We start from the raw sequence: 72,089 nt of genomic DNA, 5'->3' as shown, positions 1-72,089 counted from the left end.
GGAAGATAATGGAACACGACCACTTGGTATACATACCACTAAGAAAGAAAAAAGCCACTAAAAATAGTCTCACATCGACTAAAAAGGTGTAGTCTGTTATTATTTATAAACTTGAATGTGTCTAACATAGTTTGAGTTGGGTGTAGTCTTCCCTTAACATTCCCTTGACAAAATCTTAACATAGGTTTGTTAAGGGAAGATTATCGCTCTGTTTTGGTAAAAATAAGCTATAAGTATAAAAGGATATGTTTTTTTTTAATATACATATAGACCCAGACATTTTTTTGTAATGTATTTATTTTTTAATATTTTTAATTATAGTTAAATATGTTTTTGTTCCCTATAAATATTCAAACTTTTGGTCTTAGTCTCCATAAAAAAATTCTTCGACCTTTAATCCTAAAAAAAAATTCATCGACAATTTTGATCTCTGCTTTATGAATCCCAAAAATAAGAGAAAGGTGGAAACAAAATGCGAGCTTGAATATATAAAATTTTACAACGTACAATATACTAGTTATTTTTTCCTTTAAAAAAAAATAGGCTAGTTATTTTTTGTGTGGTGTACGGCAGGTTAATTATAGCAAAATATAAAGCATTTCCTTAAAAAAAGAAAACAATGTGGTTTTTTTTTAAGGGAAAAAATGGGGCGGTTATAAAGATGAACATGGGTAGTTGTTTAATTAAAAAATAATTAATTTAAATTAATAGGGTTAAAGTTGGAAGCAAATATAAAAAGCTACCAACTATAAGCTAAAAAGATACTTGAAATAGCTTTTCAAAAAACGCTATAAGCTCATGAAAAAAGCTTGTTACCAAACACGCCACGTTTTCATCTAACGAGCTTATAAGCTAATCCAACAAACTATAAACTAGCTTTTTTGTGTTACCAAACAGAACCTATGATACAACTTTTTGTCTAATTTGTGCCTATTATTTTCCTTAGTGTATTAATGCAAGTTTGTTTTCTTATTTTAATATTTGTAATCATATAAATATTCTTCAACTTTTGAATTTTTGAATAATTTTTTTTATGTTCAAAACATTAAAATAGTTTTTTTTTTTAATTTAGAATTTATAACATGGGATAAGATTAATATGAATTTTTTTAAAACTCCAAAAGGTCAAGATATAAGCAACACATTGCTTGTAAAAAAAAAAAAAAGCAACACATTGTTCCATAAAAAAAAATAAGTAACAAAAATTTAGACCCAAAAATCTAGTTTTTAATTCATTTCTTGTGTAACAACTTTTTGCAACATTCTAAACATACATTGAGAAAAATCATTCAAAAATTTAAGTCGACTTAAATGTAAAACTGCTTAGACTATAATTTTAGATGTACTAAAAGTTGAAGAATTTTTTTTAATAAGATTAAAAATAAAATGTTAAAATTTTGTAGGGATTCAAACATATTTAACTCTACAATAAATTATCACTAGTGTAGTTTTATTTTTCGTAATAATTTTATGTTGGAGATATTCAATATATATACTACTAATTAAATGCATAATTTTGTTTTAACACCTGAATGTGAATAATTAGGGAGTCTAGCTTCGAACTCTGTATGTGTATTTGATGAGATAAAACCGTAAGTGTACGGTTCCATCGAAGTAGTAAATAAGAGTATCGTTTAGATAGGAAGTTGTTATATTCAATTAACTTTTGTTGATGATTAGAAGAGAATCAAGTTGCAAAGTTGGGGTTTTCAAATGGTTGAAAGATAATATAATAAAAAGGGCTTTGGGATCATTGGTCCGTCATAGTGACGAATCCTTCACAAACCAAACTATTAAAACTAGAACCTTATGTTAGACCTAATTTCTAAAGATAGTTTCTCTTATGTTCCCCTAGCAACCAAGCCTATTTCACTGACTTGATTACTATTAGATTTTGGTTCCTCTAGCAACCAAACCTATTTCACTGATTGATTACTATTAGTTCCCTTGAAGATCGAAACTTATATGTCTCAAAGATTGCAAAGACTATTTCGCTGCCTTTGCAACCCTTGTCTAAATTCACTTGTTCGAATATCAAAGCTCCACTTTCGTTTTATGAATTGATATTTGAGATGATGGATTAACAATTATCAAACCCTCCACTTTCGTTTCCACAGTTTGATAATGGTTAATTCATGTTAAAAAGGTGAATTTAGATTAGAGATTAGGGTTACATAAGATTTAGGGTTAATAGTTTGGTTTGATTAGGATTATGTCATTAGACTTATCCAACAATCCCAAGACAAGAGAAGTCTACTCACTCATGTTCATCGTAGACATGGAAAAGAAGGATAAAAGCATAAAAGTAAATAACAAGAAAGTAAAGGAAAAGAAAAAACTTTTATTAAGAAAGACAGTTGTCACTTATTGAATTCCAAGAATACAAGATGATTGTTTGTGATGGCTAGCTACTCTATTTATAGTTTACATTCGACTTGGAATCTAAGCAATTACATCACTAGAATGTTCCACAAGAAAACTAAAATAGAGTAGCTTAAAATCTAAGCAAAAGCAGCAAAAGGCTGTCCTGGGAGGTGGCACGGCCGTGCCAAATTTAGCACGGGCCGTGCCAAGCTTCTGACTTGGGTGAGACATATTTTTGTCTTCGAATCTTCGTATTTTTGCTCCAAATCAGCTCCAAAACCCCTTTCTTTTGCTCCAAGACTCAATCTATCGATCAAATATTCATTCCTGAAATATAATAATATGCAATTGAAGTAAAATAGTTCAAAAAGGAAATAATATTTAAATAAAATAAACTTAAATCTTAATAAAACAAAACTAAATATCATACTAAAATAGATAATTAATGACTCATCAGTACTCAAACGTCTCTGTCAACTGTATTATGCTCGCGGAGAAGAAAAATCATCTTTTAACTAACATAATAGTGTATAACACTTGTCTTTTGTTGATTCATGGCAGATTTCTTACTAATAACGACGAGTTTTATTCGTTCAATGTCTATGCACCTTGTAAATTTGTGGCTAAATAATTGTTGTGTGACACTTTATTTGTATGGCTCGAAGCTTGTATAGAGAATAATGATTATGTGTGTGGGGATTTCAATGCGGTCTGATGTGGTGTGCGGAAGAAAGGAAATCGGTAGGGGTATCTGTTTGTTTTGAGGATCTTGATCGTAATTAATCAAAATTTGCAGTTCCACTGCCACAACACTAGCCGGACCCTCCAAAACTGCAGTTAGTTCAATATATTTTGAAAATCAAATTTATAAATGGATATACCATGTGTTTAAAAGAAAAGGGATAGAGTGAACAATGTGTAGATTGTGCACTTGTAGTGCATTCAAAACGGATTAGGTAAATCTTTTACGATTGTAATATAATTTTTTTGGCTTAAATATGTCTTTCGTCCCTGTAAATATAGTTCATTTGAATTTTCGTCTCTGAAGTTACTAATCCTTCTAATCTGCCCTGCAAATATTAATCATTTAACTTTTGGTCATAATTAGGTTTTTTTGCTGAGGTGGGCTGTCATTACCAAAAGTCAAATGATTAATATTTGCAGGGGCAGATTGGAAGGATTAGTAACTTCAGGGATGAAAATTCAAATGACTTCTATTTGCAGAGACGAAAGACCTATTTAAGCCATTTTTTTTTTAATGTATTATTTCATATATTTGATGAATGAAAAGTTATATTGCACCGGGATTGAAAGATTGAAAAACAAAATTAGATAATCATTAGCATTATGAGATCAGATATAAGAGCAAACTTTAATCCTTGCAAACGTGTTCTGGACGATACTAAGATTAATATGATCACCTATCTTCTTTGAAAAGAAAACGGTCGTGGATAAATGTTTGCTAACAAAAGGAGCTGCTGATTTATTCTTTTTTATGTTTCTTCTTATAAATATTAAAGAGCCAAGAAAGGGTACAAAGAAAGTCCCAGATCGATAAACCTGAACCGTATGATATTGTTTATAAACTTCAATGGTTTCATGATGGTCACGAGGATTATGTGGTATCAGTGGCTAGCTATCATGATTGATACATACCTAACGATACCAGTTATATCTTCTATTTTTGTAAATAGTCAATATTTATCTTTGAATTTGCACATGTCGTTCAATTTCTTCTTCAATTATTCAAAATAGTTAAGATGCCTTTGAATTTCAAATATATCAATCAATTTCGTCCTTCCGTTAACGGTGATGATGTGTGTTGAATTTCAAATATATCGATCAATTTCGTCCCTCCATTAACAGTGATGATGTGTGACGTTAAGCGCTGACGAATGACGTGTATTGCCAATTCATATGTCACGTCATTTGGAACGAAATTGATTGAAATTTTTCTTTTTTAAATGAAAGTCATTACGAATTGTTATAGTGTCAAATTGATCACTTTATTCATTAAAAATCAAGATGGTCTTGAGTTTTGTCACTCACTATCAAATCGATCCCCGCTAAAAACTAAAAAAATGTGTTTAATGTTATATTTTACCTTTTGCATGTTTAAAATGAAGTTCCATCAATGTTCAACATAGTCTCCAAGGTCTTTATTTAAATGTTTGCAAAACCACTTCAAATTCAATTTGTTTTCTACATCCACAAGCATATAATATTATAAACGTAATTTCGCATATGAAAGCCCTAAAGAAGCTTCAACCTAGTGGTTGACGGGTTGTTAGTCATTTTGTAGCACAATAAAGAGATGAAAGAACTCTTCACCATTTAAAATTGTGGCTAGAAGCATGAGAAGAAGACAAGTTCGCCGTTTAGAATAGGGCATGCATTAATGGGTAACTCATACAAATGTATACAAACAAAACATGATAATAAAATATAAAATTGTATTGCATAATCCACATTAATGAATACATTTCCTGCAATGTTCTTCAAATTCAAAGGAGTCCTAGTCTTAGATATGTTACATAAAAATACAAACAAATTACAATAACGTTATCTTACAAAGTGTTTTTCTTAACCTCCCTTTCCAGTTTTTATGGGGTCTAATGAAAAGAATGGTAATTGAGGTAACTGAAATGTGCCTCTATCTCATAGATTCATTAGTTGCATCAAAATTGTCAATTTCCTTCATGGCAAATTAAAATTGTCCTATAGCACCGATTTTTTTAATTAAATTGTCATTTTTCTACTTCATTTAAGTTGTATCTGTATCTTTTATGCTAGCACATTTCAATTTTCACTCAAGAGTGTACATTCTCAATCTTAGATTGGATTAAAAAAATGGAAACTGAAAAAAATATGGAACATATCAAACATGTAGGAAAAAGTAATAGCATGGCAAATTTTTTATCATGTTTATAATAGCATATACTTGTGGATGTAAAAAAAACAAAAGATTTAAAGTGTTTTTCAACACTTTTGCACGAGATCGTTCGAGGCTACGTTCAACATGGATGAAACTTTATTTCAAACACGCAAAAGGTAATAAATAACATTTAAGACATTTTTTTTAGTTTTTAGCATTTATTTGACAATATCAGATATCAGTTTGTTAGGTAAGATAATGGATTTGACAATGAGTGACATATTTCATGAACCATCTTAATTTCAAATGAATAATTCACAGATTTATTTGACAATATAACAATTTGTGATGATTTTTATTTTAAAAAAATTTGAAAATTTCATTGATGAGATTAGGAATGAGATTAGTGATAATCTTCAGGATAATAAGATTAAGGAAAAGAATCAAAGACCTAACAGCTCAGTAGCTTCTCTATCTAGTATTTCTGCCAATTATGTGTTTTCCTTGTACTTGTCTGCATTTTATAAAGATTTTAGTCCCAATTTTACAGTATTATTCTTTGTACTTGTCTGCATTTTATAAAGTACCAGTGTTGATATATGATTAGTGTATAAACTGTAATATTAAGCATGTGTTCCCTCTTGTATTTTATATTAATTAAAAAAAAATTTCAGTATTTATCCCACCACAACCTTCAGATATCTTTATTTATAGATAGATGATATTTTCATAATAAAGAACTCAACATGTGCAATGACACATGATGTTAGCATGTTAATGTATATTCCATAGTGATAGAGGAAAATGAGACTAAACCATCTTTTAGAAGAAAATTTACATTAGTTATGGGAATATGTATGTGATCATACTGCAAGATAAAAGCAGAATTTTTCAAATATTATCATTTAACTGAGGAAACATAATTAAACTTATTATCCTTTTGTCAGAAAAAAATTACCAGTGTGTTTCTAGGCATAAACCACTAAAGAGTTTAATGATCTTTTTGTGGGTTTAAGATTGCTCTCTAATGAAAAATTATATTAATTATTGTGATGATGGTCTCAAATTTGGTTTTGGTTCTAGCCAATATATGAATCTTTCACTCAAAAATAGTTGAATTTTGTGTTGTATGTATGATTAAACTATTCATAATGTAAATGCTCATATAGACCATGCTATTTGAAAAAGGAAAAATAAACTAATGTAAGGTGTTAAGAGATGAACTTTTAGGGATGACCAATTGAATTCTACCATTCAAACCTTGTCCTATATGATCATTGTGTCTAGGATACTATCATGGAAACATAAAAATATGTCGATATTTAAAACAGTTGTTTTATTTGAACAACCATTTTAATAACAACGTATGGGACAACTATAAATTTACAAAGAAAATGAGGTATTGATACAAAAACCAAAGCAATAGAGAGAGAAAGTAAAATGTAAGTAATAAATAAAAAGTTGTCATAAAAATTATCAAAAAACGATCGTACAAATATCATTTCTCTATTAATATTTTTTCATAACAATAAGAGGCAATGTAAATGCTCATATAGATCATTTAAGCAATTAATTAACATAAATAATGATTAATGATACACACTCTATATAATTGGCATAAATTAAGAGTTCAACTTCTAAGAGGCAATGGATAGATGCTTGCTTATAGTAAGATTATGAGTTGTTGTTGCTAAATTCTTCTTTTAAGTTTCTTTTAAGTTGAGTGAAATAAATGGTATGATATTATTATTATTATTATTATTATTATTTTTTGTTATTTATATACTTCAATGTTCCAACATAGTTTGAATTAAAGAGTGACATTGAATGAATTTGTTGCTATCCTAATTATTTAACTCTTTTCTTTAATCTTTTTACCTCCAACTTTCTTTTCTATTTTATAGGAAGAATTACAGTTGACCTTGAAATTGACGATTTTGGCCACCCCAACTTTTATTGACTATTTTACCCCCCAATGTTTATATAATATATATAATAGACATTTTTGTCTCTCAACTTTAACCCAATTTTGATCTTGACTAAGTCAACGCATATTTTTAAGAATAATTTGTAATAAATAAAATTAGCTCATCAAATAAATTGAAAAATAAATAATGAAAACTAAATTGAAGATTGAGAGAACCATATACTATTCAAATTAGAGTTTCACCCATTCTTTCATTCTCAATCAATTGTTCTAATTGATTTATATTGAGAAAAACAAAAAAAAACTAACAATTTTCATCAAATTTGAAACAGATTACAATTCAATCGTTAGTTTTGAAGACCGTGGTTGACGAAGTATTGGGTTCTCATATATGTGATGAAGAAGAAGGGTTTTGAAGTGGAACGTGGATTAGCAAAGAAGACATGAGGTTTTTTATGCGATATCCATAAATGAATTTATGTATCAATGACTACTAAACTTAACTTTGGAGCTTGATCTAATTTAACTGTGCAATTTTAATAGCTTCATAAATATTCTTCTATTACTCTGTCACAATAACTTGGAATTCATTTAAGCCTCCAATTGTTACAGACACGCCTAACAATAGAGTGTCGTAACTAGCGAAGAGTGTTACAGACCAAGATATTGACCTAACTATTTTGTTCAAATGTTGTAAAATAAAATTATCCAGACGACTGTGTTCATAATGATCATGTTAACTTTTATTTCTTTTATATAAACCAAACTTATGTTATTAACTGAGAATCCCTAATCGCAATCGCAAGGGATGCGTTAATACAGAGAAATAATGTTAATCTAGACATAAAATCAGGAGTTAAATAAGTGTTTGATCTCTATAAAATTTTCAAATTTTACTTTTCAATTCCTCCAAAAATTTCATCAAGTTTTAGTTCCCTAAAATATTTCTATCACCACTTTTGGTTTCTATTTTAAGTAATCCATGTGTATCTTTTAAAAATTTGAATTATTTTTTACAGTCATGTTTAATACATTTTTGAAATCTCTCTTACCTCCCCTCAAAAAAAGATATCTCTCTTACCAAAGTTTAACATTTTTTTTTAATAAGGGATTAATTAAATATGAATTTTTAATTCATATTTTGTTAAAAAAAGATTCTAAATTTTGTTCGAGAAATTGTTATAATATTTTAAATATTTTTGTAAAAATTCATTAAAGAATGTGAATGAGACGTAAGTTGACTTAAAAATAAAGACCAAAAGTAGTGTTGCAAAAATTTTAAAGAACCAAAACTTTCTGAATTTTTTTTAAGGAATTTAAAACGAAATTTGAGATATTTAGAGTCCAAAAACTTATTTAACCTAAAAACAAGGACACAAGATCAACTTTTTTTGAATGAAATATAAATTCTCTTTTTTCATACATTAGATCTAATATTTTCCTTCTTTCAAAAAAAAAAATCTAATATTTTCCTACTCATCTTTTGCATTTTTTTGCTAGAAAATGTAAAAGAGTCCTATGCTATTTACATTATCAAACAATAATACTGTAATATGGTATATCTAATTATCAATCAGTAATATTATTTAACAATCACATCTAAATACGATATCCAATGTGCTCTGTAAAATTGAAACCTAAACAAATTAAGATCACATGACAAAACTAAACAATAAGCAAATTTCTAGTAGCCCAACTTCAATACATATGGAGTTGCAATTGTACATGTGAGTCAAAAAGAGGGAATATAATGGAGTTGTAATTGTGGTTGTTAGATCTTATAGTTCTTTTAGAGATAATGGAGGAGGAAGATAAAATTGTGCTGGCCAAATATTTACGGTGATCAATAAAATTGAACTATCAGCTGAAATTTATGTCTTCCACAACCATACCACTTAGCATTGTGTTAGACACATACATACTGCTGAGCATGAAAGAGCCACTATAATTAGTCCAACATTGATCAAAAGATGTAGTGTAATTTTATTTATAAACTTCAAGTGTCTAACATGGATATTGTTGGGAATAGCCTACATTAACATGTTTATGTTACATTAACAGTCTAGAAGTCCTAGCTCAACTGGCAAATGCCGAAATTGCAAGGCCGTACGTCATGACCTGGGTTCGAACCCGGGACCTCACAATTGTGTGTGGGTTTAATTTCAGTGGTTTACCACTTCATCTGAGACAAAAAAAAAAAAAAAAAAAAAAAAAAAAAAAAAAAACATGTTTATGTCGGTTATTTCTCAATGACTTTTTGATTTTTTACTTTAATTTGTTTCGTTTATTTTTCATATGCAAAATTGTTTTCTTAATTTTTTAGTTGTTTAATACAAAAATAAAACAGCTTATCCTATGAAAAACAACTTATTTTGATCTTTTTGTTAAAAAAAATAGCTTATTCAAAAGAACTTATTTATGCAATACAACTTATTACGATCTCTTTTGAAAAACAGCTTATTCAAAATAGCTTATTTCGATCTCTTTTTAAAAAAATAGCTTATTCAAAATACCTTATTTACGCAAAACAACTTCATACAATCTTTTTTGAAAAAAAAAGTTTATTCAAAACAGCTTATCTTATGAAAAACAACTTATTTTGATATTTTATTAAAAAACAGCTTATTCCAAATAGATTATTTATGCAAAACAATTTTTTACGATCTCTTTTTAAAAAATAGCTTTTCCCAAATGACTTATCTTATGAAAAACAGCTTATTAAGATCTCATTTTAAAAAAACAGCTTATTCAAAACAACTTATACTATGGATAAGCTATTTTGCATAAAATAGATCTCTTAACAATAAGATGTTTTTTAAAAAGAGATCGTAATAACTTGTTTCGCATAAATAAGTTGTCATAAATAAGCTGTTTTTCATAAGATAAACTGTACAGTTTATCTTATGAAAAACGCGAAAATCTTTTCGTGACGGCATTCTAGAACGTCGCTAAATATTAGAGGAATCTATGATGGAATATGTGACAGAACAGTTATAGATGGAATAAAACCGTCGCTAAATACCTCACAAAAGTTGGGAAATGCACATTTATGACGGAATTTATGACGGATACCTAGGGACGGCAGAAACCCTCGCAAAACCCGTCGCTAATGATATGTTTACAAAATCCCTCACAAAATCCGTCATAATTTGCGACGGTTTACCATACCTCGCAAATTTCCATCGCAAAATCTGAATTTTCTAGTAGTGTATTTTGCATTAATAAGTTGTTTTGAATAAGTTATTTTTTTAAAAAGTGATCATAAAATGGTTGTGTGAATTATTAAATGATTAATGAATAATGTTTTCAAAGTGTCTTCAAAATGTGTCAATCAAATGGTTGTGTGAATTATTAAATGAATAATGAATAATGTTTAATCAATTCACGTCAACCTTTCTGATTAATATTTTATGTCTATTTTTTTTAAAGGATTTTATGTCTAAAGTGTCCATTTAAGTTGTTTTGATCAAATGGTTGTCGGGATTATTATATTAGATTAACAATCAAATGAATATGATTAATTGGATTAATTGTTGATACATCCCTTATGATTGATATTTTTATAGGTGTAAGTTTTTGCTTTTTGAAGAATTTTTATATATATTTATTTTTTCAAAGATGATGAATTTTTATTTTGTAAGGCTGTCTGAATTATTAATATTACATTAACAATTAACAATCAAATGAATATTATTAATATGTAAGGCTGTCATATATTTTTATAGTGTAAGTTTTGTTTTTTGAAGAATTTATTTATTATTGTAAGGTTGTCTGTATCATTAATATTGCATTAACAATCAAATGAATATGATTAATTAGTTCAAACATATATTTCTTATAGTGTAAGTTTTTGTTTTTTTGAAGAATTTATTTATTTTATTTTTTTGGAAGATGAATAATTTTTATATTGTAAGGTAGTTTTCCTAATTCAATATTATTACTTCTATGCTATTATATACATGTAAGAACCAGAATTCGAATACCAAACATCTCACTTTTTATCATAAGAGGTGAATTTTTAGTCAACAAGCTAATTGACAAAAACAAAAAAAAATTACTTTTTGATTATTGAAATATTCTAAAAATTGCAATGTATGTGAAGTTTAAAAAAAAATTGAAATCTATGTTTTAAATTTGGTTTAAATATGTCTTTAGTCCTTGCACTTTCATCAGATTTTGGCATTGGTCCCTACACATTTTTTTGTTTGGAATTGATCCATGCACTTTGTAAAAATATTGGTATTGGTCCCTCTATTAACTTTCAGTTAAAAAAAAAACACAAAACTATTGGTATTGGTCCTGCACTTTGAAAAAATATTGGTATTGGTCTCTGCACTTTGTAAAAATATTGATATTGGTGCCACGTGGCGTGAAATGATTGGGCCACGTGACACTCCGTTGGTTTTATGTTTTTTTTTTAACAGAAAGTTAACAGAGGGACCAATACCAATATTTTTACAAAGTGCAAAGACCAATGCCAAACAAAAAAAAAGTGCAGGGATCAATATCAAAATCTGATGAAAGTGCAGGGACCAATGACACATTTAAACCTTTAAATTTTGGTTTTGATCATTGATAATAGACATATTTTAAATAAATATGATTATTAATAACCCATTCGATCACAAATTCAGATTTCCTGCACAGATATTATGCATTCGCACATCCGTGACATTAGTAATTGGTCTGTCAAGATTAGATGTACCAAAAACTGCAGATGTTAATTTGTTTTAGGCTTAATTGCACTTTTGGACCCCTAACTTTCCAAAAGTTGCGGTTACGGACCCCTAACTAATTTAAATACAAAACAGACCCTTATGTTTGGATTATTTGTTAGTTTTGGACCCCCAGACCATTTTTTGACTTTTCGTTGCTGACGTGACACCCACATCCCATTAGTGAGGTGCCACGTGTATTATTTTTTTTCTTTGTTTTTTAAATTCGTCCTATTATTTTTAATTTGAAAAAAGTTAAAAAAAAAGGAAAAAGGAAATAGAAAGACTAGTCACGTGCAGGCTGCAATTGATGCAACGATAAGAAATTAGGGTTCAAAAACCCCCAATTTTTCAAATCTGAAAATCCATCTCAAAACATCTTCTTCTCCAATCAAGTTCTCCTTCTTCATCTCATTCAAATCGATTTCCTCTTCCTTTTTCTCCAATCGTTCTCCTTGTTTGTTTCTTCTCAAATCGATTTTGTTTGCTCATCTGGCCTTCTTTTTTTTTTCATCTGAGTCGCATAATAACACAAGAAGCTTAGTTTTTGCTGGAAACCAAAAAATGGTTGAATATTCGTCTTCTTCGTTTAGTGGGTCAACATTGAAATCGATTGCCTGATAACCGAAATTGAGAACTCAAACGATCGAACTCAAGCAATCGATCGTTTTCTGGAAGTGGAGAAAAAGAGAACAATGGAGAAGATGAGAGATGGAGAACAATGGAGAAAAGAGAACAATGGAGAAGATGGTGAGAAGATGAAACAAAGGGGTCCGAAATTAACAAAAGTTTCTAACTTTTGTTTCTAACTCACGTGACCAGTCTTTCTATTTCCTTTTTCCTTTTTTTTTAATTTTTTTCAAATTAAAAATAACAGGACGAATTTAAAAAACAAAGAAAAAAAAATACACGTGGCACCTCACTAATGGGATGTGGGTGCCACGTCAGCAACGAAAAGTCAAAAAATGGTCTGGGGTCCAAAACTAACAAAGAAACCAAACATAAGGGTCTGTTTTGTATTTAAATTAGTTAGGGGTCCGTAACCACAATTTTTAAAAAGTTAGGGATCCAAAAATGTAATTAAGCCTTTGTTTTATAATTAATTGAAAACAAGCTTGAATATAGATTTTTCAATCTTGATTAAACGACTATTGATATTTTTTAATTATTTTATTTGAAAACAAGTCAAAAAACAATGATTCAGCTACTGAAATGACATACTACTGAAGAATCCAGCTTTGGTGAATAGTGTCGCATCTCTATCAGAACCACTTTTAATTGACTCTCCATTTAAATGGTTGTAAAGGCATTCGTCAATTCATCTAAGATTAGTGTCTCTATACTTAGATTCCTTATATGTGCAAAAAACAAAGATAAAACAAAGTTTATAACAGAAACCTTAAGACTTGTGGATCATTATAAAGCCTTAACAATGCTCTTTGAAGTTGTTTAAACTTTAATGTTTTTTTAAGATGCCAAATCAGCCTACCAAAATTGACACCGGAGAGAATCGAACTGGGACCTTCAGGAGAAGCACACTCCCAGATCCTAAGACTTAATGTTAAACCAACTAACAACCATGTTAACGCTTTGGATTATCTTTACCGATATATAAAGATGTAACAACCATGTTAACGTGTTGGATTGTCCGTGCCGATGTATAAAGATGTAACAACCATGTTAACACCTTGGATTATCTTCGCCGATGTATAAAGATGACTTGTGGATCATTATAAACACATCAAAGACAGATTTCTACAAATGGTTGATACAAAAAAGTCATAATCTCAATCATTACAAAGTTCACAAAGTGAAAACAATGCATATAAGAGAATAAGTTGAATTGCAATAGCATCCAAAATTAGTAACTAAAGAGAAGAAAATAGTTATTGTATAACATAACAATAGGATCCAAAACTAGTTAAAACGAGTAATAGTAACATGAAGCTCAAAGAGCTTTAGCAACAGGGAAATATTCGACAGTGTAGTTCAACTCAATTCGCCATTGACAACACTAACGAAGATGCAGAAAGGTTGAAAGAGAAGAGATCCATTTTTGGATAAATGCTTCCTTTCAATACGAATATAACTTATACAAAATTCAACTCTAAATGAAACAACACAGATAACACAACAAATAATACATCGTACTTAACGTGAATTCTTTCAATGAAGTTATCCCCATGCGTTGTATAGTTAGAAACACTAATAGTGAGATTACAAAACCTTCAAATCTAAAACTCTCATAACCCCTGGCCACTAAGAAAAGGGACATTAGAAATACTCCCACATCGACGGAAAGGTCTATTCAATACATGTTGATCAAATGGTTGTGTGAATAAAAACACAAACATGAATGTTATTTCACCTGCCAACATTATTCCAACTCCTCTTGTTGTTATCCAAAACTTTAAGCCTCAAATCTACCCTGCAAGTGTTCAACAGGAGAAGAATAACACCGTCATGATTGCTATGGTTTCAACTCCTAGTAGTGTGAATCAAAACATGCAGCCTCAAATCTACCATGCAAGTGTTCAACAAAACAAGAACAACACCCTCAAGAGTACGATGATTCCACATCCTGGTGTTGATCAACCAGAGAAGAACAACATGAGTACTATGATTCCAAATCACAATGTCAATCAAAACATGCAGCGTCAAATCTATCCTGAAAGTGTTCAACAAAACAAGAACACCATCATGAGTACTATGGTTCCAACTCCTAGTGTTAATTCTAACATGCAACCTCAAGTTTACACTTCAAGTGTTCATCAAGAACAGAGGAGCAACAACATGATGAATACTTCATTGATGAGTACTTCAATACCAGTTATGAACATGGTTGCGTCTCCCAGATTTAACCAAAACATGCAGCCTCAAATGGACCAAAGTTTTTATGGCCAACAAGGGGTTGCAAATAGCTACTATCACTACAAAGTGCATAATGCTGAAGTAGCTAATGTTCCAATGCAATAGGTCGGACGTCTTCCATGGTCTAAGCACCTGACACCTTGGGAATAAGCACCAATATATTCGAATTTAGGTGAGGCATCAAAGCTCCTGTCAGGAAAAAAAAAAAAAAAAATCTATCACAGAATGCATCACATCAACTGTGACAATATCCCGGAGCCCCATCACCATTAAGATAAAAAAACTGCGACTTTAATTTCCTCCATCAAAGGAAGATGAACCAACTCAGCATTATCTGCATCAGTCACCATAGAAGGAATAGAATCCACCACCATATCATTATTAACACAATTATTATTGATCCTGAAAATATTTTGAAAATAAGCAAGAACATGCATCTCAATAGCTGAAGCATATGTAATAACGGTGTCCCCATCATGTAAAACCGACATAATTTTAGAGAGTGCGTGGGTTTTCGCAACTCTATGAAAATAAGCCGTGTTACAGTCCCAATGAATAAAATTCTGGTCCCTTGCTTTCTCCCTCCATAACTTATCCTGATTGTTCAAATTGTTGGTAAGGACAAGTTAAGCGTAAGTCTTGAGTATAAAGCTCATCCGAAAAAACAGCGTATTCAAAAGATGTTGAATCAGATTAACCTCCTCCATAGCTAATGTTACTTGTCTGTCAACATCACCAAAAACAGTCTGATTCCAATGTTGAAAAACTTGATTCAAATTTTTCAATTTTAATTCCAAACGAAGCATTCCAGTACCACAAACATTTTTTCCCCAAGAATCAGACACTAGCTTGCGGCGGTCATCATGGGTGGACCATGATTTGAAAAATTTAAACGGTGTGGTATGGTGCACATCGGAATAGTCCAACGATAATAATAAAGGATGGTGATCTAATTGGTGACGAACTAAGGCACAACAAGTGGAATGGCACCAAAAATTCAACCAACTCTCATTACAAATAGCGCGATCAAGACGGATTGCCATATTGTATGTGCCAAAACTCCCATTAAACTAAGTAAATAAAGAGCCAGAACAAGGAAGATCATGAAGAGCCAAGTTAGCATTAGTCCACCGCAAAAAGTCCAAACAAGAAAGTGATGGCGGAGGGCGACGACCACACTTTTGATGTGCACCCAACACTGCATTAAAATCACCAATAAACAACCCTGATGAGTGAGATCAGCCCAAAGGAGGAATCTGATCAAAGGAAATCATCAGTTCTGCAATAAACATCAACATAGGTTTCAAATAAAATAAATTCATTGAGGAGTAGGAGATGGTTCTTCCATGGAGTGGGTCTTGTATGCTGCTCTTTTGAGTTGTTGTTGATTCTTCGATTTCTATTTCTGCTTTTTGGTCAAAACTGGCGTAAATGGCTGCTTCTGTATATTTTAGTTACACAAATATAAAATCATTCTCTGAAGTTTTATATTGTCTATATTGAAACGAAAAAAATAATATTTTGAACACATAATTTTTTGTAATTTTTTTTAATTTTTGGTCAACTGAGCTATCCTCCCATAATTTTTTTTTATATTATATCTTTTATTCATCTGAGATATGCTCACATAATTTTTTTATATAATAATTTTTTTTTTATTTACATAATTACAAAATAATTTTATGTTGTACAAACTGAAATGAAAAAATATATTTTGACCACATAAATTTTTCGCTACCATCCGTGAAAAAAGAGCCGAAATTTTGTAATTCCTTTTTATTAACTATAAAAGAGTGCAAGAACATGACTTTTTATTTCAAGTTATATTTGTTGATTTCTGGGAATAAAATGATAAAAATATATATGCCTCTATTTGTTACAGGTTTACTAAATTTTATTCCCGAACATGAAATGTTCTTGGGAATAGAAAAAAAATTCAAACAAAAAGGTGGGAATAAAGTTCTCATAGAGATGGGAATAAATTCATATATTATAAAGTTAACCAAACATATTTTTTCTAAATGCCTTGGAATAAAATTCTCATCTTTATATTCCAAGAAATGTTATTCATAAAAATAAATTTAATAAACTTGAAACAAACATAAGTGTTCAATGTTACGCGAGACAATTATCTTTAGTACCACCGTTAATAATAATATTTTTTTCTTCCCCAACCTATTAAAAACATTTATAAAAAATGCTTTAGGGATAATAATGTTATGAAAAAAAATTAAGAAAATAAAGAAAAATTAATTGTTATACAAAAAGTCAAAAATATAATTAATTTATTTATTTTAGTATAATATAATTAATTAATTGAAATCATGCTTATCATCTTACACGTGAAGGAATACATGAGTACTTATCATACTTGCACATCTTAAGTTGTGTATATATAAGAATGGTGTTGGTGTCTCATTTGCCTCACAACAATCTTACCAATTTCTGTCATACATTCTCACTAATTTGTGTCACTCTTTCTCACTTCAACTATCAATTGATTTTAGGCTTAATTGCATTTTTAGACCTTTATCTTTTCAAAAGTTGTGGTTATGAACCCCTAACTAATTTAAATATAAAACAGCCCCCTATGTTTTGATTCTTTGGCAGTTTTAGACCCCAAGGCAAAAAAAAAAAAATATATATATATATATATATATATATTGACACGTGGCACCTCACTTAGGGTGCCACGTCAGCGTTGACCGAGTCAACAATGGACTGGGGGTCCAAAACTGCCAAAGAATCAAAACATAGGGGGTTGTTTTGTATTTAAATTAGTTAGGAGTCCATCACAACTTTTGGAAAGATAGAGGTCCAAAAGTGTAATTAAGCCTTATTGTTGTGTTGTGTCTTTCGGTTGGTTTGTGGTAAAATTCTTTACCAATCCTTCAGTTGGTTTTTCTTTTGTTTTGTTATTGGTGCTTCACTCTAGCTTGATTGTTTTTACTTTTATTCGAAAGTGTCACAAAATTCACATGGATGATCTCATATACATATAAATATTTTTGCCCAGGCCTTTGATAGTATTTTAATATCATGCTGATAAATTAATTTTTTTTGGCTAGATAAGTTATACATCCGGCGTAAATGCTAGGGTTGTAATTTTATTTCATTTATTTTTCTCCTTTGATAGATTTGTTTATGGATTTTTCACAAAAGAAATTGAGCAAATTTTAACTATAGTGTATATCATTAATGCAGACCTTATTTTAAATTTTAAGAGGAGTTTAGATTCTGATCATCTTCTCAATCCGAAATATATACAAGTGTATTTTCTTTTCATTTTTTTGTTAACCATTCGATGTTGAGGGGAAATGGTCTGATAATCTATAGTTTGACAGAATTTGTCATAAGAAGTTCATTAACCCTTTGAGACCAATCATCTGATCTTTTTTGTTTATTTTGACATGTTATATTAATTTTTTTTTGCAAGAGGAGTTAATTTAATTAAAGTTTTGGGTGATTGTCTCCAAATTTGATGTAATCTCAACATAGTTTCGGCGAATGGATAGACCGTCAAGTCAGTAACAAAACTCAATTGCCAACAGCTTCCTAAACTAAGAAACAAGCATCAAACACTTTTGTGTGCGCGCGTGCTTGAAGAAAATATGAAGAGCTCTGAAGAGTTAGTGTGTGTGCGCGTGCTTGAAGAAAAATATTAAAGCCTACATTTTCTTTGTTGCATGAAATTTAATTCCTATTGAAAGAAACACAATCAATCAAATGAAAAATTGAACATGAATGTTTTACAACTTAAGAGTTTACCTCAACTCGTTTTACTTATGTAAATTCAAATCTTAAACTCGAACGAGTTTTACCTAAAATTATAATTATAATCCCTCCGTCTCATAATAATTGTCTTTTTACCATTTTTTCTTTTTCTCAAAATAATTGTCACTTTATAATACCAATGCAGCATTTATAATTTTTTTTTCCATTATTATACTGTTATTTATTGAATTTCATCCAACTTAACTACTCCACTAATTAACTACAATTTATAAGGGTGTTTTAGTAAATGATACTAATTTTTCCATCAAAATTAACACAATTAATCATTTTCTTAATAATTGTGCATAAACCTTAAACAACTATTATTTAGAAACGGAGGAAGTATAAAATTTACCATATACATAACATATATAAGCTAATATGATATTGCAAATAGATCAATAGTGCAAAATATGACTTAATTATAATGACAAAGTATACATAACTACCATAATAAAGAGTTATGTTCAACTTAGCATCAAATACACAAAATTAACTTGCAAAATCATAAATTTCATAAGACTCTAAACCATCCAAAAAATAAGTTTCACAAGTTTCTAAAGTTGTTAATTAACCTATCAAAATTATAAACTAGTTAATTTCTTCAAAAGTTCAATCCTTATAAAGTTTCATAACATCATTATCATCGGTGTCTTCATCTTCAACTTCATCAAATTCTTCTCCGGATGATAAGGTATTTTCTATATTAAAACCAAATATATGGTTTGAACTCACTTCAACATTAATTTTAATACATTGAGCTTGGAAAAAGAATTGAGTTTTTAAAGAAAATGAGCCAAAAAAATGGCCCAAACTAAAAAAAATATATTGTTTTTTAAACATAAACTCGGTCGAGTTTACCCTCGAGTTTAACGAGTTTTACACGTATTAACTCGGTTAAACTCGTCAAACATTTTGATTTCACCAAAAACCGAGTTGACCTTCGAATTAACACGTATTTAACACCTAAAAATGCAAACTCAAACGAGTTTACTAGTTAACATTCGATTTATGGAACACTGTATCCAACTCATATTTCTTTAGATTTCTTCAAAAGCTGACCGGAAAATTTCTACACGACTGTATCTCAAGCATGAATTTTAGATTTGTATTTTCCGCTTAAAAATGATAATAAAGGAACCAACTTCCTCCAATTTTGAATTATGGTCAAGAGCAATGCTAGCTACAGTTGCTCAAGCACTCTTTTTTGGGTACTTTCTCAACTATTGGGCCACGTGGCTTACTTTTTAAAAAATACTAAATCTGCTAACCTGCTCACTGGTTCTACCGGTTTAGAGTCCTTTAATTGAAAAAATATATATATATATATATATATATATATATATATATATATATATATATATATCGTTCTGCAATGGATTCAACACATCAAGTGAATTCTTCTTTGTCTTTCTCAAATACATCACCAGATCTGAAAAGTCACCGATCTCCTACTCAACACATACACCACACGACCTGTTGTGTTTCAATTAATGGAAACTCATTGTTCCTAGAAGAAATTGAAGAAAGAAAAATCATTATTACATGAAAGAATGACCAACAAATCTTCTTCTCCAAAACGTACATAGTACATCACACGATCTGATACTTCTTAATTACATATGGGTTCCTTTATACTTTTTAATATTAAAAAAAAATTGAGTTATTTGTCAAAAAAGGTCTCTCTCTGCGAGAAAATAACTCCACACACCCAACCTGGTTATGATATGTCCATATTGCAAAGGATCTTAGCCTTTCTGGTTCACTTTCCACGATTTGAGCTTGATGATAAAGACAGTTGAGAGGTTGAGGATTGAGTGGAGAAGAAAGTTTTTTATTTTATTTTTTAACGAAGTGGAGAAGAAAAATTAATTAAAAAGCTTTATATTGAAAATTATAATAAATATCATCCGATTGTACGTTACAAAAGGTTTTCATTTAAATGATGTGGACCAATGAAAAAGCAAGTACCCAAAAGAGAGTGCTTGAGCGATTGTAGCTAGCATTGCTCTTATGGTCAATATTATTGCAAAGAAATTTCCTTTTTTGTCTAACTTTTGATATAAAATCCTTATTAAAGATTTCATAACAAATTGTTTACATTAAATGCATTTGAGTGCATGTTTGAATTGATAGTGAGTGAGTTTCACAAAATTATGGTGTCATTGTGATTCTAAATACACACACCAAACATACACAATGAAAAAAAATATACCTTATTCAAGAAAGTTTACTTAGTGCGACCATTTCAAATCTTAACTATATCATGTTATGTTCAATTCCTTACGGTAAATAAACAATTATTCACATTACATTCAAAACAAAGGATAATGTAAAATTCTGTTTAAGCTTAGCATTTGTAGCCATCCAAGTGTAAAATTTATTGCACTAATAGTAATTCATTAAAACTAAACTTATACAATTTCTGGCGAAAATTCCTAAGTGCAAGAAGTCAATCTTTGCTCTTTATGAGACCTTTTTATTTTCATTAGAAACCCTAAATTTATTTGCTCAATTAGACCCTCCAATTTATATGTATTGAAGCTAAACAAAAAGTCATTCAATTTAAGGAATTAACATAAAAAATGAATTTAATATTTTGTAGAAACACATGATAGAACAAAATCAACAATGTACATACTTGTTTCTTTGGTGGAGGAACTGATGAAACGATGTTTCTCAAGTCTATTTTTTATATCCTTCTTTACTTTTTCCAAAAGTTCTTTTCTATCCTTCTTTACCTTTTCCAAAAGTTCAACTTCATTAGCATAACTAACTCTTAGCACTCAATCCTTTAAAGAAAAAAAAAACCCTTAGCACTCAATGAAAGGACCAAATTAAACTGGTTACAAAACGTATGGATATGTCTCTTTTGGTCACATTTGGATTAAAAGTGTTAATTTTATCGTAGATAATCTTATTCGAGACATGTAAGACTTTAAATATGTGTAGTTCTCACAACTGAGATTTAAACATTAACTTCCATGTGAGATAGAGGTTACTCTCTTTTGTTGTATATATATTTATATCCCATTGTTATGAATTTAATAATTCTTCCATTATTAAAAATAAAAAAATATCTTTGATTATATTCCCCCGTTCCTTTTTAAATGTCGTTTGGGAATAGTAACGCCAAATTAAAGAAGTAGATTTTTGCATCTTTATTTCCTATTATACCCTCGTTTAATCCACCAATCAATTTTTATTTTTTGCACAAAATTTATCTCTCCAATAAATTTCATGTGTTATCTTTCTCTCATAACGACAACAAACAATCGTTACTAGGGGTGGGAACATGTCATGCCGCCCGACAGGGGCCTACAACATAGTATATTTAACGCGTAGCTCTGCCCAACTCGTTTAATAAAAAGGTCATTCCCAAGCTTTTTATAAACATATTTACTTAAATAGGTCAACGAAAAGCTTACAAAGAAAAATCTATTAAGCCTAGCAGGTCGGCCTGTTAGCTTTTCTATATATAATATATACCTTCCATTTATTACTATTGTTGATTTTTTTTCAAGCTTTATATGATTGATTATTTAGTAGCAGGTATATTAGTGTGATTAGATCTTCAAAACATTTCGTTATTTAGTAGCAGACTTATTCATGTCTTTTAGGCCTTCATAAGTTTTGGCATATTTAGTAATATAATTATAGGTATTGCTAGGTCTTAGTGTAAAACAGAGTTTTAAATAGCTTTCATGTTTCATCATACATTTAAAAATGTCATGTAAGACCTTGAAAATGAGCCTATGACGGATAATAGGAAAGACTTGGGCCTTACAAAGTTCGGTCGGACCTACCACATTTCCACCCCTAATTGTTAGTTACTCTCTCTTTCTCAAACAATTTTTTTTTTTTTTTGCACACACTTTATCTCTCTCTCTCTTAACAAATAATTATCAATAATCTAAATATTGTACACATATTTTTTAATAATTGTAAAGCAAAATAAAAATTATTTCAACTTCACATTGAGCAAAATTTAAGAAAATTTTAACTTTTTTTCAACTCCTTTAATCAAAATTAAGACTTCAACTATGGTTTCCACCAATACTAGATTCACAATAAATGACAGATTTGAATGTTGAAGATAACAAAAAAACAAACTTTGTTTTAAAAAAAAAACCTTTGTTCTAAAAAAAAACTTTAGTTTCCAAATACATAGCCTTTTAATCCCTAAAAAAAATACAGTCTTCTAAAAAATCATTTTTTTTTGAAAAAAAAAAACCTTAGTTTTCTAAATAAATATAATTATTTAGTTTGATTGAAAAAAATAAAAGTTATTGAGAAAGGGTATAATTGACAAATCGTACCCTAAAAATATCAAAAGACAGTTAAATATAAACACTAAATCTGTAGTAAAATGACACTTAAAAGGAACGGATGGACTACTATTTAAATTTCGTTTTTTATTGTTATGCTATTTAGAATTTGTTTTAACTATTTTATTAAAATAACTATTTATTTTGATATTTCCCCCATTTTTATTTGTCTGAATTGAATGTTTTGAACGTAAAAAAAAAGTGAATGTTTTGACTACACATCTTATAGGAAAATCGAGTGCATTTTATTTTATTTTTTTTATAATTTTGAAATTACCATTTTATTTTCAAATTAGCTTAAATTAAAAATTTAATAAATAGTTCACATCTAATACTATCAAATTAATAATTTATTAAAATCTTCAGATAAAAATAAAATAGAATTTGATTTTTTTTAGACAAGTTAAATAAAATTTTATATTTTTCTAATATTGAAATTACCTTTTTGACTTTTATTCTACTTAGAACATTTTTAAACTATTTTTTATAAGACAATAAATATATTAGTTATTTTCCCATTTGTATTTGTTTGAATACTTTGAGTGTTTACAATATACACAAGTTTACAGATTTGTTTTATGTAATATATAGTATTTTTCTTTTTCGATGAAAGAAGGAATTACATTCTTTTTTTCTAAGTTCAAAACTACCTTTTATATTTAGCTACCTTAACTAAGAATTTAATATATATTTTACATCAAATACTAACTTGAATGATAAAAAACTTATAAATGGATGAGTCATTTATATGCTGAATATTTGATTTTTTAACAAAATGTTGAATATTTGATTTCTCTCTTTTATTTTTTTTCCCTTTTCTCTAAAAAAGGTTCATCAATTTGCACCGTTTCAGAGTGCGCATTAATTATTGGCTTTAATGAAATGTTAACAACAATATTATATTTAAAAACATAATCATGATTCCAATTCATTATTCTAAACGTAAGCAACAAAATATAGAGTTGGGTCAAACTGGGTTGAAACTGTGACATACAAACAACATTCGTAAGTCTCATGGAGAAGAATCCACAGTATCTGCCTCAAGAATTGATCATCCTAATTTTGTTGAGGTTACCGGTCATGTCTCTTCTACGTTTCAAGTGTGTTTGTAAGTTATTGTTTTCTCTTATCTCTCAAACCCACTTTGCAATTTCACATTTTGAAATTACTGCCGCACACAATCCTAGAATTTTGTTCATGTCAAATCCAGACCTTGAAACTCGATTGATCGATTTTGAAACATCACTTAGCGATTATTATACTTCTACTTCGCTGAACCTTAATTTTATGCGTCCACGTTCTGATCCTCGTCGTCGTCCCCTATATTGTAATTTTATTGAAACTAAATGTTCATGTAGAGGGTTTATATTTTTGCACCATGATTCAAACATCTACCTATGGAATCCATCCACTAGAGTTCACAAACAAATACCTTTGTCTCCTAATAGTTCATATTTAGGTGTCAATTATATATGTTATCTATATGGTTTTGGGTATGACCCATCAACAGATGATTATTTGGTGGTGGTAGTTTCATGTGACACAGACTTCCATAATTTTTCATCACAGTTAGAGTTTTTCTCGTTGAGAGATAATAGGTGGAAAGAAATTGAGGGTACTCCCTTCCCTTACATGAATACCTCTGATTATTCCATGGTAGGGTCGGTTTTTAATGGGGCTATTCATTGGTTGGCTTTTCGTCATGATTTATCAATGAAAGTTATCATTGCCTTTGATTTGATAGAAAGAAAACTTTTCGACATGTCTTTGCCGGATGATATGGAACATGAACCTATATATTGTGATTTGTGGGTATTCGGTGAATTTTTGAGTGTATGGACTATGGATAGTGATATAGTTGAAATATGGGTTATGAAAGAATACAAAGTACATTCGTCTTGGACTAAGACTCTTACTTTCTCTATTGATGACATTCCCACTCGTTATTTCTCTCCAATATGTTGTACAAAAAGTGGTGATATTATTGGAACAGATGGTACAGCTGGATTGGTGAGGTATGATGAAAATGGACAGTTTTTAGAGTATTCCTCCTATTGTATAGAGGATTGTGGATCTCGAGTGGCTGTGTATACAGAGTCTTTGCTTTCACTCCCTGATGACAACGACCAAGATTAAGAAGATGACACAAACAAAAAAAAAAGAGTTAGGAAATATTATCATTACCATTTTCTTTATATTTATAATTAAATTGTATTATGTACTCCTGGATGGCTGCATTATGAGCTAATGTATTATGTCATGAAATGTTAAATTGTCTACTATTTGTATTACGTTTGTTTAAAACGTTGTCAACTTTAATTATTTGTGAGATTCAATGTTATTTATACATGTCTAATTGGATTTAGTTCATATGTTGTGGTCGCTACTTGCAATTGTTTTATGGGAGCTTCTACGGTGCAGTCAGAAAATTGTCTTTTTTGAAAAAGTTATTTTTTTTTTGGATTAATCTGGATTATGCATAGAGGCATGCACACTGACTAAGTGTTGTTCTCCTTAGGAATCGAACCCGGTATTCCCCGGGTACGTCCCTGGAAGGAGCTCCTTGCCACTGGAGCCCAAGCAACTTGGTTAAAAAAGTTAATTTTAATCTTAATATTTGATTCATTTATAAATTGTTGATTACTGATTCATGATTAATAGTAATTCATCTAGTAATGCTTGCAACATCTTAGACGTACTATTTTATCGTTGACATATTTAACATGCAAACAGAGTTGATGATATTATGTGATAGTCTTAAGTGTTACACTTTGTGGGGTGTTACACTTAAAATAACGTAGGATAAAATTAGATTAAGTTTATTCTTGTTAGTCTGATGAATTGATGATACTATGGGGACTGAACTTTTGATGCCATTGTACAAATAATGGGGTGTTACTCACAACATTTTTTATACTACAATGTTAACTTCACCAAAAAAGTCATTTTCGTGACTTCACCGTATAATTTTTCTTGTTTTTATATTGTAATTTATTTGATGAGTTTATGCATGTTACTAAAGATCAAAATCACAAATACACGACTCTAGTTCAAATTACTTCATTAGAAAATTTGTTCATGGCCACATATATTTTAAGGAAATAAATGGTTTTGCTCTCTAATTTTAGTAGACGCTAATAACACAACGACCCTTGCCATTTCTCTATTTCAAACGAAAAAAATATTTTTCACAAGTTAAAGTCTTAACACTTAATTCAGTATAAAATTGATTCAGTGAGGGATAAAAGTAATTATCTACATGAACAAATTCAAAATGCATCTATAGTGATGAGTCATTGTTAACTAGTAAAATCATGCATGCTGGAGACATAACAAAAACAAGATAGCTTTTTGTTAAAATTGAATCATTATTGATTCTTAAATTACATATTCACGTACTTTCTCACAACCAGAATCAAATTTGTTCTTCATGTGATTGAAAAAATTCATATCTGACCTACACAAGGCGAAAAAAAATATAATATAAATTGATTTCTCTAGCAAATATGATGTTATCATTTGAATTAAAATATTGATTAAAACTTTTTTTTAAGATACTAATGAAAACTTATTAGCTAATTTCAAATCAGGTTGAAAACAAAAATCATTATCAAATAACAAAAATCTTTTTTTTTTTTTTGTTATTAATTTGATATTTCATGCCTAAATTAATGGGGTTGAATATTTGCACTGGAAATTTATATGAAATGCAATAATGTTGGCCCATAATTTTAATTTATTGTGTTGTTAAAATATTAGAATTAGCTGATTTCTAATGTTAGTAAAATTTCAAGAATACAAATCTGTTTGAACTAACTCCACATATTACGATGTTAATAAAATGCTTTGTTTCACATTTTTTATAAGTAGTTTAGATGTCTATAACCAAAAATAATGGAACAAATTATTATTTTAATTGTCTCGTAATGACTTGATTCTCCATCTAACCATAATATTATTTCTAATGTTTGTATGAAGAATGATGATGAAGATATGAAGAAGAGGATGAGTATTTAAAAAAAATTGGTTTTTTTTTTAAATATTATTTTTTAATTATTATATTTCATTATTAATTATTTGGCTTTTCTTAAATCAGTAATTACATATGTGGCATGCTACACAAGCGTTGACTGAGTCAAAATTGGAGAAAATGATGATTATTGCAAAGAGGTTAATTCATAAAGGACTAAATTTTTCATTATATTTAATAAGGAACCAAAGTCACAACATTTTAAAAGTTATGGGCCAAAAGTACACTTAAGCCTTTTATTTTTTATGATGTTTAAGTCTTATAAAATTTCCATTTTTCTCCAATAACTAATTGTATTCCATTCGTCTTTGTCTTCTTTCCATTTTTTTCGTGTCTCAAATTGTTGGTTCCTTCTATAATATCACTACAATATTTATTATTTTTTTTCTACTAATACACCTTTATTTATTGTATTTCAATCATCTATAATTATTCCATTAACTATAACTAATAATGGTGTTTTAGTAAATAATACATATTTTATCATTAAAATCAATAGTAGTAATCATTTCCTTAATAATCGTACGTGAAAAACTTAAAGTAGACTCCTAATCTAAGACGGAGGTAGTAATAATTTAATCTGAGAGACGGAGGTAGTAATAATCAACTCTTACAATGTAGACATAATTATAAAATTATGAAATCATTCTATGTCGGAAGAAGGGAAAAATATTTTAATATTGAAATCAAAAGAACCATTTGTGGTTAGGAAAAATATATAAACAAAGATTTAAGAAGTGGGCAAGCAATCAAAATATGATACTTAATCAAATGTAATTGAAAGTCAACTAAGGTGGATATAAACAATAATTGATAGTGGGAACACTTCAATTGTCAAATTTAATTTTTTTTTAATGATTTAACTGTTTCTGTTGTAATAATCAGGAAAACCACCAAGAATCTGCAGCAACTTCAATTTTTGATTTTAAGAAACCAATACATTGAATTACTTAGCTGGTTCATTCAAATGCTTATTCTTGATAATTTAATATTACCCTACTATTACGTCTACTAGTAGTATATAGTATATACATTAAAAGAATGAAACTTTGAGTCTGAATTAGCATTTTCTAAGTCTCCTCATAGTTATTAAGAGTCAGTCCACAAATATTTATTTATTTATGGAGAAAATATCGAGAATAATACCAATAAGTCTCCTCTTATGTGTTTGGAATAGTTCATTTAAATTAATCTTATGAGTTATAACATTAACACTCCAAGAAGTATTTTCAATAACTAATATAAAAAAATAAAAAAATAAAAAAACTGATAATATATTTAATAAAACACAATGACGATACGTTCGTAAATCCAGTTTAAATAACAACTTAGGCGTAAATTCAAACTCAGAATACATTCTTCTTCAAACATAGCGTGTGAGTTTGATCGCTAAGTTCTTTGAAGAAAAAAAACTTACAATATGTTGGTTACATATTTTTAATTTATTTTTGAAAATTCTTCCAAATCAGGTTATACAAATGCTATGCAAAAATCCCTACAAAAAAAAAAAAAAAAAATGCTATGCAAATTTTTACCTCATTTACTCTTACTCTAGTAGAAAGATATTATATGTACATAAACATTTATATAATTAATAAATGCTTATTACATAAGCACTTAAGTGATTTATTTTCTCAATCCTTAACAACCCTTGCAAAATCAAAGAAAAATGTAAATTATATTGATTCTATGCTAAGTTTTCAATTATAAACATAGTACAGTGAGGTAGACCAAGTCAGTTTGATTGAATTTCAGCATCAAAAGAAAAATGAATATGTGACTTTCTTTGTACCCTATAGAATGAACATTCAAAAGTTCATCGATCAATTTCAACTAAAATAGACATAGACTTGGTCATCTTCACACTTCACTACTAATCATTATTATTTATTATTGAAAATAAAAGCTTATCATTATTATTTTCTTCCCACTTTTGGGTCAAAATTACATAAATATAAGTAGTTGAACATTGTGACATTTTCAAAGTAACATAAAAACAACACAGATATCTAACATGTAACATAGCTTGCCTACAAAATTAGGTTCTTGGTCACTTTCAATGGGTCATAGTTCAAAATCTCATAATCTTCAACCACATCACAAAATCTCTTTCATTCTTTATAGATTCTTTTTTTTCCCTTCAAATATCCCATGACTAAAACTAAAACAAGTCGACATGATATTCAAATTCTACACAGTAAATATATGATATAAATGTATAAATTATTTAAAAATGGCTGATAAAAATGTAATGTGAGCTGGTCAAATCTCAAATCAATTAGTGATATTAATTAATATTCGTACCTACATTTTTCGGTTTATTTCAAATAGTCTAGCATCAAAATTCACACATTAAATGCTGAGAAATGAGAATTGTAGTTTTGTATCATCTGAACTGTGAAGTATTCTTATCCAACCATGTGTAAGTTTAACGGTGGAGTTATGATAAATTATTGAAAAAAACCTCAAATAATCAAACAATTATTTTTAAGGGGTAATAGTCATTTTGGTCCCTGAATATATAACGAGTAATTATAATAGTCTTTCGATGTATCAAAATTTTAAAATAGTCATCGATTATACATTTTTTTAGTCAAAATAGTCTTTTAATACTCAAAATAACTTTTTTCGTATAGACTGAAATGACAATAAGTAAGTACTTATAAAGACCGATATGATAATAAGTATATTGAAGGACTAATATGATAATAATAACGAAATATTTTAATGTTAATGACTATTTTGACTAATAAAATGCATAATCAATAACTATTTTAAAATTTTGATACTTTAAAAAACGATTGTGACCACTCATTACACATTCAGAGATCAAAATAACTATTAACCTTATTTTTAACTATATATATGATGACATGGTTGATAGAATTAAGATTAGGAACACGTAAAAAGGTTTGGTTGGTGATGTCAAGTAATGACATAGAAGGTTAAGTCCCGTGAATGGCCAAGAAAGCTCCATGTGATGTTATATGCATAGTACAAATGACTTTTGATCAATTAATTAAATAAATAAAATAATACCCCACATACAGTTGTAAGAAACTTCTCACATACATTATTCACACATATATAGTATTGTTATTTTTTTTTTTTTTTTTATATTCTCATAGCTTTCACAATACACCTCACCAGCAACTCCTTAAATTTCTCACACATAAAAAATTTAAAGGAACTTTCCACGTTTGCATCTATCTCTACAAGGCTTTAAATAGACCTTAAAATCCTCAAATTGCATAAACAGTTATACTCTAGTTTTTATACACAACCTTGATCCTTCTCTCTCACTCTTTGGTACCATTTTTTTTTGGTATTGTTTTGCTAATTTTTCATAATCATGTTAGATTCTATATTGGAGTTGATTACTCAAGCTACTTCTAGCTCAACATTCATTTTTTGCTTTTGCAATTTGATCATAGTCATTATTTTATTGGATTTGAAGCCAAGAATAAGTGTTCATCAAAGAAGTGAAATTCATCTTTCAATAAGTGAAACTCAAAAGCAAGAGACCAACATCAAGTTTTCATCTGAAAAGAGTGTAGAATCATTGACACAAGAGAAAGAAGTTCCACATGTCACCGAAGCGGTCGAAGCGGAGATAGAAGAAGAAGAAGAAGAAGCAGAATATAAGATCGAAATTGAAGGTAATGATGATATTGATTGTAACAATGAAGAAGAAGGAAAAGAGGAAATGGAAAAAGAGGTTGAAGAAGAGAATGATGATGAGTTGAGGAAAAGAGTGGAAGAATTTATAGAGAAAGTTAACAAAAAATGGAAAGAAGAATTGTTGAGCACTTCTAGCTTGGTATATGAAAGAAAAAATAATGAAATTTTTGCCATTTAAGATATGTTTTTAGATTTTGATGTATTCAATCATGTTTAAGAAATATCATAAAGATAGTTAGTTGTTCATATGTGCTACATAATTTCTATAGTTTTGACTATTAAAAATTAATCCCTCTTGCTTAGTGTTTTTTTTGGAAGTAATGTTCCCAAAATATTGTGAATTAAACTGAATTGGATATGAGTGAGTTCCAAAGAAAAAAGAAGATAACAATTTTCAACTTATAACTTTATTTATTCTTGCATACATCACATGGATAAGGAAAAGTGAAAAGGCATAAAGAGAATGCTTGGAAGAAGAATATGTAGGGATTCCTTTAATCTTTTTCTATTGTTTTTTACTATTTCTTTTCTTGTAAAGAAATTGTTTGTGGGCATTTCTTTATTCCAACAACTTTTTTTGTTCTTTATATCCTCATATTGGATGCAATAGCCAAGAAAGGATATATATTTTTCTTTTGAGGGATTTGGATGAAGATAAATATAAACAAGAGAATCTTTAACATGCTCTCTATTTTCATTACTCTCTTCCTTCTATTGACTAAAATTCATATAAATTCCACTAACATAGTGTGATCAATTCAAATTTTAACCAATATAAAAAAAATCTTTGGAGCACTCATGAAACATAGCAAACAAAATTCTTAAGTATGAGAAACTCTTTGTCGAGAAAGGCATTCAAACCCAATATGAAGAAGATGAAATGTCTAGTCACTTTGGTCACTTTAGTTTACTTAGGAGATAAATGAAATTATTTAAATAAATAATTTAGATGAGAGAAAATGTCAGAGAGAGAGAGATAAACAATCTTGATCCCAAGATTAATGTTTTAAATGACAATCCTTGTAAAACATACTTTTAAACATACAACAATAGCTTCCCTAAAAAAAAAAAAATACACCAATAGTTATGGTTTTAGGGTACACACAGTATGTACCATTGCATTTTAACAATTCACACAAAAAAAAATTAATTTTCTATATAGTGAAAAGTTTAAGTGAGTTCGGTCATTGTGACTCGTTAAGGTCAAAACAAACCTTAACATTGAAAAATTGCTGACATTGATATTTACATATCTTTTATCAATAGAATTTTAACTTATGTCTTTCTGGAATATGAATCAACTTTTTACAACTAAAAAATATAGCTGTGTCTCTCCATACAAATGGAGGGTTAAACTTGTATATTTACAGGATATGAGTCAACTTCTTACAAATATAAAAAAATTAGTTCTGTCTCATCATGCAATATTTGTCAAATTAACCGCAATTATTCTTGTGCACTTCATTTTATCTTGACTACTTTCTTAAATAGGTATTAGTACTATTGTAAAGATCCACACGTGTGAGTGTTTGTTAATTGAATAAACTTTTAGCTAAAGAATATAGCTAAAAATTGGAAAAGCAAAAAAGTTTATTTATACTACTATTTATTATTGCGGGTATTTTTTTTTTTTTTGAGTCAAATAGTCTAGTGACAAGATTCACACACATTATGTGTGGAGAAGTGGAGAATCCGGGGTTCGAATCTCAGTTCCTACACAAATTATCCCTGGTAGCTACCAATTGAGCTACACTTACGGAACATCATTGCGGGTATTTATTCTTGTAAGTAACATTAAGAGAGCTAAAAAAGTTGATGTCGGTGTTGATTCATTATGACATTATAGAGAAAAAAATTGAGACATATTATAATATCAACAATATTAGCTATTTTTGTCAAAAAAAAAAAAAACTATATTAGCTATTATAATTATCTTTGGTGTTTTCTTGGTTGGTTGGTTGTTGTAATGACATTGTCCTTTGTTTGGACTAATTTTGTCAAGCATTATGCTTCAATTAGTGTTTTAATTCATTTGTCTTTTATTTATTTTTTAATTAAAGAAAATCACTAAGCTACCTAATAACATGATGTAGGCTTGAATGAATGCGTCTATGTCCATGTTTCGATAAGCAGCTTAATCCTCGACTTTTCTATAAATCATTTTCATATAAGCAATAAGCTATTTTCATATACTATCCTCGAGAACTTATGAAAATAAGTTGAAAACAACATATGAATATGTCATAAGCGGTTTCCGTAAGTTCTCACAAACAGAGTGACAAATGCATATGCATGTGTTTATCTTTTATTTGGCAATGCAATATTTGGTAGATGGAATGACAGACATGACAAAACAATGAATCCAATTTAATAAACTAGTGTGTCAATCAAACTCATGACAAGAAAATAACAAACAATGAGGGATATGGAAAGGAAGTGGATTTTATAATTGAATGTTGGAGTGGCCACCATAATTTGTTAAATTCGGAAAACATTGAGAAACTTGATTATTAGCAAAGTTAGATTTGGAATTCAATCATGCATGGAGAAGGACATAAAGTACTTGTATATTTAGCTAATCCAATAATTGTAAGAATCGACCAGTACTATAGCATAAATGAAGCCTAAATATTGATGACTCAACACAATACCAAACACTAATTGAAGGAAAACAATAATGTACCTTGATATGGAGGATCAATAGGTTTAATAATAGTATACTCTACCCAACTTCTAAATGATTGGGAGTTAGACAGGCTCGTGCATTAACAAATGACGAGTTCCTAGAGTCTTGACCATCGATAATCGATAATATAATACAAAACAAGCTTTCAACTATTTTTATCTTCTCACACTCTTTCTCTCTTTCCATTTCTTCTCACAACCAAACCTACCCTAAATGTTTATGCAGCGGGACAATTGATTAGGAATGATCAGCAATCTCCTTGCCTTTCTTCTGCTTCTGCGTCTTTGGAGGACAAAAACTTGCAACCACAACCTGATACATAAAACAGAAAGAGGAAAATAATCACTTTAAAGTTCTTCATACATGAAGTAATATAGTTTTTCATTTCAGTAGTATTTGGAGACCGTTTGGATTGATTTATTTTTTAGCTTATCAAAAATAGCTTATGCAAATAAATAAGCTTTTATGTTAATTTATTTATAAGTTCTCACTCAGTAACGAACATTGTATCTTCATAGGCTCTTTTTTCATAAACTACCTTAACAAGCTTATGCATAATACATAAAAGCTTATTTATTTGCATAAGCTAAAAAATTAGCCAATCCAAACGGGCCCTTGATATCTAGCAGTAAAATAGTGCATCATCCAAATTCTAATAAACAATGAGTTTGACAACCATCATTAGCAGTAGCACCAGTAAAGATGTTATTGTTTATAATAACAAAGGTAAATTATAAGCGGTTTCACAAGATTTTGAATATTCTAATAGATATCCTCTTAAAAAACAAATTTACCTTCACAGGACCTGCAGCTACCAGCGAACCAGCCAGTGGGCCCTGAATAACCCGGCCACCTATGGCCAAAGAGACAGTCAGCTTCCCAGATACTAATCCATCTTTATTTGGTTCAAACGAGCCAGTCAAGGAAAGTAGATCAAAAATTCCCTGTAAAAGCAGAAAATACGAGTCAGCATATTCATTTAATATTTTCATCTAGTGCCATAACTAAAAAAAAGGAAGAGAGTGATTCTAAAGACCCGTTATTTGACACTCCTTCAACCTTCTATTGTATCAATCTCATGTTAGGCACACTAAATAACAACAGGGCCTACTCTCAGTTAGTTTGGCCAGCAAGAGATTTCATCCAATGATACAGTGTGTTTGGAAAAGTCTAATGTCGCATACAAATCAGATGCGAGAGATATATAGGACTAAACTTCTTTATAGGGGCTAATAAAACAGGACTGAGTTAACCTCACATATCAAAGTAACATATGAATCTGCTGAAAGAGATATATAGGACTAAACTTTTATCTATGCTAAAGAATCACATATACAGAACTGCACTAACCTCATATTTCAAAGTCTCAATACCAGAATCCGACATATCAATTGTGACACTTGAAATAGAGCCAGATCCAGATAGAACGGATATAGCTTGGAAATCCAGAGCTAGAAGGGAAATTCTCGAAGCAACATCCTAAACAGGTCATAGGAAAATCACAAATACATTTAACAAATAAGCACACAGTATTGTCAACTGATACAAAAAATGGAAGTGTGAATGAGAGATTTAATTTCAATATGCAATCTGTAGTTAGGATTCATGTAATAATACTAAAACACATCTTACTATTTCATATAACAACTACTGTTAGTAGCCACTTGGCAGCCAAGTTCAGCAACAACATCTTCAAAACTGAAATACCTTTTTCCATTTAAATAACCATAATTTTCCTACAGCTGAAATTCTATGTGACTGAAAAGTGGTAAGGATTAATTATTGTTCTATGTTTCTCATAGTTATTGAAATACGTTTCAACATTAGATTGTACAAATTATATTAATTTACTACATAGCATGATGACAGTGAATACGGCACCAAATAAAGAAAGGAAAATAATGTATGTGTTAAACTTAAAAGGTATTTAAATTTAGTATGTACGATGACATTGCATTTAGTGAAATGCATTAATTTTCAATGAGTAAACTAAACGAATAGCCTTTGCATTTATTCAGAATAAGGCATTAAGAACAAAATTAGTAGATGTAATCCAACTATTTCCAGAATATAGGCCTAAAACGTAATGAAGAAAATACCTCGCCAGAATTCACTATAAAGGCGTGATGTGAGAAATGGGAACCAATGGAGTTTGATGGCCCATCATCTGTAAAATATGTAGATAGGTAGATTATTAGATAGACAAGTGATAGAATAAGATAACCATGAGGCCAAAGAGCAAATTATTATGTAATTCACAAAAATACAACAAATTGATTTCATTGTGTAAAAACAAAATTACCAGATCCAAATTCAACATGCACATATCATATAATGTCACAAATATCCACAGTGCTATACAAGATACGATATTAGCCAGATTCCGAATAATCAGTAAAAGAGATTCACCTCAAAAAAGCATCATGAACCGGGATTATGTTCTCGTAAAGAAGTATGCATGTCATCACAGCAGATATGGATCTAATAAAGTAAAGACCACAAAACTCTTCCATGAACATGAAAAAAAATTGTGCACTTGAATGACCATATTAAATCATAAATTAAAACCATCGTTATATGTAATATTAACATTCTGCACTAAAGAATACATCATAAGATTTATAAAAAACTTTTTCAGACATTCCCTATCAATAACACTTCATCATATTCAAATTCAACCATCATCCTTGCTCAGATTCTTCAATTGTGGGTTCTAATAATGCAACATTAAATAAACTAAATCCCTAACCAATTTCCCACAAGTCAACTAGCAAACTTTTGAACGAGTTTTATTTTAGACTTAGTACCGAACTAAACAACTGATCAATAAAAAACCACAAAAACAAAAAACATAAATCAAGATTAAATCAACTAAAACCCAAACAATAACTATAGCTTCACATGTTAAAAAACAACCCAACAGATTCTGAAAAAACAAAAAACAATGGTTATCGACAACAAATGTAAAAATATAATTACAAAACAAAAACAAAAAATTATACAATGCGATAACTAAAAATATTAAATGCTAAACAAGCAAAATAATAAAACAATCATTTTATTTCAACATGGTCTTGTACCTTTAAAATCATTTAATCCTCTACCCCTATTTGAGGCCGAAAATTCTCCGGTCATCGGAAATGCAAACGAAACTGGCATAGGTGACAGCGCTGCCTTACTTCCCAATTCATACTGCAAAGGCCTACCCCTCTTCTTCCGTTCCTTTGTACAATTAGGCGCTGGAGCACTTTCCAGAGTCTGCATTGGCAACCCCTTTGCAGGCCCAGAACACGCATCCTTAGCGGCTTGCTTTGAATCAAAATAATTTTTCAGAAGGATTTTTACATCCTCAGGTGTTTTCTCACAAGGTTTCACTTCTCGTCCCTTGATCCCTAATTGATGATATTTGGCTCTAGTGATCCCTCCAGTTGAAGGATGTCCACAGAAATGACAAACAATTGTTTTTTGATTCTCGTCTTTGAAAGAATTCCACCACCAACCAATATCAGTGGATCCACGACGAGTAGGTTTAAAATAATCCATCTTGTTGTTGTTGGCAGTTGGTGATGATGCCATTGAAGGAACAGGGTAGCAATGTTGGATCGAAGGAAATCAAAGAGAAGAATGAAAAAACAAGATCCGGCGGCCACAATTGCAATCTTATATACACGTGAGTTAAGATAATTAGGTCACTGAAAGGGTATGAAAATACCAATACACCCTTAATAAATTGAAACAATTTCAAAAATTAAAGTTTTCTATAAATTTTCTACCAAAACAAGGTCAAGAAAATGTTGTGCAAGCGAGATGGCACCACTACTCAACCACTATATGCGGCATCTACGACTGCCACAAGCACTTCGCAGGCCAATGGCGTGGAAGTCTATGACGCTATTCACAACATAGATTTAACTGTTAGAGAGAAAAACAACTTTGGTTCACAGACTCTACGATATGATTTATGAAACCTAGGGTTTTGCAAGAAAGGGTGGGGGAAATTAACTATGTGTTTGTTTCAAGTTATCTTTGTAGATGTCCAAGAATAAAAGGATAGTAAATATGCATTCTTATGTTTGTTTTTTTTTTTTTTTTTTATGTAAACTAGGTATCTTCTTCGCACACAACTGCGGAGACTAATCCCTTGAGCCTTGTGGCACCCAAATGGGCGGCAAACTCTCTAAGAGTTTTAACGCTGCTGCATCTGCATGCCCAAGTTTTTTTTTTTTTTTTTATGTAAACTAGGTATCTTCTTCGCACACAACTGCGGAGACTAATCCCTTGAGCCTTGTGGCACCCAAATGGGCGGCAAACTCTCTAAGAGTTTTAACGCTGCTGCATCTGCATGCCCAAGGCTGGATTCGAACCCAAGACCTTGGTTAAGCTAGAAGAGACCCGTGCCATCTCATATAAACGATTTTGGGTTAGGAAAGTTGTTTTATTCCCAAGGAGAAGGGTGGAAATAAATTCCCATGGAGGGGAGAATAAATTGATGTGTAACTACCTATAAATCTCTAAATAATTCTCAGAAATAATATGTATGTTAATCAGAAATCTTTTTTAAAAGTACCTAGGAAAAAAAATTCCTATAAAATTTTCTTATCAAAGTTATTACCAAGAATGTATCTTTTTTTTGTGGTGGTCAGAATTTGAACCCCGAACCTTGCATATATTATGCATTTGTCCCTACCAACTGAGCTCAGCTCACGAGGACTACCAAGAATGTATCTAGTAAACTAGGAACAAAAACCCCCAAATAAATTATGAAAAACACATTTATAATGAAAAATAAAGTAAATAATGGGAATTTAATTTTTTTTAATAATATTTTGGATGAAAAACTTAAAGTATAAATTATGGTTAAGAAATTTGTTCACGTCTGTCTTGGAAATTTAATAAAGGTATTTTAATAAATTTCCATCTTGGAAATTTAATAAAGGCAATTTTGACACGCCACGTCAGTGCTTTGATTCAAGTTTTGTTTGGTCTTATTTGGTGTTTTTTCCTCGGTGGACCGGGGGTAGAGAGGTGGTGGAAGCCGAATGAGTGTTGGAATAGGTCAGGTGTGGCTCAGCTATGAGGTGAAGATGTTGCTTGATTTGGGGAGTTTTTTTGGGTGTGAGTAGTGGAGATGGGTGTGTATGAATTTTGTATACGGTGGTTGCTCGCATTGGAGTTTGATTTAGCTGGTGAAGTTGGTTTTTGGTGGTGGTGGTTCTTTTGGGTGTTGAAGGTTCAGGCATTAGTTAGACGATGATTATATTGGTGTTTATTTTGGGTGTTCCGCCTACATACGGCACCTTTGTAGTCTTTGATTTACCGGTCTCGATTCATGTTGAGTAGAGATCTGGTTAATTCAATAATCAACAAAAAAAAAAAGATAAATTGTTGTTAATTCAATACTACATAATTTGATTACATTAAAATAATAGGATATTTTTTGAAGAAAAAAAATGCTTTTTTAAAATAATGTTATTTTTTCATTGTATTTGGGTTGATGTTTATCTTTTTTCCCCTTTTTGGAAAAAAAAGGGAAGATACAATTTTTAATATAAATTGATTGATATTAATTTATTTCAACTTTAAAAGAAAATTTAAAAACTGGAAAGTAAGCCAATGATCCGTTGAATTTTGCCAACTACTGACAAGTCCTTGGTCTTTTTAATTTAATTACTGTTGACCATAAAAAGCAGTTTCACAAGATACTTGAAAATGGCTTGAAATCTTCTCTTCGTTTTGTGAATCTACTATAAAATGCCTCTATTATAACGGATGCACGACCCTCCCTCATCTTTTTTCCTTACAGTTTGTGTTGACCATAAGGCCCCTAACTTAATTCCTACAGTCAAACTCGTGATCCCACCTAAGATCATTTGAGTATAGAAAATTCATAAATCGCGAAATCAAACACGGACCCTACCAAATTCAGAAATTCCCATATTTATGCATAAAAAAATAATAATATATATATAAGTGGAAAATACTTCAAAACACCGCAATTACTTATCTATAAACAAATACATTTTATAAAAGAAATTGGTCTAGTAGCGTAGTTGCTTCACCCTTAAGGTAAATAAGTGGGGAGTTTTCGGGGTTCGAACCCCGGCCCTTGTATATAAAATGCGATGTCTCTACCAACTGAGTTGAGCTCACGGGGACCAAATACATTTATACTTATTACTTAATAATAATAATAATATAGCATAATATATTTCCTTTTATTATTATTGCTTATTATTGTTATTATTATATTATTATGTGTCTAAAATGGCACTTTTTTTTTTATATTGGATATAAGCTTTGAAGAAACTGAAGGAGGATACTGACCTAAAAGTTGCAACATTTGTTTACAACAATATTATTCCCTTTAATGTTCTAAAGGGTGAAGAATTAATAAAGACATGTGAAATGATTGGTCAGTTTGGTATTGGATATAGCCACCATCTTACCATGACATTACAGATAAACATTTGAAGAAAATTGTTGAGGCTACACATAGCATATTGGAATAGTATAAAGTTTCTTGGACAAAGTTTATATGTACAATCATGAGTCAAAGTTCAGTTGGTTAGAGCATTGGAACAATAAGGCAAAGGTTGCAGATTGGAGCCTTGCTAAAACTTGACTGAATCATGACATGGATCAAATACGTAGTAGTGTGAATATGATGGAACATTATGGCTTTGTTTGATTCATGTAGCCGAGCTTGATAGCTGATGTTGTTGTTTCACAATCATGACTAATAGCTAGATTAACCAGAGAAGGAGGACTATCCTAAACATTTTGGTAAAGAGTCCCATGGGAACTTTCTTTTTAAAATCAATTGATACTTCCGCCATTTCAAAGAAAGCTCATAAAGTTTTAAAAATGATGGATGACAATGTTGAGGAAGTGGGTCAAGAAAATGTTGTCCACATTGTAATTAACAATGCTACAAACTACAAGTTGGTTGGACAAACATTGATGGAGAAGAGGAATAAGCTTTTTTGGACACCTTGTATGCAGCTAATTGCATTGATCTAATGTTGGATGCCTATGCATACAGAGACTATTACTACGAGTAAAAATACCACAACTTATATCTATGTTAGGGTTGGAAAAATCTAACATGCATCCAGCAAAAAAAATCACGAAGGAAACAACATAATTAAAATTGAACTATCTTAGATTCTATTCATTATCTCAAGTAACCACTTATATAGTAAGTATGCAGACACTCATAACCTATTCAATTTCATTTAGATTTTATTAGATTAAAGGCTTAATTGCACTTTTCCCCCTAACTTTTGCTAATTGTGCGATTTTGCACCCCCTCTTTTTTTTTGAGCGATTTTGCACCCCATCTTTTTGCCCCCTTTCTGGTTAGATGGACCTTCTTGTGTTTAGTTGCACTTTTGCCCCCTATCTTCTTGTCAATTGTGCGATTTTGCACCCCCTCTTCTTTTTTTTGAGCGATTTTTCACCCCATCTTTTACCCCCTTTCCCCTCTTTTAATGATGATTTTGAACAAAACACAATTGGTAAAAGATGGGGTGCAAAATCGCTCAAAGAAAAAAGAGGAGGCGCAAAATCGCACAATTAACAAAAGATAGGGGGGAAAAGTGCAATTAAGCCTAGATTAAATTGCTATTTAAGAACAACGAAAATAAATCGGTAAAAGAATAAAGCTATGAATCAGTGAGAAAGAAATATTGGAAAATTAAAAAGTTGTTGAACCTGATTTGAGATGCGGTGGTGGTCGGGGAGCGATGCCGCGAGATGGCAGTGTGGCGATCGGCGATTGAAGCAGATGGTGACATTGCGAGCGAAATCTGGAAGTGTTGTTTGATTGATTTCTGATTCTCTTATGTGTGCGTGATTCTTGTTTCCACTGGAAGTATGACACGATGTCGTTTCAGCAACTTTTTTCCAAAAAATTAAAATGAAACAAAATTAGAACCATGTCTTGTGACGTGCAAGCAATGTTATTTGAACATCAAGAAATATACAACTTATTTGACAACCGTATAAACATACACTATTTATAACTAATGATATGCCTAAAAGAGAGAGGAAAAAGCAATGGAAAAAATAAAATAAACCTAATCAGTATAAATATAGCGGTATTGGACAACCTTTTAGTTGCAAGGTTAAATTCTTACCTCTAAGCTAACACTCCAAGTGTCAATGTTAAGACTTTTGCGTAAGGACTTTGTTATTCATGTGTCCCTATATGGCTAGAGGGATTAGTCTGAGTAGTTTAATTGAGCATCCTCGCTTATACTACTCAAACTAATCCCTCAGTCTAGTAGGGCCACATAAATTTGTGGTCTCCAATGTAATAAATCTCAATTAACTAATCTCAATTACTTTTTTGTGGACTTCATTGTTTTTAAGATTTGAGTAGTTGTTTATTGTGGATTTGGTTGGTCTTTTTTTAAAACTTATGAACTTAGGTAGGATCTTCCAATCTTACATTTTGCAATCTTACTGCCCCTAATCCTAATTGGAATTTCGCGTTTTATTGTTTTATGATCTTGCAATCTATCAATCTTGATAACCTTGATCAGAGCAAAGTTACAAAAGTCAAAGCACTAGGTAAAATCGTAACTAACCAATGTCTAACAGCATTGGTTGCTAGCTCGGAAGCATGGGTACTTGTAAGACGGTGAAGTACATGTACCAGGTATGCGTACAGTACTCGTGGTACTCCATTATGCGTGTCCAAGTGTCAGACCTATGTATCGTGTCTGACACCGACATGACTTATGATTGCCTTGAATCATGTCATTTTTTCAAATTATTATAGGTTCGTGTCGGGGTCGGTGTCAATGCTTCAGAGTGCAAAACTTATTCAATTAGGGTTAAAAAGAAAAAAAATCACATTACATCACATGAATTGATAACCTATTCAATTGCATGATAGAACTATGAAAGAAACGCCGGGAGATTAAAGAGTGGAAATTAACAAGTTGTGGAACCTGATTTCAGATGCGGCGGTGATGGTCGGCGGGAGCCACGGGTAGGTGGCGGTGCGGCGACCGGCGATTGAAACGGACGGCGACATCGGAGCGATTGATTGCTGAGACTTTTCTGAGTTCTGTGTGATCGTTGTTTTCTATTATTGGACAAGTATGCTACGGCGTCGTTTCACTAAATTTTTATTTACTTTTTTTCTTTCTTTCTCATAAGTTGCATTTAGTGAAGAAAGTTCAATTTTATTTAATGTTTTTAAAAACTACTCTCTTCATCTCATCTCATATTATATAATTAATTTGTCCTCGTGAAGTTAGTTTAGTTGGTAAAAACAATGTATAATATATGCAAGGTCTGAAGTTCAAACTATGGCCACCACCAGAAAAATATTATATGATTCATTTGATTGTTGCACACAGATTGATTGAGCTCAAATGGTTAATTAAATCCAATAAAGAACGAAATATTATATCATTAAGAAAGAACAAAATATTCTATATAATTCGAATTCGAGTCATTAGCTTGACAAAATAGGTTGCCTCTTATTCAGCGCATGTTTTGAAGGTGAGAAAAACACAAGAACGGGGGTTGAATTGTGTTTTTTTTTTTCTCCTAAAACTAAAGTTACTGATCATAATTTGATAGAGTTCAGGTTCTGATGTAATGTTCAGAGTCTAAATGCATCGGATAAGTAAAGAGGGAGAAAGAAGAAAGACTCAAAGCAATTTATAGTGGTTCCTTCCACAATACAGAAGTAGTCCACTCCCCCTTGCACTTCCAAGGAGAGTTCACTAAAATCAATATCTGATTACAATTGCTCAAACACAAAACCGAGAGGCTTCAAACTACTCAAACACAGAGACTTCCTATGCTCAAGCACAACTGCAAGAGACTTCTATTCAAACAGAATTACAAAGAAAAATGTTTGAGGTTGAACACTTGATATACAATCAGTGGTGTTCGCAATACAAATTAGATGTGACTCTTAAGACTCTAGAATTTCTAAGATATGAAAGTTGCTAAGAAATTCTAAGTGAACTATGATGTGAAACAATTTCAGTAGAGGTTTGGCACTTGTAAAATTGTTGTAAGAGCCTTAGGTATCCAAACAACAGGTCTTCACTCCTTTATATAGAGGTCTGAGAGATATGTTGGAAATTTCAGCACATCACAAAAGAGTCGTTGTTGGAGCTTGATCAAATCACCAATGATCTGTTGCTTGATTTTGTTATTTTTCCTATGAAGGAAAAATTTCAAATCCATTCCAAGTATAGAACAAAACTAGCGTAGTTGCAACTATATTCTTGTACAATAGCAGACATGATGAGTGAAGTAGTGGAGCAGTGGTTGTACAATTGTACTGTTACCCTTTTCCTGCGTTCTTTAGTGAATAAGCATCCAATGCTTTCAAATTCCTATGAATTAGTCGTTGCTCCAAGCTTCCATTCCTTCTGCAATCATAAGCATGAGAATAACAACATTTAACAAACTCTGAAGCTTCCAGCCTTCAGCTTCTGATGACGCCAGGCCAGCTTCTGGTAGACAACTTCTGATGAACAACTTCTGACAAACTGCTTCGGATGAGTTGCTTTCTAAAGTCTTCAGATATTATCTTCTTCAAACTCTAACTTGTAGTACAAGCTCCCTTTTTGTAAATTCTATTGCTCTCGTTTGTTCTTCCAAAACCCTAAACTGAAAATAACAACATACCCTAACTACATGTTAAAGAGGGGTGAACACATACCTTGTCAATCTCAGCTTCAAATTTGTCATCTGATGCATCCATTTCTGTATGTCTTATCCTTGTGAAATCAATTGAGCTTCTTCCTCTTTGATCTTTTTGATTATACTTCTTCTTTCAAATTGTTCGTACTCTCTCTCTCTATCTACCCCTCTCTCTCTCTCTCTCAAAATCCTTTCTAAAATCAGTTTCATATTCTCTCTCTAAGCCCACATGCAAGCCTTATATATGTGTCACATTCGATCCTCCACGTGTGCATTCACCAACGGTAAAGTCACTTATTTGACAGAAACGACTTTTTTGAATAACAGAGCAAAAATTGAGGAACCAAAGTGTTGATTTTTTGAGTTATGAGACCAAAATAAAAACTTAAAATTAATTAGGAGGTCATTAGACCAATTAAGCCTTTAGTTTATAATATTCATAATTCCACGTTGAAATCTTTTAAAACTTTTTTAATCTTATTAAAACGATATGATGTTTTGTAATTTATGGATTCATTTTTAGTAGAAATATTGAAAACAAGCATGGGTATTAATTGATAGATAGTTAGCAAGTTTATCAAAATTCGTCAAGTAATAAAAAGTTTGTATCTACTGGGAAGGTGATTCATAGAGCTGTCAAAATGGGCCAGACTGTATGGGTCGGCCCGTTTAGCCCAACTAAATATAGAGTTTGGGCCTTAAATATTGAGCCCGAATTTTAATAGGGCTTTTTAGCCCGGCCTTAAAAAGCCTGCTACCTGTTAGGGCTAGCCCGAACGGACCGAGGGTAGCCCGCATAACAAAAAAAATCCTATAAATTATATATATTTTTCAAATAATTCTTTACTTAGTTGATTATCAAAGTAATAAATAAAAGTGAAAATTCAATGAATTAACACAAATATACATGTAATATAAAATTATATTTACTCGTTTCGTTATTTATAATTTTAAAGATCGAATATATAAATATCTATAACCATAACGTATCTAATTTATTTAAAATTGTTTTCCTCGCCGTTTTAGTTTATGACGTTTGCACAAAAATGTTTACAATTTATTTTTGTTCTAGGCATTATTTAAACATATTAAAAATATTATTTATAAAAAAAATTTATAGTAGTATTTTATAGTACTTTTTTAAAAAAATATATAATTTTTAATATGAACCGGCCCGTTAAGCCCGCGCCCGTATAGGGCCGGGCTCGGGTAGTATATTTCAAGGCCGTTTTTCAATCGGGCTTTTTGGCCCGGCCCGATAAAGCCCGTTAGAGCCAGCCCTAAACGGATCGGGCCGCCCATTTTGACAGCTCTAGTGATTCATTGGAAAACTTAACAACCACAAGTTACATATGTGGTTATTGGGGGAAGTTTGCATAAAATTTGAATTTGGAAAATTAAAATAAATTGACTTAAATAACAAAGATAAAAAGTTATTAGAACTTTCGAATCCATTAAATTTTTATTATTTGGTAACTAAGGTCCAACTATAACAATCGATTGTCTAAAATGATGATAGATTACATAAATAGGTTAAAATCAATATTTTATCTCATTTTTGTTGCTAAAACCTACTAAAAATAACTGAAAAACATGATAAGAATGACGTAAGATGATCTATCAATAGTGTAGCACAAGCAGAAACCAACCCTCCAATTGTGTCTAATTGTAAAAAAAAAATAACTTAATAAAAAAAACATGATTAAAACAACATATGGATCCATTAAAGAGTTGATTAAAAAATTGTTTTTTATCGAAACCATAACCCTAAACTATAAACCACAAAGAAAACTAGAAACCACATTTAATATCCAAGAACCAAAACCCTAAACTGGAAATAACAACATATCCTAACTACATGTTAAAGAGGAGTAGAAGAGAAAAATTAAGTCTAGAAGTTCTAGCTCAACTGGCAAATGCTGAAATTGCAAGGCCGGACGTTGTGACTCGGGTTCGAATCCGGACCTCACAGTTGTGTGTGAGTTTATTTTCAGTGAATTACCACTTCATCTAAGACCAAAAAAAACAAAAAACAAAAAATTAATGTTATATTGACCGACTTTACAGTTATTAAGTTTTCCTTTTCAAAGTTGACAAACATAAATATAAATTTATATTAAAAAATATACCATCCTTTATTTCAAAAAAAAAAAAGAAGAAGAAGGAGGAAACAAAATATAAACATAAGCACTGTGGACTAAAATAAGGGAGTAGTGCATACATTTTAACTCATCTTCGTATTTCTTTTGAAATTTTAAATAACGTCAAATTTAAATTAATTGAAAAAATTGATTTTTTTTTTTTTGTGATACTCTAATTTATTTTAAACTTCTATTTACCAATGCATCCAGAACACATGGAAAACAGTACAGGTTTATTGCATGGCAAGCATTTACACGTTTTCACAAGATCAATGGCAAAGTGCACAAGATAATAGATCCATAAAACTGACAATCACACACACAAACCCAAGGGTGGAGAATCTATCTAAGAACTCACCTAATTGATTCAACAACATGCACAATTCAAAGCTCCAACTTCTATCTTTCTTCCAATCCAAACCCTAACCCTTGAATCTCTTGCTCACATGTCCCAAAAGCTCCAAAGTTACACCATTCCAATCCTTCTAGTTGTGTGCTTGCATTAGAGTCGTGCATTTTAGTGAGAGTCTTGCATTAATATGTGAATTATTTGAATATGTGTATACTTGTGTTACTTGTCGAATTTATTTCTATGCATTCATATAGAGTCGAAGACTGATGGAGAAGTCCAGTAACATACCTCTGGCAAACTATGATGAGAAAAGTCCAGTAACATAACTCTGGCAAAATGATGAGTAAGAGTGATACCACAATCATATAGGTCGTTAGGAGAGTCCATATGCATATATAGAGGTGTCAAATGGGCCGGCCCGGCCCAGCCCGGCTCGGGCCCGAGAGGCCCGACTATAGAAATGGGCCAGCCCAGCCCGGCCCGTTTATGATTGGGCCGTGAATTCTAGATCCCGGCCCGGGTGGGCCATGGGCCAGCCCGGCCTGGCCCGTTTATGTTTTATTTTTAAAAATTATTCACTTTTTTTTTATGTATTTTCTTATGTATTAGTTACTCACCATTATTTTTTTGCTAAAATATGATTGGATGGACATAAAAATATAAATAATTTTTACATTAACAATTGAATAATAATTAAACTCTAGATTATTCTTTCAATTAAATCAAATTAATAATTTATAAACTTTAAAATTTTAAAACTGTAAGCTAAATTCATCCATATTTATTAAGTTTATTTTTTAAAATATTTTTTTGTTAATAAATTTTAAATTAGTTGATATTTTTTTTTAAAAAATATGTTGTTTTTTAACAAAAATAAAATGAAATATGGGGCAATGGGCCAGCCCAGCCCGGACCAAAAATATGGGCCAATGGGCCGGCCCATGAGCCCGGCCTATTTTTGACAGCTCTATGCATATATATGATGATTTTGTATTGGGTGTTTGAGTGTGAAGATGATGTGCTGCTATGATATTTGAAATGAAGAGATTATATGTAGTAACTACTGGAAGTGATTAGAGAGTGGAGACTATATTCTTTTAATATTTATTTAAAGTTCATGCTTTTCCTAATAATATGTTATGGCTGGATTTCTTACCCCCTTTCTTGTTGTTGTATTTATGATGTCTATACATGTGGGGTACATATACTTAAGACGAATAGATCTAGTTGCCGGACGCCTAGCAGGATACGACGGGAATTGTCTTCCGTCAATTTTATTTTAGCAATGATTAGAAATGTAGTTGAATACGAGCTCTGATATGTAGCACCATGGGTTGGGGTTAACGTTTAAATTCATTTGATTTTGAGTTTGAATCTTGGAACTAATATTATGTCAATTTATGATCTTGAATGACAATGATAAAATTTAATAATGAGAATTTGTGATCTAAAGTCGAGTTGTGTAACATCCTTATTATTAATAATACCTATAACCACAAAGGATTTAATTTAATATCCCATCTTTTCATTTTAGATATAGAGAATTCCATTAATATTCCCTTCTGGCTCACCAAATTATAGTGTATGGGGCAGACCCATATCACAGCTCTAGGAAAGACCAACAAGCTCACTTTTCATGGCTCATGAAGTTTAAACTTGGATCCAAATTGTCTCACAAAATTGTAATTTTAATGTCATTGAGAATTTTACTACATGCATTGTTGCAGTTCAACCAACAGTGAAAATGGAAAGACTTTCCAGCTGCAGAAGTATAATTAACTGCAACCATGTCACCACACAAAATTTAGCCATTCAAAACAGTCACGACAAAGGCAATAGCCATTTTCAAGGCGTCATCAGTGACAGAAGACAAGCCAAGAGTTTATTCTATTCAGAGCTTTGACCAATCTTCCACTCTTTATTCCACCATCTTTTCTTCGTCTCCTTTGCCGGTTTTCGAATCCTTTCTTCATCATTTTTCTGGACAACTTCAGACCCCTCAGCTGCTTTGTCATCAATCTTTCCTTTTGATGCTTTTAAATTTGATGCTGACTTTTTGCCCCGTTTCTTAGGGGGTTCACTTTCATGCTCCACTAGAGGAGCTGCCTTGGCCTTCTCGATGATCCTTGCCGATCTTCTTGGAGTCTCGCCATTGCCCCAATCAAATTCTGAGACCTTCGGTCCACCATTTTTCTTCAGATACTCCTCCATATGCCTCCTCGTATGGATTTTCTCTCCTGATGGTGCAGTAAAGACAACCTCATACTTTGTCGGTGTTCCAGACTTTGGAAAGAAGTACTGCAAAGGAAACAAAACTAATGAATACTCATATGAAATAACATGCAACAAAACAACAACTATAACACATACAAGATCTTGTTCCAAGCTATTAACAAGTAGTCCCTAATGTGAAAAATGAATCTGTCTTCCCTACTCTAACATCACAGTACACTATAGGTCTTTGATGCTCATGCTGTTAAAAGATAAAACAAGAATTATGCCTTATGATTGAAAATGTTTCTTCCTCTTCTATTAATCAAAAACTTATTTTGTTGTTACATTTTAAAGCATTTTAGTGCCTAGTTAAACACCATAGGCAGTTATAAATAAGCTAGCTGTTTTACTGTTAAACTTCAGTAACTAAGAGCGCAACAACTAGCATGGCACCAAATTAACCTGGTTCAGTCTCAAGACAGGTATCCATGGCTCATAATGACCAAGAAAGAAAAAAACGGACACATATGGACTGTACTGAAAATAATTGCCAATCTAAAACTGCAGTAATAAAGAATACATAGATGCTCCTCGAGTTAGGATCATACAATAACCTAGAGGGTGTATGTACCTAGACAAAAGAGTAAGTTTATATGGAGCTTGAGAACTCAAGATCACACCACGTTAATCAGGGTTTTTCATCGAAAAGAAAAAAAAAATTATTGGTGATTGCATGGGTTTTGTAAAACTCGGGGCAAATCAATACAATTTACTTCAAGAAATATTAAAAAAGGCTGTTACATAGAGGGTTTAACAATATCAGAAATTTTTTGAATAAATGGGTGCAAATATGGCAGAAAATATTATGAAATTTATTAGACGTTTACATGGTAAGAAACATGGTTTATTTCCTCCATACTGACTTATGTGTGGGCATAATTTACATGACTGATTTAATGGGTTCAATAATACCATATGGTTCATGCTCTGATCAGTGTTGGATTTGGTAACTAACACTAAGCCCGATTGAACCAGAAGGGACGATATGTTGAATGATTTGACAATCTAATATCTTAAGATCGGTGCTAACCGAAAATGTATTAGTTGGATCACTGTCTTTAGAGCAAACTGAACACCTTAGAAACAAAACAGAAAAAGAAGAAAAAAAGAACAACAGAAAAGCAAACTGTAATGGATTGCAAACATGAAAATATTAATGTTAAAAATTACGCGAATGTTCATTTTACAAGTTTTGGGGTAAAGAGGTGTTTGACAAATGAAGAATGATAACTTTACACACAACAATGGAGTTAACCAACTTTGAGGGGTTGGTCTAGTAGTATAATAACAGGCCTTGGATCTGGAGGTTCCAAGTCATGACCCGCTAGTCCCCTTGGAAATAGGTAAATGGAAATTCCTTTAAAAGTGGTTTTTGAGCCCTGAAGTCTTCTTCCTCTTTTTAGTTTTTTTTACATAAAAAAACAAATTGTAGTAGAATTTCACAAAATCAAGACAAAATTTTAAGAATGGGATATTTTGTTGGACCCAAACATGAAATCACATAATCTATCCTAGATCAAAAAATTAAACACAACAAGATAACAACACTGAAAAATCAATATCATCCATGTGTCAAAACCTAGAGCTGTGAAATGCACAAGTCATTCTTCAACAAGTTTTCCGCAGAGTAACAAACAACTAGCTCAGGAACAATCAAGCCCAATTGCTCATTACCCATTTTGCCAAATTGTAAAAATAGTTCTAACAAAAGTAAGAAATTCCCGCAAAGTAAAAAACTTGTTTTGCACCAAGTTAATAATCTTGAAAATCCTAGCAGGTGACTCAACACCCAGCAACTAGATAATTCTCCGAATTTAGAGAACAAAATACCTAAATCTTTGACATGGATCTTGAAACACACATTCAACAGTTCAAAATTCAAGAAAACAACAAAATGCGTGAATATTCAAAATCAAAACCCCAATTGAGAAAACCAAAATCACAGCATCTTACAAACACAAATCGTGAAATTAAACAAAATCAACAAGAAAATCTACCAAGAAACAAAAATTACAGCAACACTAAATTCAAATTGCCCTAAAATTGAATAGTCATTTAGTCAGAGAAAATCAGAACCTTTTAGGTCCAACCAGATGGAGCAGGTAGATAATTTTCAGACTTCAGAGAACAAGATGCCTAAATATTTGACATAAATCTAGAGACACACATTCAACAGTTCAAAATTCAAGAAAAAAACAAAATGGGTGAAAATTCAAAACCAAATACCTAATTGTGAAAAACAAAACCACAGCATCTTACAAACACAGATCATGAAATTAAACAAAATCAACACGAAAATCAAACAAGAAACATGAAATTACAATAACACGAAATTCAAATTGCACTAAAATTGAACAGTCAAAGAATCAGAACCTTTTTGGTCCAACCAGATGGTGCAGGTAGATCCAACCAAACAGGCTCCTCCGATGCACCTGCATCTCTGACAGCAGCAGAACCTTCCTTCTCCACTGAACTCGCCATTTTCACCTGCCAATTTCCCCCAAAAAATTCAAATAGAACGACAATAAGAGAATTAATAATAATAATAATGATGATAATAAACCTTACAATTTTGTATAATTGAAAAATCATTCATAAATAATTGAAAGATGATGAAGAGAAGGGAAAAAGGAGAGAAAAAATACTTAGGGTTTTTGGTTTTGTTTTGATTTTTGCGTTTGTTGGAGTGAAAGTGAGATTGGTTGTGTGTGTGTGTGTGTTTTTAAGTGAAAGGTGGATAAAAAATAGAGAAGAAAAATATTTAATGTTTAGTTAATTAATTAATATTTATTTTCTTTATTTATTTAGTTTGAGATTGAAACCGATGAGACACGTGTGGAATCTCACTATTGCTTCAGGTAAAATGATCACAACTTATTCACCTCAAGGGGCCAGGGTAGGGACATTGCGATATAAAGGGCCGGGGATTCGAACCCCGAATTCTCCACTTATTCACTTCAAGGGGTAAATTTCTATGTAAGGATTGCAGAAATATAATATGCATCCAGCAAACAAAATCACAAAGGAAATAACATAATTAACATTGAACTATCTCATATTTTCTTCATTATCTCAAGGTATGAATGAGTTATTTAAGAACCTATTCAATTTCATTTAGATTCTGTTAAATTAAATTGATACTGAATCATAAATTTAAGAACAATCTTCTGATCCTAGTTGCGATCTTGCATTTTATGATCTTACCGGTCTTGACAACCTTGGTCACCCTACAACAAGCACAAATTCTATTGAACCGAGATGGGGCAATGATGGTGTTGTTACTCAACCAGTATAGCGGCATCTTACATCTATGACCGCTATTGCAACTGGCGCTTCGTGGGCCAATGGCATGGCAGTGGAGGGCCTCGCCGCAACGCTACAACGCTATTGACAACTAAGATTTAATTCTTAGAGAGAAAAACAACAGCTTTGGTTCACATACTCTATGGCGTGATTTATGAAAGTTAGGGTTTTGCAGGAAAGAGTCGAGGAAATAAACGATGTGCTTCTTTAAAGTTACCTTTGTAGATTTTCGGGAATAAAAGGATAGAAAATATGCATTCTCATGTTTGTTACAAGTTTTTAGATTTTATTCCTAGGTATAAAGGATTCTTGGGGAAGATGTTTTATTCCCAAGGAAGTTGTAAGGGGAGGAGTGCCTTCTCTTTATAAACTCTTCTCAAGAGTGCTATCTATCCGATATGGGACTAAATCCACCCCCTCAAAGCAAACACAATGAAGGTGTTGGAGGCTGCAATGAAGGCTAACCAAAGGTCACAATTTATGCGACTAGGGGCGGACCGCAATTAAGGCAGAATTTCCAAATTCTAACAGACAGTGCTACAAACTACAAGTTGGTTTGACAGATGTTTATGGAGAAGAGGAATAAGCTTTATGGGTGGCTCATTGCATTGATCTAATGTTGGATTACTTATGGTAAAAAGATAAGAATTATATCTATGCTAGAATTGGAAAAATATACTATGCATCAAGCAAACAAAATCACAAAGGAAACAACATAATTAACATTGAACTATCTCAGATTCTCTTATCATTATCTCAAGTAGCCACTTATATAGTTAGTATACGCATAAGTAAGTATGCATATATTCATAACCTATTCAATTTGACTTAGATTTTACGAGATTAAATTACTATTAAATTAGAATTTAAGAACAACGAAAATAAATCAGTTAAAGAATAAAGCTATGAATGACAGAGAAAGAAATATTGGACAATTAAAAAGTTGTTGAACCTGATCTGAGATGCGGTGGTGGTCGAGGAGCGACGATTGAAGTGGACGATGACATTGCGAGCGGATTCTGAAGTGTCGTGTGATTGATTTCTAACCACTATGCTTTACCGCCATTCGTTATAACCAATGTTTGACAGCATTGGTCACTAATTGAACCACATGACCTAATCTTCATATAAAATAAAAAATCATACATAAATTCCATATAGAAAAATAGATGCATCTGGCAAACAAAATCACAGACAACAACAGACCAATTTGTTTTTTTTTCTGAAGAATCAACAGACCAAATATTAAACAGTCTCAGATTCACTTCACTATATAGTAGAGATACTCCTTAGATTAGGCGTGTCCCAGTGTTGGATACATATCTTGTTCGACACCAACATGGACACTTAGGTAGACACTCCTTAGATTAGGCGTGTCCCAGTGTCGGACACATGTCGTGTTGTGTCGTGTCAGTATGGACACCTGACACGACACCGACACATATAATTACACACCGAACTATGATTTTATTTCATATTATTAGCAGTGTAGGCGTGTCGTGTCCGTCGGGTGAGTCATGTTACATTACATAAACTCATAACTTATTTAAATTTAATCATCAGAAAATTAAGAACAACGCAAATAAAACTGAATGAAAAGGGGAAAATGAAAAAGTTTAGAATTCAGTGGGGCAAAAGCAAAAGTTGTTAAACCTGATTTCAGATGCGACGGTGGTGGTCGGCGAACGACGCCGTGGAGTGGTTGGCGGAGATCGACGATTGCAGTGTGAATTCTGACTGAGATGAGATTGTTGTTTCTATTTTTTGTACAAATCAAACGGCGTCGTTTTCCATTTTCTTTAAAAAATGACATTTTCTTTTTTAAATTCCTATAAATTCCTTTTTTTCAATTTTCATCAATTTTTAGTCGAGTAATACCTTAAATTCGTCCACAAATTTTACGAAATATCTATTTAGTCCCCGAATTTACAAAATGTCAATCAAATCAGTCCATCCGTTAAGTTAGCCTGGTAATGGAGGTGACGTGTACTGTTAATCTCTTACAAGGCTTACCACGTCAGATATCACGCAAGCAGGGACCAAATTGATTGATTTATTAAAAATTGTCAAGGACCAAATTGATTGATTTTCAGAAAATTGTCAAGAATCAAATTGATTGATTTTCATAAAATTGCAAAATTTCCAACGACTCTTTCTCATGAACGACTCTTTCTTCCCTAAATATATAAATTTGGAAATCTAATTTTATAATTTGTCACCTATGAGGCGTTTGTTTCAGAGTTAAAAAAACACATTCCTGTTAATAGAGGTTGGGAAAGAACTATACCATGTTCAAAATTAAAAGCTGAATTTCAAAATCATGTTTAAAAATTTGATCTTTCTTAGTTTTATAGTTCCAAAGGTATTTTACATCAGAAGTCTTGTGTTGAAACTCCCCAACAAAATGGGAGAGTTGAAAGAAATCACCAAACATATTCTTAATGTGGGAAGAGCTCTATTATTTCAGTCTAAACTCCCTCAAATTTTTGGTCTTATGCTCTTGTTCATGTTACTTATATCATTAATAGAGTATCTTCCACTATCTTGCACAACAAGTCACCATATCAACTTCTTTTCAATCAAGATCCTGATTTTAATGGTCTTAAAGTTTTTGATCCATTGTGTTTTGCTTCTACTATTAGCTCAAACATGACTGAACTTGATGCTAGAGCAAAATATATGTGTTTTCTTGGGTTATAAAAGTGGTGCCAAGGGTTATATTCTTTTTTATCTGAAAACTACACAAATCTTCATTTCTTGAAATGATATTTTCTATGAGCACATTTTACCATATTAAATTGATCTTACAAATCAAAATTTTCATTCATACGATAATCATTCTCTTTCTGAAAAGTCTTATAATTCTCTTTTTGATAGAGAATAATTTGATCCTAGTCGTAGTACTCAGTCCATTTTTCCTGTTAATCTTGATCATATTAATCCCTCTGATATAGAGATGCTAATATTGAACTCTTGCTCCTGTTGAAAATATTGATCATGAACCTCCTGCTAATGATCTGAGAAGGTCTCAGAGTTAGAAACCCTTTAGTTAGACTTCAAGACTATGCTTGTTATTCCTTCACAGATCAATCTGTATCACCTTCCTCAGGTACTTTATATTCTTTGTCAAATTTTCTTTCTTCTTCACAATCACATTTTTCACTGTCTATTCTCACACAAACTGAACCTAAGTCCTATAAGGAAGCTATGCAATTTGAACACTAGCTTAAAGTAATGGATACTGAATCATTGGCTTTGCTAAAGAATGGTACATGGACATTGGTTGATCTACCTCATAAGTTTAAACCTGTAGGCAGTAAATGGGTTTATAAAATCAAATACCATTCAGATAGAACCATAGAAAGATACAAATCTAGATTGGTAGTCAATGATTATAATCAAGTTGAGGGATACAAATCTACAATGATGCATGTAGAGTCATAAGATACTTGAGGAGTTATCATGAAAAAGGGTTATTCTTTCTTAAATCATCCAATACTCAACTCTTAGGTTTCACTGATGCTGACTAGGTAGGATGTGTAGATACTAGAAGATCCATTATTGGTTTATGTTTCTTCATTTGTTCATCTTTAATATCATGGCGCACCAAGAAGCAAAATATTGTATCCAAATCTTCTAGTGAAGCAAAATATAGAGCACTCTCGGTTGCAACTTGTGAAATGTAATGGTTGATCTATTTACTAAATGATTTTAAAATGAAGAATACTAAAACTCCAGTCTTGTATTGTGACAACTAGAGTGCATTACATATCGTACTCTCTCCGTCCTAAATTATATGACGTTTTGACTATTTGACACGTATTACGAAATGTAATTAATTTTGCATAAAAAAGAGATATTATGAGTTGTTTTACAAAATTGTCCTTAATAAATGGTATGAGAAAGATAAATTAAAGATTTGAAAGAAGTGAGAGTAATAAATAGCTACGGATATAATAGAAAAAATAATATTAATTCTTCATTGGTATTGCAAAATGACATATGACTTAGGACAATTTTTTTTTCCAAAGCCACATATAAATTGGGACAGAGGGAGTATTTGGTATGACATTTTCCTTCCCCACATTATATTAAGATTAATTGAACTCCTGGTCCCTTAACCTTCTTTTTTTTCAAATTGGGACTAAATTGACGGACAAAAACAAAGACAAAGGATCAATTTGAAAAAAAAAGAATTAAGGTAAGGGATTGGGGGTTCAATTAAGCCTTAAATTAAAGTTGATGATAAAGGAGAGTTTCACAAATCCATGTGAGCTTAACTCATCTGGTAAGGATAATGCATAGTATATGCAAGGTCGGGTTTGAACCCCGGACACCACAAAAAAAAAAGAGTTTCACAAGTGAAATAATATTAAAATTAATTTAAATTAACCATAGTTCGAGTTTAAGACGAAAAAGAAAAAAGGAAGATATATTTTTTTAATATAATTTGATATTTATTTATTTATTTCAACTTTTAGAAAGAAAAAAAAAAATCAAAGTTATCATTGCGGAGTCAGCCATAAATTTTGGTAAAAAAAATTGACCACAAAGAGAAAAAAAAGCTGAAATGCCATATTAGTTTTATGAATCTAATGTGAAATTCATTCCCCTCCATTGTATACTTTTTTAAAATAAAAAAGTGAGTCAATCATGCATTGAATTTTGTCAAATACTGATAGGCTCTTTGTCTTTGTAATTAATTATGGATTTGACCAAATATTGCAATGCCACAATAAAAAATAAAATGGATTGAAACCCCCTCTTGGTTTTGTGAGTCATGGTTCGATAAAGCCAAAAAACATAATTTATCAAGTTTCCTCTCTAAGTTTTGTGACTATCTCTTCCTCTTCAAACACGTGAGACCGTGAAGTTGCTATCGACCTTCCAAAGCAATAGTTGGTCTCTCAATCTTAAACTCTCAATCACACACAGTAAGCTCCTGACTGCGTTGTCTCTTTTTTTTTTCTTTTCTAAATCAATGTTGTTTTCCCTTATTTTTGATTCATATCAAATTTGTTTGTCTCTATTTTTATTCTTTTGTTTTTCCATCTAAAATTAATTGTCTTTGTTTTTCATATTTCTGTAAGATGGCTGGTACTAGGAGTAATGTTCGAACTAGGAGTAGTGGTCGGAGACTTGATGTAGCATGGCAACATGCCACTTCTGTAGGCAATAAATCTAGGAGTAATGTTTTTCATATTGTCTATTGTCACAAAGAGTATTCCTCAAGTGTTTCACGGTTAAAGCACCATTTAGCTGGCACACATAAAAATGTTGCAGTGTGTTCATCTGTTCCGTATGAAGTTCATCAACAAATGTTAGACAAATTGGAAAGCAATCACATAAAGAATAAGGGAGGAAGAAAAAAGGTAGAAACTTTGCTTTTTTTTTTGCATGTTGTGAAATATTTTTTCCGAATCAAATTGATAATTTCTATTTTGTTTTATGGTCTCTGTTTTTTATTTTTTACATTTAAAGGCAAATTCGAAATGATTACGAGTTTTTGGTTTTGAAAGTTTATGTTGAAAACAAAATGTGTTTGTGTAACATTGTGTTAAGTTGGTTTTTATTTTACCAAATTTTGAAATATTTTTATCCTAAAATTCAAAAACACAAAAATAGGTTTTTGTTAATTCTTTCTAATGTTAAGCTGAGATATGCGCTTTCATCTCTCTTTGTGACATTAATTCTAAAAAGATCCTATAAATCTAATTATCTTTCTCTTAATGTTTTCTTTTTTCCTTTGTCATTTTTTTTCAGAGGATGAATAACACCCAACAAGCCCCCATGGAGAAAGTGCTCACCCTAGGTGGTCGAGTAACTCGTGCTAAGTCGAAATTCACTTCAAAGGCAAACTATCTTCCTGACCATATATATATATATATTAATTTGCACGTTCAAATTAATATATAATCAAGACATATATAGAGAATATCCTAGGTTTGTTCATGACTACATTCAAAACTTCAGATGGCATATACCTCAAACAATTCTGGTTCATTACCCTGCGCTGAAGTTGCTTGCTGAGAAAGTTACTATTCCAATGGAGGACAAAGAAAACAAACTTATTTGGAATCACAACTCTAATGGAGAATTGATGATGCGTGACTCATATGCCTTCAAGAACCAACCTGTAAATACTCAGAACTGGGCCAAACTCATCTGGAGCAAAGATATACCACCATCAAAATCCATCCTTACTTGGAGACTAATTCATGATAAAGTTCCAACAGATGAAAAACTCCAGCAAAGAGGATGCCAACTCCCATCAATGTGCTCATTATGTGGTACTCATGTCGAAACATCTTTTCATGTTTTCTTTGAATGCTGCTTTGCTTTTAGAATCTGGTGTTGATTTGCTTCTGTCCTTGATTCACCGCTTCATTTTCAATCCATTCCTGACATTTGGTCTATGTGTGACAGAGGGTGGTCCCCTCAATGTAAAGTAGTGATTCAGGCCACTATAGTCAATATAATCTCCACCATCTGGTATAATAGAAACCAACGCAGGTTTCACAATAGATCACCTCACTGGCAGCTAGCAATCAATAACATTATAACTGCTGTGAACCTATCTGGAAACTACACCAACAAATCTTCTAATTCTTCAGTTAGGGACCTCATCATCTTAAAGAAATTCAATGTTTTGGTTCATCCCCCAAAGCCAACTTGCATTAAGGAGATTATCTGGTCTCCCCCAATTGTAGGGTGGATAAAATGCAACACTGATGGGGCTTCTACGGCAACCTCTTCATCATGTGGAGGAGTTTTCAGGGACCAAAATGCTAACTTCCTTTCTTGCTTTGCTGAAAACTTGGGAGGTGGGAGTGCATATCAGGCTGAGCTTGCAGCTATCATGAGAGCAGTGGAAATAGCTTCCCAGAGAAATTGGAGGAACATATGGATTGAATCTGACTCAGCTTTGGTGGTTATGGCTTTTAACAAAATGTCTATGATACCTTGTAGCTTAAGAAACAGATGGATAAACTGCAGGAAACTTCTTTGTGGAATGAATTTTGTTGTAACTCATATTTATAAAGAAGGTAATAGGTGTGCAGATAAGTTGGCTTCAAAAGGATTAGATATAGAAGGAGTCACAATTTGGATGAACATGCCTGATTTCATAAACAACTTTGTAATTCATGATAGACTTGGGATGCCCAACTTTAGAGTATCCTCTGGTTAGGAGGTTTGGCCTTATGTCCCCCCTCCATTTTTGTGTTTTCTCTCTTTGTTAGTTTATGAAGTTTTGAGGTAGTGGCTCTTTGGTGCTCCTCTTTTTTTTGAAAAAAAAAAAAATTTGCACGTTATTTTGATCAACTAACATTTATTTACTCTTTTCAATGTTTGGGGTTTTAGGTTAGTAGATCTTTGATGCCTAAAACTTCTGATATTGCCTCTTAGAAATCAGCAGATGCTTTCCAGGAAATCCACTCGCCTATCGGCTCAACCATCTGCTTTAACACAAGATCTACCATCAAATCAAGTCATCACCAAGAAGGAGTTTGATGAATTTAAGAAAGATTGCCAGGATTTTTGGAATTACATGAAAAAAGTTGGAGATTACCAAAAGAATATGGGATGGAGTTTAGCTGATATTGACAAGGAGTCCTTCCCACAGTTTCCAAATCACATTTTGGAAACTACTCAAGAAAAAGAGAATGCTGCAACATCCAAAGCCAAAGCTGCAACATCCAAGGGAAAGGAGAAAAAGGGTTATTCTGAGAAGAAGAAAGCCACTGCTGGAAAGAAGAAGAAGAAAGCCGAAAAGGATGTGGAGCCACCAATGGAAGAAACATTGGAAGAGCATGAGGAAGAGGGGGCGGAAGGAGAGAAAGTGTTAGAAGAGCAGGCTGAACACCAGAATGAAGGATCTCTAGCTGAAGAAGAACAAGTTGAAGTTGAGGATCAGGTAGAAGAATGTTCTCTAAATATTCAAGATGCTGAAGAAGAGGATCGGTTAGAAGAAGAAAATGTTATGAAGGAGGACAATGTAGCTGAGGAGGTCACTGATAAGCAACCATCGAAAAAGAAGAAGCAACCAATCCAAGAGCGAGAATCTGTAGAAGTTCAAGATGAGGAGCTGCAACATTCAAGTGAAGAGCAAGTAGTCCCACATGACACTTCTGAAAATAATTCTATAAGGAGAGTGATGAATGTCTACGAGCGCAAAAAGTGGTCAAGCTGGAGTACTCTGGACAAGGCCATTAAAGATGGCACTTATCAAGAAATAAGACCAAAAAGGAAGCAAGATGAAAAAGCTGGGGTTGAGAAGCCAATACTTGAACCCGTGAAAAAGAAGATTAGAACTAATTCTATGTTCAAATTCACTAAGAAATGAATGATGCATAGTGTTGTAAGACTGATAGGGTAGTCTTAATTAAATACCTTTGTCTTTTAGTTTCCTGTTTTGATGAATTATTTTAGCTTGTTTCTGCCATGAATGTTTTGATTTAAGCTCTGAATAAATTGTTTATAGTTGATAGACATAACTCCTAATTTCAAACTATGAATTTAAAGATGTTTAGACCATTCAACTCTATGTTAGGAGGAACTTGGAGTATTTTGATTTCTGTATTGTATCCTTGCACTTGAATTATATTTTGATTTTGAATTAAGTTGGGACCCTATGAGGATAGTTATGGTGAACAAGTGGGACCATTGCTAGAAATTCTCGATTTTCCTGCGGAATTACCTGCCAGGAAACCCTTTTACTGCGGATTTTGCCAAGGATTTAGGTTCCTTGGTATAACCTTCGTGGGTAGTTGTTTCCTTAGGATTTTAGTAACCGCAGGAAAATTTCGTGCGGAATTTTCCTCAGGAAAAGTGAAACATATCCACAAGATAGCATTAGTTACCCTGCCCGTGAATGTTTCCTGTGAATATATTGCAGGTAATTCCGCTGTAAACGTCGCAGGTAATTCGGCAGCAAAGCTGTTTTCGCAGGTAAATCCTCAGGTAATTATAACTATCCGCATGAATTTACTAGAATTATGGCAATGCAAAGATTATTTTTTTTCTGATGAACGCCAATGGGCGTAGTAAAAATCATCTTTCATTATTTGTTTGCCAAAGATATTTATTAGAAAGAGTCAAATTTGGGACATAACTTATGCTTTTTTTCTTATAAGCTAAAACTTTCATTGAAAGAGAACACCTAGCAATAACACAAGATCTTCCAAACTAGGAACATTACAATGTCTAAATTTGATAACCATTATCATGGAAAAATAATTCTAAACCATTTGATAACCCATTTCACAAGATCTTATTACAACTTCAATATATTTGAATACAAGTTTTCCGCCACCCATCCATCGTATATAACTAAAACCTGGACAGTTTTTCCTTCAACCGTTCAAAGAATTCTTCTACGCTTTCCGATCAGCAAAATCTGGTTGGAGCCGTAATTTAAAATAAGAAATAGGCCAGGTAACCTTTTTTAGAAGAAAGAAGAGCACTGAAATACAAAGAACTGAAACTTTTTTGCAGGCAGAAGACGAACCTCTTTCTTAACTTGAGCTTCAAGCTTATCCCAACCTACTCCTTTTTCAGAAATCACCAAACATAAAGCAATAGCCTTAGGTGGAATTGTGGTCTCTTTGTTGAATTCTAGGGACTTCCAATGAATATATTCAGTTTTTGAAAGACAAATTTCAATTTTGGTGGACAAGAATTCATACCGGCATCTGGAAGGTATGATCTGATTGAAGATATAATCACATATTAAAATATTATACAGAAAAATAAAGCAATGCTAAAGTAAAACATAAGGGGTTTAATTTTGAATTTCAAATAAAAAGGATTGAAACAGGACTAAATAAATAAATAACTATTTGTCGTATCAACATTATACACAATTTTTTTAGTATAAGCCTATCAGGTTGTAAACTACTCTTTTCTAGGTGATCCAAGCTTATTACACGTGAATGAAAGCTCCCATTCATACCTTTCCAAACAAGCGTCAATATCATTGGTTTGAAGTTTTATCTTCGCCACTTCTACTATTAATGAAGTTTACCCTTATGCTTTCAAAAGAGTTCATTTTTTACACTTTTCGATACCTAATGAAGCCCTAATCACACTACTAAATCTACGATTTTCCTGCGGATTGCTGAAAAATATCCGCAGGAAACCAGTTTCATGCGGATTTTCCCAATGATTCAGGTTCCCAAGTAATACCTTCGTGGGTAATTGATTCCTGACGATTTTAGGATCCGCATGAAAGCTTCCTGCGAATATATCCGCACGAAATGTCAATAAATCCGCAGCTAAAGTTTGGTCAGTTTTAAAGAGTTTACATTCCCGTAAGCTTGTTTACTGCTAACAATCCGCAGGTACTTCCGCAGCAAACGACGCAGGAAAATTCGCAGGTAATTTATTTAAGAGAAAAAAAAAGCTGGTAAATCTGCAACTCATGCATTTAAATTTATTCAATTTAATAGAAGATAATACACTTCAAAGCATTCTATTTAATTTATTGTAACCAAAAAAAAATTATATTTAATTTATATAATTTAATAAAAGATAAATTTGCGGATTTTCCTGCGTCGTTCGCAGTAAGTTTTCCTGCGGATCCTAAAATCGTCAGGAATCAATTACCCATGAAGGCATTACCTGGAACCTGAATCCTTGGGAAAATCCGCTTGAAACCGGTTTCCTGCGGAATTTTGGCCGCAATCCGCAGGAACGTTTGCAGGAAAAACGTAGATTTCTAGTAGCTTCTCTTATCTCTGAAAATCCCACCACAAGAAGCAGTCACCCTCGACAATGACCATCTGTACTTACCTTAATCCAATGACAAGTGGCCGATTTCCACCAAACAGTAGCAATGTCTTTGAAGCACATGATGTGCTTTGGTGAAACCAAAAGAGAGTCCAAAAGAACAGAATCAGAAGGCAAGCAGTTACCATTAGAAATATTACCAGACATTGCAATTTCTGATCCTATAATTGTCTTTGTTGCATATATATAGACACATTATTAGTACCAAACCGCAAAATATTTTTAGTTGTTGTCCAAATAATTTGCATGGCGTGGATGATACTCACAATGTAAATGTTCTTAACCTGCGAGCTACACCTTAGTGGAATACAATCTGATCCAGGAAAAGATAAATCGAAGGTACAATTCAACTTGTTCACTAACCACAACCAAATATGATTAGAAAATAGGTAATTAAGGAACAAATGGTTAGAATTTTCAGTATTTAACTTACAAAGGAAACAAACATAAGTATTTGTACAACTCCTATGGCGTAGATTCTCATCCGTAGGCATCTTACTGTACTTAAACGACCAACAAATAAAGAGTATGATAAGGTGGAATGTACTTCTTCCAAATAGATGCAGCCAATAGCAACATGCGAAGGATGAAGAAAAGGAAATGGCTCCTTGGCATATAACTTATCATCTGAATAGTGCAGCCAAATAAATTTGTCCGAAAGGGGAGTTACGGAAAAAATTATTTTAGCAACTTTAAGAAATAAAATAGGTTAAGTATAGCAAGACGGATTAACATATATAAGTAAGAGATTAAGTTAAGTATAGCGAGACGAGTTAACGGTTATTCCTTTTCAAAAAAACAGCATATAATTGGGAACATAATTTTATTTTACTTTAGATAAACATCATTAAATGCAAAAGTGTGGAGAGAAAAATTAGGTTAAAATTAGAGATGACATTTTGCATAAATTAAATATAGAGTTAATATAGTAAAGTCACACGAAAAAATAGGTTAAATTTAGGGTTAATATTGCGTCACGGGTTAACATTTAGAAATAAAAAATGATATTTTGCATAAATTATATCTAGAGTTAATATAGTAAAGTCACACGAAAAAATCAGGTTAAATCAAGGGTTAATATTGCTCACGCGTTAACATTTAGAAATAAGAGATGACATTTTGCATAAATTAAATCTAAGGTTAATATAATAAAGTCACATGAAAAAAATTAGGTTAAATGGTTAATATTGCGTCACGGGTTAACGTTTAGAAATAAGTTATGACATTTTGCATAAATTAAATCTAGGGTTAATATAATTTGTTTAGTAAAATTAAGGAGAAAAATTAGGAGCGATTTGTTTATTTTGATTTAATGACGTGAGGTTTATATTCCTTTCATCCATGAGAATAGAGAAAGGAAACTAGATAGAAAAATAAAACAAATATGAAGAAGAAAAAAATTGAACATGAGAGAAACATTAAGATGAAAAATATGAGTGTGTGTTTTGTCCATGAGAGTATAAAAAATAGATTGAATTATCGGTAATTATGTGATTTTGTTGAAGGAGTTGAAGATTTTTGGGTAATTGTTAAAAAAAAAAAAGACTTAATTAAAAAACATGTATCATTTTAAAATGTCTAATAAACATGTATTTTGTTAATTCATCATAACACATGTACATTTTTCATTGTCACACCCGATCATATATCATATGGGAAAGAGTTTGAAAAAATAGAGTTTGAATACAAATATAGAATGAAAGTGAATGACATCCAAAAACAAAGATTTACGGTAAAAAAAAAAGGTTAATTAAGTAAATGTTCCCTATAATTATTAAGAATTTATTTTCAGTTCGTTGAAAAAAAATTGTATATTTGGATTTTTTGCAAATCATGAAGATCTTGGATTTTTTCCAAGAGCGGGGGATACTTTCTCCCACACTGGACGCAGTTGAGCACGTAAACGAATTCCTTCTATCATTGGTTCCAGAAGACGAAAAGGAATATATCAGTTTTGATTCGGTTTGCAAATGAGACGAGAATAGTGAGGTACAAAGTGTCAAGTTGTGAATTTGATAAAGAGAGCAACAAAACTGCTATGTTCAAAAAAGCAAAATTAATAATATGGGATGAGGTACCTATAATGCATCGCTATTGTTTTGAGGTGTTTGACCGAACCATGCGCGATATAATGTCTTATGATGGTGTCGATAATATAGACAAACCATTTGGGAGTGTTTATGTTGTTTTGGGCGGTGATTTCAGATTTTTTTTTGTCAGTCATAATAAAAGGATGCATACAAGATATAGTTGCTTCATCCATCAACTCATCAAAGTTTTGGAGTTATTGTAAGGTTCTCACACTTACAACAAATATGTGTTTATGGGCTTCAACCGTTTGTGCCGAGCAAGATGAGATAAGAAAGTTTGTCGATCGAATGCTTTCAATTGGAGATGGAATAGGATCCGCCAACGAGAGTGGATAAATTAATGTACCCATTTTTTATGAGTTGCTGATAAAAGATTCCTCTGATCCGTTGCGTTCTCTGGTTGATTTTGTATATCCGAATGTTTTGCAAAACATGAATATCTTGGATTTTTTCCAAGAGCGGGGGATACTTTGCTCCCACACTAGACGTAGTTGAGCATGTAAACAAATTCCTTCTATCATTGGTTCCAGGAGACGAAAAGGAATATACCAGTTCTGATTCGGTTTGCAAATCAGATGAGCATATAGTGAGGTACAAAGCGAATGGTTTACAACAAAATTGTTAAACAATATCATGTTTTTTGGTATTCCAACCACAAGTTTAGATTTAAAGTTGGATGTCCAGTTATGTTGACGAAGAACATTGACCAAGCAACTGAATTGTGCAACGAGACTAGGTTGATTGTACACAATCTTGGGAAGAACTTCATCGGTGCAACTGTTATTACCGAAAAAAATGCTGGTGAAAAAATAATTATTCTAAGAATGAACTTAGTTCCGAGTGATCCTGAACTTCCTTTCAAATTTACTACGAGACAGTTCCCGTTGGCTTTGTGTTTTGCAATGACAATAAATAAAAGTCAAGATCAGTCGTTGTCTCATGTTGGAATCTATCTTTCCAAACCGGTTTTTACTCATGGACAGTTGTACGTCGCTGTGTCGAGAGTCACTTCCAAAAAAGGATTGAAAATGCTTATACTGGATGAAGAAAATCGTGTGTGTACTGAGACCATTAATGTTGTGTACCGTGATGTTTTTCGGAATGTTTAACCGGTCGTTCCTGATGACTCAGGTGGGTATGATTTTTTTTTCTCTCTCTTTTAAACTTCGTTGTAATATATATTTTTTATTTGGATATGTATTGGTTGTTGCTACTTGAAACCATTATAATAGTTGCGTAAAGAAAGATTAATGTATTGGCCATGTAGATAAACTACAATTCTGCAACTAACAATTGAGATCACACTTCTTATTTCATTGTATAAAATCTAATGACATTTATTGTTGTGCAAAGAATAGGCTGAGTGATCAATTTGTTATAGGGACTAATATGTTATATGAAGTAATATTTTTTATCCCTTATTGACAATATTTTTGGTCTCATGTACCTTCAGGTGATGGTTTTGTGCCTCAGGTGACGTGATATCATTCATATGTACACAAACTGACGTTAATGGAATTTCTATGGCATTGAAATATCATTGACCAATTGCAATAGGTGCAATACCTTCTCTTAGGCTCTGAAATTAACACTGCCTCATACATTAAGGTGTTTATCTACTGAGACTTCGGTTTTTCTATTATCTCGTAGAGCAACTCCAATATTCTCATACTATGTTTAATTTTATTTATAATGTCAGTATCCATCTGATCTTTCTCATTTTTCCTAATGTAAGTCGTACTCTTTCAGAGACCATATTATCAACTAAATGTTCTACTTCAGTTTTTATACAATCTGTTATATATCCGTTTTTCTTCTTCTTTGGAGTGCCTATATCTATGTGCATGCACAAGACAATTTTGTAGTCCCTTTTTTAAGCCTTTTTTATTGTGTTTTTGTTGATGAGTTATTTTATAATATGCTTAGTTAAAAATTAAGCCTTTTCTGTTGTGTTTTTGTTGATTGATTATTTTATAATATGCTTAGTTAAAAAAATGTGATAGATAGTTGGTGTCTTTGTCGTTGTTTGTTATATTATTTTCTACATTGATTGAATACTTATTTTATAAGATGAATCAAGTGTATGCACAATATTAACTTTGTATATATAAGGATATTTGCTATATAAATCATGAAATTTGAAAGAAACCATATATAAGGGCATCTGGTAGAGACAATTCATTGGGTAGGGACAATTAATTGTATATGCAGTGGCAGACCTCGAGACTCCAACACCCCCAATTATATGCAGAACATAAAAAAAAAGACTCATGTCTCCGTGATTAATTTTAGTCATCCGTGTAAAATATTTCATCATTAAATACTAATATTTCGACGTTAGATCCATTAAATCATTCATGTTTAATGATACGAAAATCCAAATAACTATATAAACGTTGATATTTGTATATAATATACAATCGAAAATACGATAACGATGCGTTCTATTTATATATTGTGTATAAAATAATGAATTTGTTGTATAATTAAATTTTATAAAATAAAAAATATAGTCGTAGTTCTAGCCCGTGCTTGGCACGGGTTTCCAAGCTAGTTAGGTTAAAATTAGAGATGACATTTTGCATAAATTAAATATAGAGTTAATATAGTAAAGTCACACGAAAAAATAGGTTAAATTTAGGGTTAATATTGCGTCACGGGTTAACATTTAGAAATAAAAAAAATAATATTTTGCATAAATTATATCTAGAGTTAATATAGTAAAGTCACACGAAAAAATCAGATTAAATCAAGGGTTAATATTGCTCACGCGTTAACATTTAGAAATAAGAGATGACATTTTGCATAAATTAAATCTAAGGTTAATATAATAAAGTCACATGAAAAAATTAGGTTAAATGGTTAATATTGCGTCACGGGTTAACGCTTAGAAATAAGTTATGACATTTTGCATAAATTAAATCTAGGGTTAATATAATTTGTTTAGTAAAATTAAGGAGAAAAATTAGGAGCGATTTGTTTATTTTGATTTCCCTAACAGTTTACATTAACATTTTGATTTCCCAATTGGTTTCATAAAAAAAGACATCTATAGCGCAATTTATATGTATTTAAGTTCAAATACGTGATAATCTTTTTGAACAGAAAATCGCAACCATTTTTTCCTTTTTTCTTTCTTTCACTTTTCATTCCATGACATCTCTTTCCTTAAATTTCACAACCATATCTACATATGCTCAGACATTATCACTCTAAATGTATGAATTCTTTGTTCATATATCATTAAGGTTTAGGGTAACTACCTTATTTTTCTATAATTTCTCATTCCCAAATTTTTCTAAAGTTGAAAATGTTTAAAGTAAGTACATCAAACACATAGAATGCATTCCAGTTTCATGTAATAGAAATAGACATAAACCACATTAAAACCTAACTTTACCCAAACATACAATTAATTCAAGAACCCTAATACACCTAGAGAGGTTGAGTTTGGGATAAGACCATGTTAACTCTAGTGAAGGAGAAAAACCCAAATCTTCATTTTGAATTTCATTTGTCATCGGTAAAAACTCTACCTTCTTCCTTCTTCATTCCTCTATATTTTCTAAATCTTAATGAAAATGTGTACCAATTCCGTATTTCTTCACTTGCTAATCGAATCCCATAATTACCCTAGCGCCCGAGTGGCGGAGGACCACTTGGGCCAAGGTGGGCCACACCCCACCCCCAAATTTATTTTTTATGTGTAAGTACAAATATACCACTAAATTTAAATACAAACTTTTAAGTTGGCCCACCCAATTATCTACACCTCCTTCCGTATTTTTTGTGATTTGTTTATTTGAAGAACAAATATACTTTTGGATCTCATCAAATGATTGATATTTCATTTATTTGAGAAGTGAATAATACATTAATTTTGAGACATTAATTCTAAATATAGCATGCCCATTTATATTGAAAGAGAAGTTAGTGTACGTATAAGTTTTGATTCTATTTTGTATGATTTCAAGTATTTTGTAATGCGTACATAATTGTTTTAAAATTTTAATATATGTTGTTTTATTTTTTTATTTTCAATTCTATGTTTTATGCACACTACAACATAAATTTTGTTATTTCTAGCATGTTTTTCAGTCATTTTCAATAGGTTTTAAAACCAAAATAGAGGAGTATTAGATCAATTGCATATGATTTTTGGACATTTTTAATGTTTTCTATATTTGAGTTTATAATTCTATTATTTCTGATACATAGCAATTTTACGGTGTTTTGATGTAATTCAAGAAGAAATCATGTAAATTGGGAAAGCAAGACATCTGAAGATTAGTGAAGACTTTGGAGAGATCAAGAATGAAGATTCAAGAGGCCTCAGAAGATGTTACAGAAGGAGAAATTATTTTCCCAAGGGCCAAGACATCTTATATGGAAGCAAACACCTAAATGGACGGAAACGGAGATTTATGCACCGGAACGTACTCACAGGTTCCCCGAGCATGCATGGCCTAGGCGCCTAGAGCATAGCCTGTGTGCTCCGAGCATTGCTGAATGTGGGTCAAAACTGCTTTTTGCTACTTTTAAGTGGGAAAAGCCCGATTTTTGGGTACTTCAGGTGGAAACTCTCCCTATAAATATCAAGCCTCATTCGTAATTTCTCATTTAGAACGAAGCGGCTCAAAATGAAGGTAAGCACTAGGAGCTTCCAAAGAGAAGGTTCTCTCTCCTCACTCCAATTTCTCTAGGCTATGTTTTATTTATTTTGTAATTTATCATTAGTTATCATAGGTAACTAAATCTTTTTAGGGTAGGCTTTATAGTATTAGTAAGGTATCTTATACAATGTTGTAGATAATTTATTTTTTATTTGCTATCATTTTCAGAATCCAATATGTCAATTAATGGACCCCGTATCAAATTGTAGAACTAAGTCATTTTCATATTAGCATGATATTGTTTAAAGAAGGTTTGCTGAGTCAAACTACACCCAAAGTGAAAATTTTCACACATTGATCACAAACAAAATGTTGTTTTGATTTCCATATGCACATTCTGGTTTTCATTTAGGTCGATAGCATATTTTGCAACAACAAATTCGAAAGAACCAATCCCCATCCAGAACTCGATTGAGACCTAAACAACCATGGTTTAATGAAGAAAGACACCAATCACAAAGTACTATGTCACAACCAAAACCAAAAATAGGACAAACATCATTATTTTCTTTAAAAAATGCATCGACAACACAATGATTTCCTGCTTCAAAATTTGCTTCGGCAATACAATGGTTCCCCTTCTTATCGTGCAAACTAAAAGCTACCCTTTCACATTCTAACGATGTCCTTCTGTCCTCCAACAAGATACTACTGGATGGTCTATATTTTTACTAACCACATGAGCCTTAAGTCCACCACAAACTCTAACCTCGTTAATATGAATTTGAAATTGACATGTTAAATAAAATGTCACAGGATTCGAGATTTATGTTGTTTTTACAAGACATACACCATCCACTAGTATCTTTATGAAAGACAAAAGGTCATTGTTGGAATGTTAAACGGAAGCTCCAAGTTAGAGCGATCAAAAGGGGAACCATTGTGTTGCTGAAGAAAATTCTTAAGAAGGGAATCATTGTGTTGTCGTAGCAAATTCTAATGAAAATAATTATATTTGTTCTATTTGTGGTTTTGGGGGTGACACAATATTATGTGATCGATGTCCTTCTGCATTCCACCGCTGTTCTTTAGGTCTCGATGGAGTTTTGGATAGTGATTAGTTTCGTCCAACTTGTGGCTGCAAAATATGTTATCAACCAAAGTGCAAACAAGAGTGTACAAATGGTAATGATAACAATATTCTTGCGTGTGTTCAATGTGAGCAAAAATTTCAATTTGGGTGTAAAGTCTATACGATTAGGATCAAACTACATAGAGAGTAATGTTAAAAATATTTTGCAATTTGCGTAAATCATACTTCCTCGCGTATGTAACCCATTTTTGCCGTGACTTTCTAAAGCTTAAATTTATAGGTTCTCCCCAAACGCACGTTTTTTACTTTCCCACCGCTAGAGCAAACATATACTTTAAAAACTAAATTCACAAACTTAGGACCACACTAACTGGTCCTTTAAACTTTTAAAAACAAAAAAGAAAGACCGTAAAAGAACAGAGAAAACGATCTTAATTTGATGTTAAAAAAAACAATTCACAAATGACAAACAACATGCCAAAAACAAAACAAAGAAAAAGAGCATAATTTCAACCTTTTTAATTTTTCCAAGTTAATATCTTTATAAATTTGAGTTTTCTTCACCAGCCATGAAAAACAAAAACAAGAAAATTAGATGCAACAAACAAAAAATGAAGACCAAATAATAAAACAGAGAATAACAAATCAGTGAAGGCAATATTGATTTAGAAAACAAAAAAACAAAGAAAAAATATGAAGAGGGGCTTACAATGTGAGATTGAGATCCCAACAATTGCAGTTGCAGTGTCATACACCTTTGAGAAGGAAGATATAGTTGACAAACTTAGAAAGGAAGAACATTTTTAAACTAGGGTCGCTTATAACTCAAGTAAATATGGCCCGTTAAATCATGTGATTCTATTATATGGTTACAATTTTGAAGCAACCACGCTCGATCTTAATTCAAAAACATTTTTAAACGCTTTTTGATTTTGATGCTTTGTCATCAATCTTCCCTTTAGATGCTTTTAAATCTGATGCTGACTTTTTGCCCCGTTTCTTAGGGGGTTCACTTTCATGCTCCACTAGAGGAGCTGCCTTGGCCTTCTCGATGATCCTTGCCGATCTTCTTGGAGTCTCGCCATTGCCCCAATCAAATTCTGAGACCTTCGGTCCACCATTTCTCTTCAGATACTCCTCCATATGCCTCCTTGTATGGATTTTCTCTCCTGATGGTGCAGTAAAGACAACCTCATACTTTGTCGGTGTTCCAGACTTTGGAAAGAAGTACTGCAAAGGAAACATAACTAATGAATACTCATATGTAATTAACATGCAACAAAGCAACATCTATAACACATACAAGATCTTGTTCCAAGCTATTAACAAGTAGTCCCTAACGTGAAAAATGAATCTGTCTTCCCTACTCTAACATCACAGTACATTATAGGTCTTTGATGCGCATGCTGTTAAAAGATAAAACAAGAATTATGCCTTATGATTGAAAATGTTTCTTCCTCTTCTATTAATCAAAAACTTATTTTGTTGTTACATTTTAAAGCATTTTA

The 72,089-nt window shown here is 31.6% G+C and overlaps 5 protein-coding genes across 9 annotated transcripts in view; 2 read left to right on the top strand and 3 right to left on the bottom strand.

Moving 5' to 3' along the window:
• Positions 1-23,867: 23,867 nt before the first annotated feature.
• On the top strand, positions 23,868-24,989 carry LOC11438825 (F-box/kelch-repeat protein At3g23880). Its single transcript, XM_003619600.3, has one exon. The coding sequence runs from the start codon at positions 23,868-23,870 to the stop codon at positions 24,987-24,989; it is 1,122 nt and encodes a 373-aa protein (XP_003619648.2).
• A 5,090-nt stretch (positions 24,990-30,079) lies between these two features.
• LOC120580859 (glutamic acid-rich protein) lies at positions 30,080-30,974 on the top strand. The gene has a single exon (XM_039835047.1). The coding sequence runs from the start codon at positions 30,236-30,238 to the stop codon at positions 30,740-30,742; it is 507 nt and encodes a 168-aa protein (XP_039690981.1). The 5' UTR covers positions 30,080-30,235; the 3' UTR covers positions 30,743-30,974.
• Positions 30,975-33,171: 2,197 nt separating this feature from the next.
• On the bottom strand, positions 33,172-42,375 carry LOC11438826 (AT-hook motif nuclear-localized protein 4). Of its 2 annotated transcripts, XM_003619602.4 has the most exons (7): positions 42,208-42,375; positions 40,964-41,148; positions 36,331-36,909; positions 35,350-35,417; positions 34,601-34,729; positions 34,045-34,194; positions 33,172-33,562 (listed from the first exon to the last, which is right to left on the bottom strand). In XM_003619602.4, the coding sequence occupies exons 3-7, from the start codon at positions 36,824-36,826 to the stop codon at positions 33,488-33,490; spliced, it is 918 nt and encodes a 305-aa protein (XP_003619650.1). In that variant the 5' UTR covers positions 36,827-36,909; positions 40,964-41,148; positions 42,208-42,375; the 3' UTR covers positions 33,172-33,487. The 2 variants fall into 2 exon arrangements, with proteins under 2 accessions (XP_003619650.1, XP_024641656.1); XM_024785888.2 differs by lacking the exons at positions 40,964-41,148; positions 42,208-42,375 and having other exon boundaries at positions 36,331-40,779.
• Positions 42,376-48,066: 5,691 nt separating this feature from the next.
• LOC25496577 (methyl-CpG-binding domain-containing protein 11) lies at positions 48,067-53,788 on the bottom strand. Of its 3 annotated transcripts, XM_039835241.1 has the most exons (5): positions 53,651-53,788; positions 53,013-53,118; positions 52,950-52,981; positions 51,068-51,181; positions 48,067-48,718 (listed from the first exon to the last, which is right to left on the bottom strand). In XM_039835241.1, the coding sequence occupies exons 4-5, from the start codon at positions 51,173-51,175 to the stop codon at positions 48,308-48,310; spliced, it is 519 nt and encodes a 172-aa protein (XP_039691175.1). In that variant the 5' UTR covers positions 51,176-51,181; positions 52,950-52,981; positions 53,013-53,118; positions 53,651-53,788; the 3' UTR covers positions 48,067-48,307. The 3 variants fall into 3 exon arrangements, with proteins under 3 accessions (XP_039691175.1, XP_024641858.1, XP_024641859.1); XM_024786090.2 differs by having other exon boundaries at positions 52,950-53,118; XM_024786091.2 differs by having other exon boundaries at positions 52,950-53,113; positions 53,651-53,782.
• Positions 53,789-71,245: 17,457 nt separating this feature from the next.
• The window catches only part of LOC25496580 (methyl-CpG-binding domain-containing protein 11), a 5,819-nt gene continuing 4,975 nt past the window's right edge, over positions 71,246-72,089 (bottom strand). For both annotated transcript variants that reach the window (XM_039835242.1, XM_013596980.3), the window contains exon 4: positions 71,246-71,811. In XM_039835242.1, coding sequence (XP_039691176.1) covers positions 71,497-71,811 — 315 coding nt within the window. In that variant the 3' untranslated portion in view covers positions 71,246-71,496. The remainder of the gene's footprint in view (positions 71,812-72,089) is intronic.

This window comes from Medicago truncatula, chromosome 6, assembly GCF_003473485.1.
Source record: "Medicago truncatula cultivar Jemalong A17 chromosome 6, MtrunA17r5.0-ANR, whole genome shotgun sequence".
Lineage (NCBI taxonomy): Eukaryota > Viridiplantae > Streptophyta > Magnoliopsida > Fabales > Fabaceae > Medicago > Medicago truncatula.
The sequence above is the reverse complement of the archived record's forward strand: the minus strand, read 5'-3'. Positions and strand labels throughout refer to the sequence as shown.

Coding starts and splice junctions, on each gene's coding strand:
- LOC11438825 (XM_003619600.3), top strand. CDS start 23,868: ATGGAGAAGAATCCACAGTATCTGCCTCAAGAATTGATCATCCTAATT.
- LOC120580859 (XM_039835047.1), top strand. CDS start 30,236: ATGTTAGATTCTATATTGGAGTTGATTACTCAAGCTACTTCTAGCTCA.
- LOC11438826 (XM_003619602.4), bottom strand. CDS start 36,826: ATGGCATCATCACCAACTGCCAACAACAACAAGATGGATTATTTTAAA. Junction 34,730..35,349: donor TTATAGTGAATTCTGGCGAG/GTATTTTCTTCA, acceptor TGACCTGTTTAG/GATGTTGCTTCGAGAATTTC. Junction 33,563..34,044: donor TAGCTGCAGGTCCTGTGAAG/GTAAATTTGTTT, acceptor TTTATGTATCAG/GTTGTGGTTGCAAGTTTTTG.
- LOC25496577 (XM_024786090.2), bottom strand. CDS start 51,175: ATGGCGAGTTCAGTGGAGAAGGAAGGTTCTGCTGCTGTCAGAGATGCA. Junction 48,719..51,067: donor CATCTGGTTGGACCAAAAAG/GTTCTGATTCTT, acceptor TTTCCTTTGCAG/TACTTCTTTCCAAAGTCTGG.